Source organism: Carassius auratus, unplaced genomic scaffold, assembly GCF_003368295.1.
Source record: "Carassius auratus strain Wakin unplaced genomic scaffold, ASM336829v1 scaf_tig00217411, whole genome shotgun sequence".
NCBI lineage: Eukaryota > Metazoa > Chordata > Actinopteri > Cypriniformes > Cyprinidae > Carassius > Carassius auratus.
The window spans coordinates 126,905-198,993 of NW_020529057.1; the positions used below are offsets into that span (position 1 = coordinate 126,905).

General features: G+C 39.5%; 2 protein-coding genes across 2 annotated transcripts; both read left to right on the top strand.

The window, feature by feature from the left end:
• Nucleotides 1–4,315: 4,315 nt before the first annotated feature.
• Nucleotides 4,316–7,125, top strand: LOC113100927 (uncharacterized). The gene is made up of 4 exons (XM_026265416.1): nucleotides 4,316–4,883; nucleotides 5,008–5,090; nucleotides 5,168–5,240; nucleotides 6,974–7,125. Exons 1-4 carry the CDS (start codon nucleotides 4,316–4,318, stop codon nucleotides 7,123–7,125), a joined length of 876 nt encoding a protein of 291 aa, XP_026121201.1.
• Nucleotides 7,126–12,157: 5,032 nt separating this feature from the next.
• LOC113100930 (NACHT, LRR and PYD domains-containing protein 3-like) lies at nucleotides 12,158–60,563 on the top strand. Its single transcript, XM_026265417.1, has 6 exons — nucleotides 12,158–12,290; nucleotides 39,359–41,191; nucleotides 43,219–43,392; nucleotides 43,881–44,042; nucleotides 54,763–54,809; nucleotides 58,974–60,563. The coding sequence occupies exons 1-6, from the start codon at nucleotides 12,241–12,243 to the stop codon at nucleotides 59,507–59,509; spliced, it is 2,802 nt and encodes a 933-aa protein (XP_026121202.1). The 5' UTR covers nucleotides 12,158–12,240; the 3' UTR covers nucleotides 59,510–60,563.
• The last annotated feature ends 11,526 nt before the right edge of the window (nucleotides 60,564–72,089 follow it).

Below are 72,089 nucleotides of genomic sequence, written 5' to 3' on the forward strand. Positions count from 1 at the left end.
GCATATATTCAGATGGGTAATAAATAAATTAGGAAGAATAAGTTTACTTTAACTTCCAAAGTTCAAGGCTTATTCATTCCTAAAATAATTAGACCCAAAAGAGAATACTAGAAATAAAAGATCATATGAAATGATCTGAGAGGGAAATTTTAAATGATTCAAAATAAATTTAATGTTTCAATTAAATTTCAATTTGACAATTAATAATTGTGAGTCAGTATTTCCCTTTCTAGTAAAATGAAAATAAGTGGTCTAGTGAGAAAAGAGAGCGATAAAAAGAAAGAGACTAACAAGTGTTAGTTAAGATGTTTAAAATGGTTAAATCACGTCAGCGTTGCCCAAACACACATTATTCTACCAACCAAAACACATTCTAGTGGATTAGCACATGAATCGTTGCATTGTTGCAAGTACAGTTAAGCATGTTACATGGAATGTCGGCTCATTTCAACACTGTACAAATAACAACACCGCCTTTCAGTTGGTTTTGCGATGTGGCACTTAAACTATCAGTTTGTATAGAGTTAAATTTATCTTAATTCAAATAGCAGCTTCCTGCTGTAGTTATTATATCAATCTCAGCAATTTGATTCTCCGTGCCAGTTTTTCTGGACACAAACATAAAAGTTTTCCTTCGCTGTTGGTACACAGTTAAAATTTACTTGATCAAGCTTTTAAAACACTCCCATTCAAATTACTCTCGGACACACGCCGTGTTACGCGAGATTGCATTCACTTTGTGAACGGATACAAATGGGCAAACATTGTTCTCTAATGTTTAACGTTAACTTAGGGGAGTCGAATATCAAATTTAATTCGGCAGTGGAACACGCACTGGCAATCAAACTATATGAAATATGAATACGGGGACTTTGATAAATAGATTGAGGAACCCGCTCAAAACTATTCTTTATTCACCGATTTATATCCCTTTTGAAACACTAACAGTTTAGCTCCGTTCAGCAAACAGTGACTGAGATAGCGTTTGAGACACTGGAACACGCAGTGAAATCAAATCAGCTATAAAACAAGGCATTACACAAATGAGGAACACGCTCAATTTCTACCTTATTGTACGATCTCAGATGTTTACTTTTAAGTTCACTTACTGCTGTTAACATTGAAGAGACGGACTGGAGTTCTAGCTGTGTCCTCTAACTGCTCTTATTCATTTGAGGGGGGGGGCGCGCTGCTTACGTCACACTCTCAAACACACACGTCTCGCAAGCTTCTCATCTTTCATTCCTTTAGCAAAATCAAAGATTAAATAAACTTGGTTTATGCTCACAATTTAGATTAAACTGCCCGCATTTTCTCCACCATTATAAATGTAAGGGAAACAGGTCAATTTAGCTCAAAGGGAATCATTTAAGATTTTAAAGGGAATTTGAACAGAATCACTGTTTCACGGCTGTTCACGGAGACGCGCCTGCGGTTCAGTGAACGAGCCGTTTAACATCAAATCTGCGCTGGATACTAATATCCAAACTATAGTGAAAACACTATTAATTAGCACAGTAACAAGATCGGCAGTTTAAGACATTAACTTGTAAGCACAAAACACAAGATACTTCTCTTTTCAATATGAATAAGGCTTTATTAGATAAATCTAAGACATATAAACTAATCTAACACATAAACGCACGCACACATACATTCACACAAGTTGCAGGGAGGTCGAAAGTTAAGGAAAGATGAGTTTAAGAGAATGGAAATATGGAATCCCAAGTTAACAGCAATACGTTAAATTGCATAGACATGAACAACCATCAATCACGTAATTAGCCCTTGCATTGAGTTCCTCAATGTGACTAAAATTATATTAGATACACCAGCACAACAAATATCTGGGGATACGTTGCCTTAGTTTCCTGTGAAAGGGACTCCCGTTGAAAGGGGTATCCCGGTGTCGCTGATTGGCTGGAAGTTCAGTAGTGAAGTGACGTCTTGGGAAGCCCGTGGTTGTTGGGCGTTGGCTGAAAGTGCAGAGTCGTGTACGCTGGTCGAAGTTGAACGGGCATCCGAGGTCAGGCGTCGGAGACTCAACGTTACAAAACTTAACTCAGAACACGAAACTCTCAAACGGAAAAGAAAAGAAATAAAGTTTGACGAGACTAGGTTGTGTTCCTTCTCATTGTGGCATAGAAGCAGCAGGCAGGCACGCTGGAACCGCGCTCAAAGAACAATGATGACTAACCGCAGGGCTAGATGCTACAAGCTAAAGCTAGGTAGCAAAGCTACAAGCTAAAAGCAGGCATGACTGATAGCACGAGCAAGGCTGGAACTAAAAGCAGACTAAAAGCCGACATGGCTTATAGCACAAGCAATGCTAGACTAAAAGCAAGATTTAATCGTGTCCAAAGTTTTTAAACTTCCTTGTTGGCCACCCCTCAAATGTTGCCTTGACCAATCAGATATGGTCCTGGGGTCTGGGGTATCATAAATCATTGTTTATCTTACCAAGCATGTGGTTCTTGCCTCACAGGGTCTAATTTTGGACATGATTCCTATAACATGATTATGATATATTTTACAAATAAATGATTGTCAGGACAATATCAAGCAAGAAAATTTGATTATGTCAATACTAGACATGACTATGTATCCTATAGTTATCAAAAGACATACACAATAAGTGATTATACATGATAGTCAAATGTGTGGGTTACACATAAATGAATATGGAGTTAAGCAATGGAACGATTCATTTAGCAGTCTTTTTGAGTTCATTCTGGTCCATATATAATGTATAAAAAGCAGTTTCTTTGCCATTCTCTGGCAAAGGGACTTTTCTGTGAAGACAAAGGTTTAAAGCCCTTCCCCCTTAGGAATTTCAGTCTGGTTCTTCTGGGTGGGGGGAAGTCAATGCAAGTATTTAACTTGATCTCCTGGGTTTACATGTGATGTCCAGCGTTGCATTCCAATCAAGAACAATAAATTTGACAATCTCTTCTTCGAATTAAAATTGTCAATAATTGTTATATTGGTGTTAATGTTGAAAGCTGTTGTGTGAACAAGTTGGTTGGTTGGTTATCTTGCTTGGTTCTTGTGGCACTAGAACTGATTTATGACTTCCTGAGGAATTCAGCTCATGTTTCAATGCACACAGCTCTGATAGACTCTTTGATTTGTCTGATTTGACTCATTTCTGCTACAGAGACAAACACCTCGTCTGGTGATAAGACTTTTATTCAGTCAATGCCATCACCAAAGCAGGAACGCAAGACGTACAACAAAAAGCAGTATTGCCTTTATTGCTCTAAGCCATATTCAAAAATGGCCAGACACCTTGAATTTGTCCATCGCAACGAAGTGGGGGTTGTAAAGGCAGTAGCATTTCCAAAACATTCCAAAGAAAGACGAGTCCAGTTAAACCTCCTTAGAAAAAGGGGCAACTTTGCCCACAACACCGATGTGGTGAGACAAGGACATGGGGAGATGATTGCCTGCTACCGTCCAAAAAATAGTCAAAGAGCCAATGAATTTATTCACTGCATTTACTGCCAAGGGCTTTATAACAAGCGTAGCCTTTGGAAACATATCAAAAACTGTCCCCTGAAACCAAAAAATGAGGATGCCCAGGGCAGGAAAAGAGTTTGATCCCTGTGTGCTCTAAACACACCAGTGGGCTTAGAAGTGAGCAAAGGATTCAAGAAAGTACTCTCCTTTATGAACTATGATGAAGTTTCGCGTGTAGTTCATACTGACAGATGCATCATGCAGCTGGGGGAGCACATGTTCAACAGGATGGGGTCTGATGTGACCAAACATGACTACATCAGACAGAAGATGAGAGAAGTAGGCAGACTTCTTCTTGAAGCAAGGAAGATTACCCCACTGAGAACAATGGTAGACTTCATCATACCAACTAACTTCAAACATGTCATAGCAGCTGTTAAAGTTGTATCTGGCTATGATGAAGAGAAAAACTCCTACCGCATTCCTTCTTTAGCTCTCAAACTTGGGCATTCTTTAAACAAGATATCTAGCATTGTTGAGAGCAATGCCATGATGTATGGAGATCATGAGCGTGCTGAGTGTGCCCGAGACTTCAGGAAAATACACCAGGCAAGGTGGAATGAGTACATTTCTGCTGGTGCTATAACTACATTGAAAGAAACCAAGTGGAACACACCACAGATCATTCCTTTCACTCAGGATGTCAAAGTCCTGCACACACATCTTGAAAAGAAACACAATGAGCTCCTAAGTAAGCTCAGATCTTGCCCTTCTGCTGACAGCTACGCTGCTCTAGCCAAGGTCACGCTGTCCCAGGTTCCTGTTCAACCGAAGGAGAGAAGGTGAGGTATCCCGGATGCTTTTGTCAGCTTTTAAAAGCAGGGATTCTTCTGAGCTACACGAAGACATTGCCATCTGTCTGTCTGAGTTTGAGAGTAAGCTGTGTCTGCACTTCTCAAGAGTTGAGATCCGTGGTAAACGAGGGAGAAAGGTTCCTGTGCTCCTCAAGCCTTCCATGGTTTCTGCCATGGAGCTGCTTGTTGAAACGCGTGAGCTTTGTGGTGTTCCAGCAGAGAATCCCTTTATGTTTGCTAGATGTGGAGCAATGTCTGCCTACAGAGGAGGAGAGTGCATCAACAAAGCTGCTTGCGAATGTGGCATAAAGAACCCTGATGCACTGTCATCAACTAGGCTCAGGAAACACATAGCAACCATGTCTAAAATTCTTAACCTTAATGAGAATGAAGCAGACCAACTGGCTGATTTCCTTGGTCCCGATATTAGAATCCACAGACAGTATTATCGGTTACCAGAGGGAACACTGCAGCTGGCAAAAATGAGTAAAGTCCTAATGGCCATGGAGAAAGGAACACTGTCTGACTACAAAGGAAAGAAACTTGATGACATTGAAATTGACCCAAATGGTACGAGTATACTTGCTCTGTGTGTATCTGTGCTGTACATATTTGCAAAACAATGTATATATTCATGTCACAGATGCTAGGTATAAGCAATAAAGTGTTCATTTTTTGTTAACTAATTATTAAGAGCAACTTGAGGCCCAAGGTGATTCCATGTCAAGTGATGAGGAGGATTCCAGTGACCTATCTCAGACACCAGCACGAGTGTCTGTAATGTTGTAATGAGAATGTGTAATGAGAATTTACTTTTTAATTATTTCATAGGTTCTTCAAATGCTCCAAAAAAGAAATGGGAGGACAGTGAGGTAAAAGCAGTAGAGAGACACATGATGAGTTTCATCAAGACATGCAAAGTTCCTGGTAAGCAAGACTGTGAAAGATGCATTCACGCAGAGCCGGAAGCTTTGAAGCAGCGAACATGGACTGGTGTGAAAAATTATGTGCGGAACAGGATCACGACTCTTAAAAGAAAGGGTGGTTTGTAGGAAGGCACAAACACTTCAGCACTTTGCATATTATGCTCTTTTTGTAGAAAATGGAGCGAAATTAAAAGAAATGAGGATAAAGGTGTAGAAATATTTTGTGGATGGAATGAAACAGAATATAAAGTGAAAAGTTAGAGTATAAGAAGGCAAATGAAGAAGTAGAGGATAGTAAGAGTCAATTTTCTTTGTTCAGTTACAATGAAGTTGGATGAAATGTCATGATAAACTTTTTGATATTTCTGTCATAGAGGGAGGGGAGAATGTAAAGATGATAAAAAAGGGAAGAGTGAATAGCTGTGCTGGACATGGGCTGTGGCTGGATGTAACCGATTGGTGAGAGTTGCCGTGTGCAGATGGGAGAAGCTGAAAACTGAGATGTGTTGTCAAACACTTTCTGCTTCCCGTAGTGATGCAGAGCCAGAAGCTTTGAAGCAGCGAACATGGACTGGTGTGAAAAATTATGTGCGGAACAGGATCACGACTCTTAAAAGAAAGGGTCATTTGTAGGGAGTCACAAACACTTCAACACTTTGCACATTATGCTCTTTTCGTAAGAAATGGAGCTAAATTCAAAGAAATGAAGATAAAGGTGTAGATATTAAAATTAAGAGCTGTAATATATAATCGCGCTGTTTGTATACTTTACCACAGCTGAAGTAGAAAAAATGCATTATTTTCCAAATACACAGATATTTCAGAGACATTTTCATTCAATACATGCACTGCTAAGGGGGACGTTAAAGGACGTAAAGTAGGAGAGCATGTAAAGGGGACGTAAAGAGGGAGGGGAGAGTGTAAAGGGGACGTAAAGAGGGAGGGGAGAGTGTAAAGGGGACGTAAAGAGGGAGGGGAGAGTGTAAAGGGGACGTAAAGAGGGAGGGGAGAGTGTAAAGGGGACGTAAAGAGGGAGGGGAGAGTGTAAAGGGGACGTAAAGAGGGAGGGGAGAGTGTAAAGGGGACGTAAAGAGGGAGGGGAGAATTTAAAGGGGACGTAAAGAGGGAGGGGAGAATGTAAAGGGGACGAAAGAGGGAGGGGAGAATGTAAAGGGGACGTAAAGAGGGAGGAGAGCATGTAAAGGGGACGTAAAGAGGGAGGAGAGCATGTAAAGGGGACGTAAAGAGGGAGGAGAGCATGTAAAGGGGACGTAAAGAGGGAGGAGAGAATGTAAAGGGGACGTAAAGAGGGAGGAGAGAATGTAAAGGGGACGTAAAGTGGGAGGAGAGCATGTAACGGGGACGTAAAGAGGGAGGAGAGAATGTAAAGGGAACGTAAAGGACGTAAAGTAGGAGAGCATGTAAAGGGGACGTAAAGAGGGAGGGGAGAGTGTAAAGGGGACGTAAAGAGGGAGGGGAGAGTGTAAAGGGGACGTAAAGAGGGAGGGGAGAATGTAAAGGGGACGTAAAGAGGGAGGTGAGAATGTAACGGGGACGTAAAGAGGGAGGAGAGAATGTAACGGGGACGTAAAGAGGGAGGAGAGCATGTAAAGGGGACTTAAAGGGGGAGGGGAGGAGAGCATTAGGCTTGTTGGACTTCATGCAGCGCTGCACAGAACGATCAGCGGCTAACTTGAGCAGTTCTTGACGGTTAGTACTTGTGTCCGACTTCAGACAGCGACGCCCGTGACTGTGCCATAAGGCAACGGAGTACAACTAGAGTGATTGGAGAGCAGGAGGACTCCGATAGAGCAGATTCTCTAGAGCGACTCACGAGCTCTGATGATGACATAGCTAATCCACGATTGGCAGAGTACACCGCTTGACAACGATCATGTGTGTTTCATCTTTCTTCTCACACCTTCAGTTCCACTAAGGATCACATCTGTTCTTTATGAAAGTAAAAGCTCTTTTCACGTAGTTGCGATAAATGTTTATCAAAATAAAACAAATAAAACAATGTAGACCCCACTTCACTGGTATTTAGGCTTATTTTGAACTTTATTCTTGTACAAACAGTAGTGCATGTATTGAATGAAAATGTCTCTGAAATATCTGTATTTGGAAAATAATGCGTTTATTCCACTTCAGCTGTAGTAAAGTATGCAAACTTAGCCTGAGCATCACTACAGGAAGCAGAAAGTGTCTGACATCACATCTCAGTTTTCAGCTTCTCTCGTCTGCACACGGCAACTCTCACCAATCGGTTACATCCAGCCACAGCCCATGTCCAGCACACCTAATATAAGGGATGAATAGAGGGAGTAAATGTAAAGAGGATGAAAAGAGGGAGGAGTAAAGCGGGTAAAAAGAGTGAGGAGTAGAGTTAAAGAGGATAGAGAGGGAGGAGTAAAGAGGGTAAAAAGAGGGAGGAGTAGAGTTAAAGAGGGAGGAAGTAAAGGAGGAAGTAGAGAGATTTTGAAGAAGGGTGGATGGAGGAAGTACAGAGGATAGTTGGGCACTGAGAATCATTCCCACCTCAAGTTAATTGATTTTTCATTGTTGTTCTTTAAAAAAAAAAATTTTTTTGAAGTTCTGTCATTAACTGCAATGTGCACTTTCAACACAATGTGTCCAAGACTGTTAATATTGAAGAGTCATTTAATCGGAGTGTGTGTCACCTGAGTCCCCAAAGAGTCGTTCAATTGGAGTGTGTGTGTCACTAGAGTCCCCAAAGGGTCATTTAATCGGAGTGTGTGTGTCACTAGAGTCCCCAAAGGGTCATTTAATCGGAGTGTGTATCACTATTTTTATTTGTATCGAGTTTTTTTGACAATTACTACACTAAGAAGAACATGCCTAATGTCTTAAAACCCCAGTGTGTAGCCAAAGATGACTCTGGCGAGGAAAACTCCTTGAGATGTTTTTGTGATAATGATTAGTTTACAGTCGATGCTAAATTAACTAGAGGGATGCAGATTCGGTCAGTGAAAGGTCCTCTGCCATGAAGTGAAGTCCGTTTTATTTCTATAGCGCATGATACAATACAGATGGTTTCAAAGGAGCTTCACACACATAAAATAACTTGCAAATGTCAACAATTATGAAATGACTAATGTAGAGCTGTTTTGCAGTTGAAATTAAAGACAATAATGTTATTATTCAGCTCAATTCTGTTCATCTTTTGCTTCTGATAGTCAATCAGTCAAATCAATAATATTTCTGAATGTTAATTGTCATTGCCCAACTGAGCAGCCAAAGGCACTTGATCTCAAGCTACAAATCAGACAAAACATGTAGGCTACTCATTTACAGTGATCTTGCTGAAAAGAAGAAACCCAGTTGACTCTCTCACACCTGTATCTTTGCACTAGCTTGATTTCACTGTCCAGTATTGGAACTTTGAATTGTAATATTCTACTTCTGTCTTCTTAGGATAAATAATATATACCATCTCAACAATGTCCTGAAAGTATACCTTAACCAGAGTTTGTGTATCACCATGGTCCTCAAAGTATGACTTGATCAGAGTTTGTGTTTAATGTCCCCAAAAGCGACATATAAAATAATGTCCATAAAGTGAAGGTAAAATGTCAGGTCTTTAAGGAAGGCTTTTATTGATCAAATCAAGTGATATTTGTGATGACAGCTTCTCCAGAAGTGCAGTCATATCTTTCTTTAGTCTCTAGACCCTTCAGAAAGGGGTGTCCCTAAAGGTAGGGTTTCCAGTCATACGTCCTCACATTGTGGTTAAGTAGGTATGTGTGTGTGTGTGTGTGTGTGTGTGTGTGTGTGTCTTTTTTAATAGGGCATCAGAGAAGATGCTGAAAATCTAGTCACTCCCAAACACAGAGACGTGCACAATGAAATTTTCTTTAGCCAAAAGCACAGCATTTTATCTTCATGCACAGTGACGCTGGAACAGAGAGAGTTATTCGTGCTGACTGATTGAGCTGATCATGACTCGTTACGAATAGAGTGAATGGATGTATTCTAACAAGCAATTAGAAAACTAACAGAGTAACATATCGAGCATCAGTCAGTGAGATGTGAGTCAAAGATGTTCTGCTTTACTTAGAACTATACAAGTTACTTTAGAACTGTACTTCAGCTTTATAAAGTAGATTTTTGTAGTTGTTTTTTGGCGGATATTATAGTTCAGAGGCTGTTGTCATCTTAGCACAGGTAAAGTGAAAGCATAACTCTGAGTAATGCTTTGAGTCTGAACAATTTTTTTTGCTTGTTTCTTTTCATATTTAAATATATGTAAATATAATTTAAATACATGACTCAGGGTTGTTGTTTTTTGTTTGTTTGTTTTTTACACACAGCCAACATAGTCAAAAGTGAATCTGTTGCAACAGACTACTTTTTGTGAAAGGATTTTGTGAACAGATCACCTTAATGCTGCTATCTAGAGACAGAATGTTTTTTTTAACTGAATGAAGTTGGATGTTTTTGCTGTTCCTCACTGTTGAGACAGAGGTCAGTTTGTTTAATTCATTCTCACGCATTAGTGAAACTGCATGTGTTAATGTGTCTGTTCTACTGTAATCGAAGAGCATTTTCAGATGTTGAGAGTTTTTCTTAGTCTTGGCAGCCTTTAATTATTTGCAGATAAAATTCAGACTAGCTTTTACAGACACACAGAAAGTAACAAAAGCAGAACTAACCTGTGACAATGTGTCTGCATTGATAGTTTAGTAAAACCATAAATAGATCATACAGTGACCACTGTAAAAGTGAAAAGTGCTTTCTCAGAGATGAAAGCACATCAGGATGGCAGCAGTTCACTTGCCTGGTCTGAACCCGAGTCCGGTTGCTCCCCCCTCCCCCTGCCGCCGCTGGACCGTGTTCATATTATAATATTTGAGTCCGAACCGCGGTTCGCTTGCGTCATCAAGCCAGCAGCTGTTTACCCCGTTGCTTGGTAACAACAGCGCAGGAGAAGGCGGCAAATGCATAGCATTACTCTCTGCACTTTTATGTATTACGTTTTTGAACTGTTCGTTTTGTTGATAAAGCTTCGGTACATAACGGCACTTGCGTCTGTCTTACGAATGTACTGAAAATGCTCTAAAGAACGTTGAAGGTGAAAATAAATGAGATGTACAGCTCTCTACTTGCAGTGCGTCAGTCACGCTCATCAGGAAAGTGAGTGAAACACACAAACACACATTTTCATCAAATAATTTGTCATTAAAAGCGTGTCACTTCCGCGATTTGGTATGATTGCGTTCACATGAGCAACAACCGTACCAGAGTTCACATGAAGTGTACCCCAGACCACCGTTTTTAAGCGGACTCGGGTACAGTTCACGGGTGCGCATCCGAGTACAGAAGACAGCGTTCACATCATCCGAACGAACCGAATTTTCACGCCAATCGACCCCGGGTGCGCACCAAAAGTGCTAGTGAGAATGCACCCTTAATATTAACTTGTTTTTTGAACTGTTGTATAAAATCAATATCACATTTATTATTATGCTGGCTTTGGGAGAAAAACGTCACCCTTCGAGTGATAGCAACTAAATGAAATTATAAAAACATTTTCTGCCCCATATCTTGAAAAATGTGATAATTCTAGATTTATGTTGATCTAAAACTAGATCATCACATAATGTATGCGCGCACTCTGTAAGTGTTTTGTTTGCTATTGGCAATATTTACTCATTGAAACCACACATATATAGCACATCAATACCATGGTAAAAAATTTACTTTAATATGGTTTTTATTTTGTATTTAAATGAAAAAAAGTGGTATATACATAAATGCACAAACACTAATCACTGGAAAATATATTGTATTTCTTCTTTAATACATTTAATATATGTATATTAAATGAAATTTGATATTAATATCCCACATGGCATTTATGACACTGCATGGTGTTGTTAACATTAGTGTTACTACAGTAAATCTGTGGTAGGTTAAATGATGGCAATTTGTAGATTGAAAAGAAAAGCCTTCTGACTATATCATCCTTGCAAATTTCCTCCTGTTTGTCAGTGCTGTTTGGACTGGATTTAAACTAGTTTAAACCACATTTGTGTTCTTTGCTGATTTCAAGCGCTTCATACCAGATCTAACAGCGCTGTAGTGGTCGCGTGACTGACACTGATCAGCGGGAGTCTGCCATTGGAATTCTTAGCCAAGTGAACAACGCAATCATCTTTGTTATCATTTTATCGCCCAGCCCTAATTCAACACAAAAAAGTTAACGGAGAATACACATTCATGTCTTTACTTTAAGACATTATTTTGTGGCATACTGTCTCTCCAAAATGTGAAGGTGCTTTCAAGTGATTGAAACAGTCCTGCTTTTTGCCCTGTGCAGTCAATGATGGGGTGAGGGGGAAGGGCAGCTACTCTGGTTCCGCTAATCTTTTTGGGTGGCTGCAGCATTTTTTTTCTTTGTTTTTTTCACTTCTTAAACTATTGTGAATTTACATTATGCATTTAAATCAATAATACCCATTTCAAATTATCCTAGGGGTGGCTACAGGGGTGACTAGAGTTTATCTGATCCACTGATCACACACTTTTCCGGCCTCTTATTGCTACCTGTCCCAAATTTTTTGGAATGTGTAGCTCGCATGAAATCTAAAATAAGACAATATTTGGCATGACATTTAAAAATGTCTCACTTTTCAACATTTGATACATTATCTATATTCTATTGGGAATAAAATATAAGTTTATGAGATTAGTAAATTATTCCATTCCTTTTTAACTCACAATTTGTACAGTGTCCCAACTTTTTAAGAATTGGTTTTTTATATTGTGAATGTGTTTGTGAGTCTGTCAGGACAGTATGGTTTTACTAAATTAGTTCTACTTTTTCATTATTCCCCATGTCTAAAAAAGGATTTGTCATCTATTTGTTTAGCACTGCTTGCAAAATGAGTCTCAGTGAGAAGAGAGAGAAGAAGGATGTTTACACACATAAAGCAGCATCTCCAGAGCCCAGCTTTGTGTCTAAGAAGAGTAACACATCCATGGATTATCCTCTTCAGTTCAGTCATGGAGCAGAGACCTTCCACACTGAGTGAGCCTTGATCATTTTCAGTTGTTTGGTGTTTGAAACACCCATTAATTCTGCATGTACAATGACTAAGGAAAGGAAAAATGTAAATTTGGATAAGTCTCACTTCTTTTAGTAGACCCACAGTGTATACAAGCAAAGACAAACAAAACAGTATCTTTTTTATGGCCAATAAAATGGATATTTGGGTTGGGTTGATAGACGATGATGTTTTATAGTTAGAGGCAGTGCTCAATTTGTAAATTGCGAGGTCCCGGAACAAAACGGGGAAACGGATCCGGCATGTGATTACAGAAAGGAAAGGTAACGGAGCAAAATGGTCCTAAATTTAGGTGGGGGAGTGTGTGTAGCTATATTGAATGGTTTAATGATTGTCAAAGCTTTCAAGTTAATAATGAGACAAATCCTGCATTTTTTTCCAATAGATCCACACAAACTTTAAGATTAAATCAGTCATTCAGAACCAGCTTCTCATCAGCGCATCTTCACTACAGTGACCTGCTGCACGCTGCGATACAAGACTTTCTCTCACATTTCGGGACAGCCGACAGAACTTCCACTTGACTAATCGGGTCATTGTTGCATTGTCACAAAAAATATCGGGTCGTTTTTTGTAGGCAAATTCTGTTATATAAAATATCTCGCTTGGCATTGAACTTTGAGCTTTAGCATTTTACAGATATTATTTATACTCTAACAACAACATTACACAATAACTAAAGTTTGAAACATGGATCACGAAGAAGGGGACCTTTAAGGTTCATTCGTGGCTGTGATCTGCTTTTATTTGTGTGCAGTCACAATATCAACAAATGTTGTGCTTTTGTAGAATGGGGAAAAACAACATGATGTGTTTTCTGCCGTGTCGTCTTTATCAGGAGAACAAAAATGAACCGACACTCAGTGAAAACATGCCTCACAGACATGATAAATAAATCTATATGAGGATTTAAATGACTACATAATGAAATAAAACAAATCGAAAACAACTGTTTCATTATAATCATAATCATAATCCATAAAAGAGCACTTCTCTTTAAAGGCGCGTCTAATGGAGACAGTGAGTCAGGATCGGCAATTCATCCTCGTGACACAGAATCAGAAAACACTAGTTTATTAGTAAATAATTCAAATATCTCCTTACTATTTCCCCCTGTCACATTTATGATCGTTACTTTTGCTGGTGCTTTGCGGCAAGCTTAAGTTTGTATTTGAACGCAAAACTGTTCAGCTGCTGACGGTACACGAAACACCGTTGAGTCGTTCTTGACAGTCGTGGCAGCACGGACTCGTGTTGTTTTCATCAGGGCGGCAATTATTATTATTTTTCCATCACTAATGGATGTATGTATGTATGAAATATAAAAATAAGGAGAAGCCTAAAACAGACCCGACCCATGTCTGAACTATGATGTGAAAATGTACCCGAGGCCTGCCTGAGTGGCGTAAAAAGGAGGAGGGGGGTCCACCAAATGAGGTGCCGGATCGGATTCGGAGGTGCCGGATCCAGATCTGGCTTGTTCCGGCACAAATTAAGCCCTGGTTAGTGATATTGCCAACGGATGCCAAGACAATAACAATAATAATTATAAGTATAACAATTATTAGGGGCCAAGCACCGAAGGTGCGAAGGCACCTATTGTGTTTGTTGGCGTTATTAGGGGCCAAGCACCGAAGGTGCGTAGGCACCTATTGTTTCCGTTGGCGTTATTAGGGGCCAAGCACCGAAGGTGCGTAGGACCCTCTTGTTTTTGTTGGCGTTCTTATTATTATTATTATTATTCTTCCGACTGGGGGTCTATGGCAGCCCATAGAACCGAATGCGGGAAAGTTGTAATGGTTTGACATTCTTATAGAGGACAGTGCCAACATTAAGTACACCAATTTTGGTGTGTCTAAGACATTCCCTCTAGCGCCACCAACTGTCCAAAATTTCACTTTAATTTTGTTAATAACTTTTTGACCGTAAGGCCAATCATCAAAATTCTTTTTTCATCTGATTTCTGAGCTCATGCCGATTCGATTGCACCATAGCAAATCATTTTCCGTCATAGAAATGTGGCCGTAATTTTGAATTTTTTTAAAAACCTACTTTTTCGAACTCGTCCTAGACGGTTTGTCCGATTCACACGAAAATTGAACCAGATCATCTTCAGTCAGTGCTGACCAAAAGTTATGCAAATCAAATTGATTTGTCAAACCGTTTTCGATAAACGCTCAAACAAATTTTACGTAACGCTTGCAAAAACAGTCGTAAGGCTGTATCTATGCAACGATTTATTCTATTCTGACCAAACTTGGTACATGTCATAACAAGCATGACCTGAGGCTACATGCTGTGTTTCGGCGCAGCGCCACCTACTGGTCCAGAGATATGAAAAATTGCTATTTTTGCTTATAACTTTTGAACAGTTTGTCCAAAAATCATAACATTTGTCTTGTTAGATTCAGGGCTACATGCCAAGTCGACTGATATCCAATTTTACCATTTTGGCCATTTTGACTGTCGGCCATTTTGAATTTTGTGCTAAAATGCTGTATTTTAAGAACACATCAACGGATTGTTACGAAACTTGGTATGGGTCATCAGCACAATGTCCTGAAGGAGCGTGAGAAGTTTCGAAACAGCGCCACCTAGTGGTGATCTTCTTTTTTTAAATGCTTATAACTTTGGGTGTGGTCGACTTATTTTCACCAGACTCATTAAATTGGACTCCTGAAACCTTACCGAGTCCTACGATACCAAACATGCTAGGTTTCGCCTTACGGTTTGTGTAGCGTTGTGATTTAGCGCTTAAAAAACATTTGGCTATATCTTCGAAACCGCTTGTCTGATCGAGACGAAACCACCATCAGAAGTTCGGAAACATAGGTCGATAGCTATACGCCAATGCCCAAATGCCAAAATATTGATAGTAAGGGGTAGTAATATTCAATCAAAGTCAAGAGTCAGTCATTTTTTACGTGCTTTTTCATATAAATGTCTATAACTCTGAAGTGAATTGAGATATTTTCACCAAAATTGACACACATATGTATGGGCTCACTCTGAGCAAACATAAAAAAAATGGTGGGACTGAGCCTCTTGGTGGCGCTATAATAGAACAAAACATGAAATTCTCATTGACTTCAATATAGTTTTGTGAAATAAAATGCTATACTAAACAAATGCATTGGTGTAATGTTACGAAACTCAGAATGTGCCAACAACACCATCCCCTGAAGGTACTCAAAATATTTTGAAACAGCGCCACCTAGTGGTCAAAAGTTATAACTTAATTTACATAAAGGCTAATAACTTTTGAATAAATCTGGCTATTGACATCATGCTGGTCTTCATAGATTCCTTGGGTCACGCCGAGAACATAGATATAAAGTTTTTCTTATTTGGCTGAACTTCCTGTCCGCCATTTTGATGAATGTTGAAAACCTACTTTTTCGAACTCCTCCTAGACCGTTTGTCTGATTTTCACCAAATTTGACGTGGATCATTTTCAGACCATCCTGGCAAAATGTTATGGATTTCGTATCGATATACGAAGCGGTTCTCATTTAGCGCATCAACGAATTTGCTGGAAGGGTGCCAAAATGCATTTGAGGCTGTATCGCTGCAAAGCTTTGACATATTTGCACCAAACTTTGTATTTGTCATCGTCACCTCACACTGACCTTTCCAAACTAATTTGGTAACAGCGCCACCTATTGATTACACGTGATAAGCAAATAAATCCTATTACTAGTTGTTGTGTTTATTGTTTTCAAGCCATTTTGCCTAAAATAATCTTAAAACTGTCTTAATTACTCATTCCTGCCATTCGTCTGAAGCTTTCTTCTGTAGTGCTTGGCCCCGTTATTGCTGCTTGCAGCTATATTTAGGGGCCAAGCACCGAAGGTGCGAGGCACCTATTGTTTTTGTTCCGGTTCTTATTATTATTATTATTATTATTATTCTTCCGACTGGGAGTCTATGGCAGCCCATAGAACCGAATGCGGGAAAGTTGTTTTGGTTTGACATTCTGATAGAGGACAGTGCCAACATTAAGTACACCAATTTTGGTGTGTCTAAGACATTCCCTCTAGCGCCACCAACTGTCCGAAATTTCACTTTAATTTTGTTAATAACTTTTTAACCGTGAGGCCAATCAACAAAATTCTTTTTTCCTCTGATTTCTGAGCTCAAGCCAATTCGATTGCACCCTATACAGTCATTTTCCGTCATAGAAATATGGCCGCCATTTAGAATTTTTTTAAAAACATACTTTTTCGAACTCGTCCTAGACGGTTTGTCCGATTCACACGAAAATTGAACCAGGTCATCTTCAGGCAGTGCTGACCAAAAGTTATGCAAATCAAATTGATTCGTCAAACCGTTTTTGATAAACGCTCTAACAAATTTTACGTAACGCTTACAAAAACAGTCGTAAGGCTGTATCTCGGCAACGACTTATCCTATTCAGACCAAACCTGGTACATGTCATAACAAGCATGACTTGAGGCTACTTGCTGCGTTTCGGCGCAGCGCCACCTACTGGTCCGGAGATATGGAAAATTGCTATTTTTGCTTATAACTTCTAAACAGTTTGTCCAAAAATCATAACATTGGTCTTGTTAGATTCAGGGCAACATGCCGAGTCGACTGATATCCAATTTTACCATCTCGGCCATTTTGACTGTCGGCCATTTTGAATTTTGTGCTAAAATGCTGTATTTTCAGAACGCATCAACGGATTGTTACAAAAAATGGTATGGGTCATCAGTACAATGTCCTGAAGGAGCGTGAGAAGTTTCGAAACAGCGCCACCTAGTGGTGATCATCCTTATTTAAATGCTTATAACCTTGGGTGTGGTCGACTTATTTTCTCGAGACTCACCAAATTGGACTCCTGAAACCTTACCGAGTCCAACGATACCAAACATTCTAGGTTTCGCCTTACGGTTTGTGTAGCGTTGTGATTTAGCGCTTAAAAAACATCTGGCTATATCTTTGAAACCGCTTGTCTGATCGAGACGAAACCACCGTCAGAAGTTCGGAAACATAGGTCGATAGCTATACGCCAATGCCCAAATGCCAAAATATTGATAGTAAGGGGTAGTAATATTCAATCAAAGTCAAGAGTCAGTCAATTTTTACGTGCTTTTTCATATAAATGCCCATAACTCTGAAGTGAATTGAGATATTTTCACCAAAATTGACACACATATGTATGGGCTCACTCTGAGCAAACATAAAAAAAATGGTTGGACTGAGCCTCTTGGTGGCGCTATAATAGAACAAAACATGAAATTCTCATTGACTTCAATACAGTTTTGTGAAATAAAATGCTATACTAAACAAATGCATTGGTGTAATATTACAAAACTCAGAATGTGTCAACAACACCATCCCCTGAAGGTACTCAAAATATTTTGAAACAGCGCCACCTAGTGGTCAAAGGTTATAACTCAATTTACATAAAGGCTAATAACTTTTGAATTAATCTGGCTATTGACATCATGCTGGTCTTTTTAGATTCCTTGGGTCAAGTCGAGAACATAAAATACAAAGTTTACCTTATTTGGCTGAACTCCCTGTCCGCCATTTTGATTAATGTTGAAAACCTACATTTTCGAACTCCTCCTAGACCGTTAGTCCGATTTTCACCAAATTTGACGTGGATCATTTTCGGACCATTCTGGCAAAAAGTTATGGATTTTGTGTCCATATAAGAAACGGTTCTCATTTAGGGCATCAAAAAATCTGCTGGAAGGGTGCCAAAATGCGTTTGAGGCTGTATCTCTGCAATGCTTTGACATATTTGCACCAAACTTTGTATGTGTCATCGTCACCTCACACTGACCATTACAAACTAATTTGGTAACAGTGCCACCTATTGGTTACACGTGAAAAGCCAATAAATCCTATTACTAGTTGTTGTGTTTATAGTTTTCAAGCCATTTTGCCTAAAATAATCTTAAAACTGTCTTAATTACTCATTCCTGCCGTTCGTCTGAAGCTTGCTTCTGTAGTGCTTGGCCCCGTTATTGCTGCTTGCAGCTATATTTATTATTCTTCTTCTTCTTCTTCTTCTTCCGCCGCAAGTCTATGGCAGCCCATAGAACCGATTGCGGGAAAGTTGTATAATTTGGCACACTGATAGAGGACAGTCCCAGCATTAACTATAGCAAATTTGAAGTCTCTAACTCCAACTCTCTAGCGCCACCACTTGTCCAAACTTTCAATGTTTCTATGCTAATAACTTTTGAACCGTAAGCCAGAAAATGAAAATTCTTTTTTCTTCTGAATCCTTGGCTCATGCCAAGTCGAATGAACCCCAAAATTCAAAAATCGCAAGGTTTAGTTTTTTCGCTATTTTCAATTATTCGACAAACCTACTTTTTCGAACTCGTCCTAGACGGTTAGTCTGATTGCCACGAAAATTGTCTCAGATCATCTTCAGACCAGGCCGGCAAAAAGTTATGGAATTCAAGTTGATTCGTCCAACCGTTGTCGAATGACACGTAAACTAATTTGACGAAATGCACGCAAAAATGCACGTGAGGCTATATCTCGGCAACAGTTTGTCATATTGAGACCAAACTTGGTGTGTGTTTTAACAAGCATGAACTGAGACTACCTGCAGTGTTTCGACACAGCGCCACCTAGTGGTCAGGAGATATGAAAAATGCATATTTTGGCTTATAACTTCTGAATGGTTTGGCCAAAAATCACACAACTGGTCTCTTTAGATTCAGTGAGTCATCTCGAGTCGAATGATATCCAATTTTCCCGTGTCGGCCATTTTAGGCGTCGGCCATTTTGAATTATGTGTTAAAATGCTGTATTTTTTGAACGCAGCATCGTATCGTTTCGCAAATAATTACAAAAATATTCGGCTCCATGCCCTGAAGGTACTCAAAAAGTTTGGTGGCAGCGCCACCTTGTGGCCAATAGTTATAATGAAATATCACATAAATGCTAATAACTTTTGAATAATTTAGACTATTAAAATTAAAATGGTCTCGCTATATTCTGTGGGTCATGCCGAGAGCATTGATACCAATTATGTGAAAATTGGCCATACTTCCTGTCCGCCATTTTGCTTAATGTTGAAAACCTACTTTTTCGAACTCCTCCTAGACCGTTAGTCCAATTTTCACCAAATTTGACGTGAATCATCTTCAGACCATGCTGGCAAAAAGTTATGGATTTCGTGTCGATATACGAAACAGTTCTCATTTAGCGCATCAACGAATTTGCTGGAAGGGTGCCAAAATGCATTTGAGGCTGTATCTCTGCAACGCTTTGACATATTTGCACCAAATTTTGTATGTGTCATCGCCACCTCACACTGACCATGCCACAGAAATTTGGTGACAGCGCCACCTATTGGTCAAGAGTAATAAACCATTCATTAACCATGAATAATTACACTTGTAAAAATGCTAATAACTTTTTATTGCATTAGCCCATTCGAATGGAACTGGGCTCAAAATATTCCCTGGTTTATGCCGATAACATAGATACCAAATATACCATAGTAAGCTGAACTTCCGGTCCGCCATTTTGATTTATGTTGAAAACCTACTTTGTCGAACTCCTCATCAACCGTAGGTCCGATTTTCACCAAATTCGAATCAAATGATCTTCAGACTATGCTGACTCAAAGTTATGGCTTTTGAGTCGATAGACAAAACCGTTTTCGCATACCACATCGACGAATTTGAGGCACAATGAGAAAATGACACTTGAGGCTGTATCCCTGGAATGCTTTGGCATATTGACACCAAACTTTGTGTGTGTCATTGAAAAGTCACACAGAGTACACCAAATTGATTTTATAACAGTGCCACCTATTGGTCAAGCTTGATAAGCCAAGTAATCATGCTACTAGAGGTGGTATTATAATTTTTTTTTGCCATTTCAATTACAATAATTCCAAAATTGCTGTTATTGCTCATTAATGAATTTGGTGTGATGCTTCATGCGATGCTTAGCTCCTACATTTGCCGTTGGAGTGCTTGGCCCCGTAATTGCTGCTTGCAGCTATATTTATTATTATTCTTCCTCTTCTTCCACCCCAAGTCTATGGTAGCCCATAGAACCGATTGCGGGAAAGTTGTATAATTTGGCACACTAATAGAGGACTGTCTGAACATTAACCGTAGCAAATTTGAAGTCTCTAACTCAAACTCTCTAGCGCCACCAATTGTCTAAACTTTCAAAAACTTGATGCTAATAACTCTTGAACCGTAAGCCACAAAATGAAAATTCTTTTTTCCTGTGATTCCTTGGCTCATGCCGAGTCGAATGGACACCGAGATTCAAAAATCGCAAGGCTTCGTTTTTTCGCTATCGTCAATTGTTCGTAAAACCTACTTTTTCGAACTCGTCCTAGGCCGTTGCACCGATTGTCACGAAAATTGAATCAGATAATCTTCAGACCATGCTGGCAAAAAGTTATGGAATTCAAGTTGATTTCTCAAACCATTTCCGAATAGCTCATGAACGAATTCTTCGAAAAGCACCCAAACGTGAAGGTGAGGCTATATCTCCGCAACGGTTTGGCCTATTGAGACCAATCTTGGTGGGTCTTTATAACAACCATTCCCTGGGACTACCTGCAGTGTTTCGGCGCTGTGCCCCCTAGTGGTCAGGAGATATGAAAAATGCATGTTTTTGCTCATAACTTCTGAACGGTTTTGCCAAAAATCACAAAAGTGGTGTCTTTAGATTCAGTGCATCATTCCGAGTCGAATGATACCGAATTTTCCCAATTCGGCCATTTTGGGCGTCAGCCATTTTGAATTTAGTTGTAAATTGCTGTATCTTAAGAATGAAGTTCCGTATCGTTTCGCAAATAATTACAAAAATGTCCGGCTCCATGCCCTGAATGTACACAAAAAAATTGGGGGCAGCGCCACCTTGTGGTCAATAGTTATAACGATTTTTCGAAAAATGCTAATAACTTTTGCATACATTAGCCTATTGTAACAAAACTGATGTTGATAGATTCCTTGGGTCATGCCGAGAACACAGATACCCCATTTGTCAATTTTGGCAAAATTTCCTGTCCGCCATTTTGATTCATGTTGAAAACCTACTTTTTCGAACTCCTCCTAGACCGTTGCTCAGATTTTCACCAAATTTGATTTGGATCATCTTCAGACCATGCTGGCAAAAAGTTATGGAATTTGTGTCGATACACGTAACCGTTTTCAATTAGCGTACCAACGAATTTGCTGGAAAGATGCCAAACTGCATCTGAGGCTGTATCTCTGCAAAGCTTGGAGATATTAACACAAAACTTAATATGTGACATTGTCACATCACATTGACCACGCCACATCATTTTGGTCACAGCGCCACCTATTGGTCAAGAGTAATAAACCAATCAATAACCGCTAATTATTACATTTCCAATAATGCTAATAACTTTTGATTGCATTAGCCTATTATCATGAAACATGTCTCAAAATGTTCCTTGGGACATGCCGACAACATACATACCAATTATGTCATATTAAGCAAAACTTCCTGTCCGCCATTTTGATTCATGTTGAAAACCTTTTTTTTTAAACTCATCCTCAACCGTTTGTCTGATTTTCACCAAAATTGAATCAGATCATCTTCAGACCGTGCTGACAAAAAGTTATGGATTTCGTGTCAATAGACGAAACCGTTTTTGTACAGCGCTGCTTCAGATGTCAGGCATCTTCACAAAATGAGTCTGAGGCTATATCTCTGCAAAGCTTTGTTGTAATTAAGCCAAACTTGTGTGTGCCATTGTCTAACATGGAGAATAGGCTCACAGACACTCACACACAGAAATGAAATGGTTCAACTATTATATGAATAATCAATAAGCATGATTACACACACACACACACACACACACAGAGAGAAGTACATGCCCACACATTTTGTTGTATGTAGATATTTGAAATAAATTATAGGTGACACACAACTCACAGAAAGACTTCTTTTCTTACATTTCTATGTCAGGTTTCATTGCATTCATATTCTGACATAATAGTAAACATTTGATATACATGTATGAATAAATTGTTGAACTTTCACTCAATGTGATCTTAAATGCTTGAACAGTAATATTAAATAATAGTAATATATATTTTTCTAGATGAATCAATCATCGAGACAATGAACTGTAATGTTTTAGTCTTTAGTGAGCCCATTAGTGGTCTTCCAGTGACATCTAGTGGTCGTAAATGCAATTTATCATACAACACTGTCTCTTTAACCTTTATAACTGTTATATGTTGTCTTAATTTCATTCCAAAGAAGCATACGCAATTTATGTATAATTTCACAGTCTAGATAATAGTACTGCACTGATTTTAAATAACCTAGATATAGCTGACAGTAAAAGAATAGAACAGAATTACAGACACACACAAACATGAAATGTTTAAACTAGTATATTAATACTCAATAAGCATGCTTAAACCCACACACAGATGCACACATTTTGTTATATATATAGATAATTAAAATAAATGATGGGTGATAAAACCTATTGCAAGTCTTCTGTTTTTATGGGCTTCTATGTCATTTTTCAGGTTTCATTGCAATCATAATCTGGCATAATTATAAACATTAGATATATCTGTATGAATAAATTGGTAAACTTTGACTCAATGTGATCTGAAATGCTTGAACAGTAATATTAAATAATAGTAATATACATTTTTTCTAGATGAATCCCTCAACAAGCCCATGAACTGTAATGTTTTAGTCTTTACTGAGCTCATTAGTGGTCTTCCGGTGACATCTAGTGGTTATAATTGCAATTTTTTATTCAACACTGGGTTTTGAAGCTTTATAAATATTACAGTGTTCTTTTTTACCTAATCTCTGTTAAATTTTGCATGATTGTTTAGAAAAAATACAGATCTAATGCATGTGTGATTATATTACCCCTTTTTTTTGCAGTTTAATGCCATTCACAACAGAAATCTTTTGTTTTTTAGGCCATTTTAACTGTTATAGCACCAGCTATTTTCTGATCTTAATGAAACTTTGCATGCTTGGTGGGTCATCTTTCACATGTTATAACCAAGTTTCATAAAGTTTTGAGTTTTTGTTTCAGTTTTATAGGCTTTAGGTTACATGTGGCCACGGCCCTTTCCTAAATGACCTCTTATAGCTAACCAAAGGACAAAATGCAACATATTTTTGAAAATTATTGATCTAGAGAGTCCAGAGAATATTATTGCAGTGGTTTGATCAAGACTGAACAAAAAACCAGGTGACCCAAAACATTCAAATTCGTGGACCAATTTTACGAAAAAGGCTATAACTCGGGAACAAAATGAGTTATCTTCACCAAACTCAGAACTCATATGCATGAACAAAAACTTTAGTCAAATTATTATTTTTTTTCCATATCTGCCACTTGGTGGCGCTACAGGATGAAAAAAAATCAAATGGCTATAACTAAGCAACCGTTGATCCAATCAACTTGAAAATTGATATGGCCCAATGTGGCACAAGTGCTCTATGAGGAATTTCACTTATCTTAAAAAACATGGCCGCCATTGGCCAAACAACTTTAAGCACCTATTTGACAAGGTTAATGGAAGTCGATCGGAACGAAACTCGGTGGGCATGTTCGACTCATTGCCCTAAAGGTCTGTAAGTATTTTGAAAGAAATTGCCAACAACATTGTCACCTCCCACAGAACACAACAAAGCGATTTGATTACAGCGCCACCTATTTTCCAAAAATTATAATGCATCATTTTACTGGAGTTTTACTGGCTGTTTCAATTACACTCTTCCAATAATTGCTTTCCTTACTCGTTGCATTTGGTCTGATGCTCCATGCCATGCTTAGCTCCTCGCTGTGGAACTTTTATTAACGATTTTCAGCCATTTCAATTACAATCATGCAATTATTAATTTCATTATTCATTGTTGCATTTGGTCTGATGCTACATATGCTTAGCTCCTGATGTTGCCGCTGGAATGCTTGGCCCCGTGATTGCTGCTTGCAGCTATATTTATTAATATTGTTATTATTATAATAATTATTATAATTGTTAGAATAAATGTATTATGTTATTACATTATTATAAACTTTAAAGACTGACTTGAAAAAAAAATGTTTATCCTAGGGGTGGCTACAGGGGTGGCCAGAGTTTATAGAGTGGTGGCTGTGGCCACCCCTTGGGTTGTCTCTGATCACAGAATCAAAAACAATTAGGAAGTGCAGAAGAGTTGATCATAACATCACAATCCTGAAAATCATAAATTGATTCAGATGTTCAGATTGATTCTAGCATCCACTTCTGAAAATAACTGGGAATCGAGTTGAACAGCTTTTGATGGGTGATTATTCATCCAAAACTTTGTGGCTTACAAACCCGATTCCAAAACAGTTGGGACACTGTACAAATTGTGAATAAAAACAGAATGCAATAATGTGGATGTTTCATATTTCAATATTCTATTCAGAATAGATGACATATCAAATGTTTAAACTGAGAAAATTTATAATTTTATGATTTTAAATTTCATAGCATCAACACATCTCAAAAATGTTGGGACATGGCCATGTTATCCTATTCTTGTCTAATACAGGCTTCTAGTTGCTCAGCAGTCTTAGGTCTTCTTTGTAGCATCTTCCTCTTTATGATGCTCCAAATGTTTTCTATGGGTGAAAGATCTAGGCCCGTATTCATAAAGAATCTTAATGCAAAAAGTAGCTCCTAGTGACAAAATTCTAAGAAAATTCTTAGAAATGTGGGCTTTTACTCTTAAAATTAAAGAAAAAATCCTAGTAAAGAAAAAAGTAATTCAGAAAGCATCTTAACCCTTAAAAGAGGTCTTAAGGTCAAACTTGTTAGGAGCACAGACAGGGACTTTTAAGAGGCTTAAGAGTTTCTTTAGCAGAGGAGAAAATGGCAGAAAGACGAAGAGGCAGAAGACATGTGTTGCAGACAATGGATGACAGTGAGTTAATAAGAAGCTGTAGATTAGATCGTGCAGGGATCATGTTTGTGACTGATCTTATTAGAGACGTGCTAACATCTCCGACACGGCGCAGAAATGCCTTAGTGCCAGAAATTAAAGTAATCACTACATTACGATATTTGGCAACTGAGAAAATGCAACAATGCAATATGATGACTTGGGTCTGTCAGAACCTTCTGTAAGCAGAGTGATCACACAAACAATTACAGCACTTTCAGAACATCTTATTGTGTCGCAGTTCATTTCGTTTCCACTGGACATTCCCACCTTGCAGGCTCAAAAAACTGCATTCATGAATATAGCAGACTTATATGTGTGCACAAGCAGGGGGAATAAACCGTTAATACGCTCCCATGTCTGCTTCTTGTCCCTTGCTGTGACACCCGACCCGAATTTTCCTTTAACTGGGCTAACAGTAAACACTGTTCCTCTGTCCAGTTTGGCTTTCTCGCCCTTCTTGGTTTTGATTCCATGTTTGATACATTAAAACCAACATTCAAGCCACCACTTAAATAAGACAGCAATCACTGTAATTGGAAAGAGTGGAACAATTTTTATAATTCTAAGTCAATCAAATACCTTATAGAGCTTGGGAAACTACGTCACTGCACATTGTATTCTGGGTAGTCGCGGCCATTTTTTGGGACACGCTTATCAGTAAAAGTGAAAGTGAAAGTGACATGACATACAGATCAAGTGTAAGATTACATATAAAGAAAAACTCAACAAGGAAGCAAAGATGCGGAATTTAGAAAAAAATCAAGACAATCAACGAACTCAATCTGCACGAACACAAAGAGTGGTCAGATGATCTTAAAGAGCTGCCGCTCGTAACCTTCCCCAGTGTCTTTTCTTACCTTGTTTGTAGTGTCAGAGCGTACACCTCTGATCAGTTTAAAAATGATAAATCTCTCGAGTCTCACCTGCAATTTACAAATGGATGGGTGCAGAACCTACAAATTTTCCGCGTCAACGAGCGAGTTACACTGCCCCTTTACTTTTTAATATGCGTTATTGTAAGCTGTACAAATTAACCTCAGTGTGTTATGATGCACAAATAAAGAGATACAGAATTGATCAATTTTGCCGTTTATTACTGTAACAGTTGGTGTGCAATATGCATAACACTGATAATGCAGGAGATGTGGTTCATGCATAGGTAACATTTAATGTAAGTCTGTCAAATCGATTAATCACATCCAAAAAAAAGTTGTTTATATAACGTACACTTCTGTATATTTATATATATATATATATATATATATATATATATATATATATATATATATATAAATGCACATACATACGTGTGTATATATCAGACCAAAAGGACAATCCTTCTTTTACTTCTTACTGCTGCTAACCAAGCCATGTGACGCCGCTTTGTTAACTCGGAGACCTGAGATCAAGGTGCGGTTTTACAGCGGGAAAGCTGAAAAATCGCACTCCATTCAAATAATTTTTCCATGCCGGTCATGAGTACGAGTATGGCAGTTAATTACACAACAAGGTTTTACCATTGTAACTTATTTTTTAGCTGTAGAGAGCAAACAATACAGTCTATTATCAATCCAATACAATACATACAGCAGCGTCCATGTCCCAAAGTCCCAGAATGCATTGCGTTGCTGACGTCATGTTCCCAAACTCTATAGGAAATTAAAAGCATGGTAAAAAAAAACATGTGTGTGTGTGTGTGAGAGAGAGAGAGAGAGAGAGAGAGAGAGAGAGAGAGAGAGAGAAAGAGAACAGTCAAATAGGAAAAATTACGCATGTAAATTCAAAGTGAGAATTAGAATAGACCCTATACTTAAAATCACTCTTTTTTTCCTTCTTGGACAACCAACCAATCACAGTCTTCAAAAGATTGAGTCATACATAGCAACCGGGTCAACCCCGCCTCCTCACTATGATGAAAGTTTTTGTCTTTTCCTTACTCAGAGTTGCTCTCAGATCGGTCCCGAATCGCTCTTAAGCTAAGACTCCTACATAAAATTTTTAAGCTAAATTAAGAGTTTTCTGACAGAATTCTTAGAATCTTAATGAATACGAGCCCTGGGCCCGTATCCCTAAAGATTCTGAGAATCCTCTCAGAAAGCTCATAACTTAACTCAAAAATTCCTTGCCAGGAGTTTTAGCTTAGAAGTGATTCCAGAACATTTTCAGTGAACTCTGAGCAAGGAATGGATGGAAAATCCTATCTTAGTGAAGTGTGGATGACCCGTTGCTAGGTATGAGTCATCATTTCAAAAGCCGTAATTGGTTGATCCTACAAGTTTGATGAAAATGAACTTTTGGTGATAATGAGCAAAGGATGTACCCTCAAATCAATAAACAATTATACACTCTAATCTTATGCAGACTATAATTGTAAATAATATTTCACATTCAAGAAAATATCTGGAAAATGAATAGTAAGCTGTAGGGGTTATAGCCTAACATTAGAATCTAAATATAGATTAAATACATAATTATATATACTAAATATATAATTAGAATCTAATATGTGAAAACTTAAGCTCATTACACCCTGTTCAAATAATGATTTGTGTCTTATTTGCTCATATTAAGCAAGCATATTTTGTACTTTCACTCCCATGTGGACCCCATTGAAAACAAGATGGCCTATCTCAAGGGGCTTTCCTTAATGAAGTAGAAATTACAACGTTACAACTCAGTGTGGTCTTAATGAGGGTATACGGCTCAGCTTTTATCAATGTCTGTGATTGCTGGCTGGTCTATTTATGAAGGCTTGTTAACAAATATCCTACAAACACAGAAAATGTAGAAAAAAAGGAATCGCAAGCCGAACTGGACTGAGCTAGGAATCTTGAGGAATAGCTTTTATATTAACTGGAATTTTCGTGTCACCGATTGGACCGATATGCAAACTGGAAGGGGTCCAGGGAGGGGGGGGAGGGCAGACTTGATGTGGTGCATGACAAGCCATTCAAAGCACTTCATGAGGATGGGGGTAAGTGCAACAGGATGGTAGTCTATGAAGCAGGATGGAGATGGCTTCTTCGGAACTGGAAAGATGGTGGTAGTTTTGAAACATGTGGGAACAACAGCCTGACTCAGTGAGATGTTGAAAATGTCTGTGAAGACATCAGTGAGTTCTGTTGCACAGTCTCTCAGTACATGCCCATGGATCTTGTCTGGACCCGGAGCTTTGTGTGCATTGATCCTGCTGAAGGATCTCCTCACACTGTCTGGGGTAGCATTATCACCTGGTCGCCGGGAGGAGGTGGAGTCTTATGTGCATTGGTGCTGTTTTGATTATGGATGGTGATTTTGTTGAGGCCTCCATATGTAGGGCCGAAGACCTCCATCCTTTTTTCCCAAAAAAGAAAAAAACAGCTCCAGCCAGAGATATGGATTGAAGAATGATCCCTGCTGTGAGGGCCTCCTCAATGTAGTTGTCCATGGCAGCGAGCTCAGGAGAAGACAAGGAAAAGATACGGCCTCTGGGGGGACAGGTGCCTGGAAGGTCAATGGCGCAGTCATAGCGATGGTGTGGTGGTAAAGAGGTGGCTTTCTTTTTATTCAAGACTGCCTTGAGGTCATGGTAATGAGAGGGGACACAAGAAAGGTCTAGGGGATCTTGAGACTCGAGAATAGTGTCAAGGGAACTCTGGACTAAACAGGTAAAATGACAAGTGAGACTCCAACTGAGGGTAGTGCCAGTGGACCAGTCAAGATGAGGGTTATGGTGAAGAAGCCAGGGGTGACCAAAGATAACCGGGAATTCTAGAGACATTATCAGATGAAAACACAACTCCTCCTGGTGTTGGCGAACAGAGAGGCAAAGGAGAGAGGTAAGAAGTGTTACTCTGCCTGGACCCAGAGGCCTTCAAACCAGAGCAGTAACTGTCAGAAGGGTAGCAAGTGATTCAGAGGGGATCTGGAGACTCCTAGCAAGAGAGTGGTCCATAAAATTCCCAGCTGAGGATATTAACTGACATGGAAGCAGCCACATCTGGCTGTAGTTGTTCTGCATGATATGCTAAGAATTTGTGGTTGTTGTATCAGCTATTTTAGTTGTCTTATGTTATTGTGTATTCTGTGTTGTATGTATGGTTGTACTGCTGTAACTCTGTAGCACTGCGGGTACCCTGTTGGAGAGACAACAAACGTTTATATGCTTCTCGGCCACTGATGGGATGATCAAAGACTCATTTGAATTTCTCTTCAAATTCAGAATAACCTGAACAGAAAGGGCTCCGGGCATTCCAAACAGCTGTTGCCCAGGAGAGGGCCTTGCCAGAAAGGAGTGTGATGACATTTGCAATCTTGGCCGTATCTGAAGGGAAGGGTGTGGGCTGTAGCTCAAATGTGAGGGAACACCGAGTGAGGAATCCACAGCAAGCACTGGGGTCTACAGAGAACTGTTGTGATGGAGATAGGCGGGGTTCTACAAGGGGACCTGATGTCTGAGGCAGGGCTTGAAAACGAAAATAAAAATTCAATTGGTTCACTCCGAGCAGAATCAATATTTTAACGTATTTGTTCTGCGTTCCTCTGATATTATTACCATTCAGAAACTAGTTCGGGTGGAAGAAATACCAGTTAATAACGTTATTTGAAAAATATATTATTTGCCTAATAATAATAATAATAATATAATAATAATGAAGTATAGCGTTTTCTTTACTCAAAAAGAAAAGGAAAAAAAAATAAAGATCTAACGCTTAGTCACAGCCAACAGGCTACAGCATCATCATCTCTGGATTTTGGCCAAATGTAAGCAACTTAAAAAAAATAAAAATAATAATAATTATCAACACTTTAAAACAAAGTATTTTTAAGATATTTAAAAATGTTTGCTGCATTGTTAAAAGAAAAAAAACCATAAGATTGCGTTTTGAGAGTAACATTTTTTTTTTACATTTTAAAAAAGTCGCGGCTCACATTGCATTTTATTAGCCCTATTACTTCCAAAAGGCTAAAATGCCTGTAGTCTAAAGCAAAATGTTTAAAAACATTATAAAAACAGTTATTAGCTCCTTACCAGTCACCCCCCTTTTTTGGCATGGAGACAGAAATGACATACCCAACATAAAAAGGTTTCTGCTCATGATTCTTTCTGACTAGATACATAATCAACATTTTTTCACAAAGCTGAGACTTCAGAGTTTACTGTTCAGGAATCAGAATCACTCAGACTGTTATGATAATAAAAATATTAAAAACATATTTTTAAAATGTTTTTTATTTTATTTGTTGATGTAAGGTATGAGTTTAGAGATACAGTGTAGGTAAAGCCACAAGTCTTTCAAAACTTCATTAGAAATTTCATAATCTAATCTGTAAAACTCAATTTTATGAAATATTTTCTAAGGCCATGTCATGTGTGTTTTTAGAGAAGGCTAATCAGATTGATTTATGGCACTTTTCATCTCTGTAAGATCTCACATGTAAACACTCCTGTGCGCTCTGTATGTGTGTTGGCTTTGAAAACTCCCCATTTCATGGTTCTGTTTTTCACCAAACAAGTCTTTCACACTTCCGCCAGGTATGACACATTATCTGAATTATTCTTTTATCATTAATCTTTTGGTTTTATTCAACCTTTGTCAGCCTTTTTTGTGGAATTTCAATGTTAACAAAGCAGTGATCTCACTTCAGTCTCTGTATGCATTTAGCCCTTATTTATCAAAAATCTTTCTATAAAAATACAACAAAACTTTTTCTTACGACTTTTATGTGAATTATTGTGACAGAAATGCATTATGAAGAAGAAATGCACCTGCTATTAGTAGCATTAGAGCTAACGTTAGCATCAAGGTACATCTGGCAATATATTAAATTATTAGTACACTTTTACTCAAAACTCACTTTGAACCCCGATCGAGTGTTTGTAATAACATCCTTTGCGATCACGGGTGGAATTTGGTCATTTACTATTGTAAAAATATGCTATTTTAGCCTTTTTCATTGCTGCACAAGTTAGCATTTCTGATGTACTTTTTTATATAATGCCTCAGATCTCAAGAAAATCTCATACCAAGCTTTTCTATCATAATCGCGGGTTTATTATTCGGATATTTCCTGTGTACAGAGGTGTTTCAGTTTTGTTGTCAGCAGGTATAAAACAGGAAGTGTTCTCAAACCATGTGACACGATCTGATGCTGTCTTATTTTGGGACAGCAGTGGTGAATTTCTATTCAAAATGTGGCATAATACGTATTTATTGTTTTGCACTTTTGACATAAATTACTAAATAACTGTCACTGCAACAATGTTTTATCAAAATATTGGTCAAATATCGAAGCTAGAGTCTTTAAACTTTAAACCTCTCTCTTTCGGCATGAATCCAAATGTTTCCATGTTCGTATCTGGATGCTAAAATTGTATTTAATATAAAAAAAATATTAGAATAATGGTAAATGTATAAGAAGTTACGCTGTATATGCGTCAAAAAAGTTGGACTCCAAATTTCGTTCTAAGAATTATTTTGAGGTTAATATAGCAAATGAAAACTTTTCAGCTTCCGGGAAATTTGAGAAGCTCCGCTAGGCTATTTTAGTTCCCATCCCTCCCCAACAAATAATTTCAATTAACAGTATTTAGAAAAGAACAAGAATGAAAATATATAAGAAGCTATAGCAATATTAACGACAAACTAAAACTAATTAATTTAGGCTAAAACGAAAACCAGCGGGTCTCTCATTCGACACAAAATCATAGTTTCCGTATTCGCCATGTATTTGGATGACAAATTATTATACAAAATAGCCTAGTGTTTATTATAGCCTAATGTTTGTAAACATTGTTTCTGCATTGTCTATTTCTGAATTAAATATTTTTTTCTCTCTCTAAAAAAACGTATAGGCTATACAAGTTTTCTCTTTCTCTCTCTCTCTCTGTATACACGCGTAGCAGATTTTAACCATGCAGCAAACCTTTTTAAATATTTTGATAATTTACTGAAAATAAATGACTTTTTAAACCGTTTAACTGATTATTAATCGGTCAAAAAAATAGCTGATACAGTTTTCTGCATTCATGCACACTCAGAAACCGGTGACTGTGAACGAATCAGCAGAGCTTGTAAAAGCTTTTGTCATCACTGAATCTTTCTCAGACTTTTCCAAATGTCGAAATGGGTTAGTGCATCTGTCTGTGCATGATGAGGTCCAATGCCCTCGGTGAGCGGAGCTTCTAAAAGTTTGGAATAATTAAAGGAGATTACTTTTTGCGCTGCGTCATCAGGCCTAATTTGCTTTTAATCCAGCCCTGAAGGCGGTGCATTGTCATTGAGACTTGCCTATGATGAATTCTCAGCTGAGCAGACATTTCACTTGCTGGCTTCAGCTTCACATGGAATTTGTGATTGGTTGACAGCAAATTTCAAATATTAAATGGAACGAAAAAATAATGTTATTAACCGGTTATCGGCCATTTCAAATTTTCGATTCTGTTCGGAACTATAAAATTTGATTTGGTTTCTGTTCCTGTCAAAATTTCGTTCATTTCCGGTTTTCGTTCCTTGAACCGGTTCGGAGCCCTGGTTTGAGAACCCGGAAGTGGAACGGAATCTGCAGTTGAGGCCGTATCTTGGGTAGAGGGCAGACGATCGAAGATTTGATGAACAGAGGTCATGACATCAGACAATAATTGTAAATGCTTAACCTTAAGTCCTTGAGCCACTTGAGAATGGTGAATCTAACAGTAGGACGCACATTGGAGAAGTTGAGGTGCAGGACAAGAAAATCTTTAATAAAAGTTCAAGCAACAAAAATCCACAGTTGAAGCAAAAAACAACTAAAAAGTTTATCAAAAACAAAAAAACTGTCCAAATGGGCATTTCACAATAAATAAATAAAAGATTCAAAAAGATATTGAAGCAAAAACTCCACAAGAGAAATTTCACAAAAATAACAGTGAAGGAATAATCCACATGCAAGAGAAAAAAAAAAAAATCCCAGATACAAAGAACACTTACTCAGGCAACTGGCTTTAGAACAGCTAAACACCAAGCAAATAAGCTATGAGAAAATGTCACTTAAATACACACAGCCGAATGAGACACAGGTGACCCTAATAACAGCAATTACAAGCAGAGTAAGATGGTCATGAGAGCATTATGAGGACCCCTAGAGGTCAAAACAGAACATAACAAGCAAAGCACTGACATAAATAGGTCTTCATTATTCCTCCAGTGTCTAAAAAATTGTAGCCATGTGTGGGAACCCATGCTTTGAATGTGCTCAGTGTTTAACCCATTAAAGTGCACACACATGCAGCAGTTAGTAGTGAAAGACACATACGCCTTGAGTATCCATGTTATTAGGGGACATTTCAATTGGCGTAATGGTTTTTCAATTGTACATTAATTAATTTTCTATCCTTTTACCCCAGCCGTAAGCAAGTTCAGTTTTAGAGAGCCATTGACCTGCAGAGTTTCTTTCTACCTGAACTCACCTACCCCTAATTTACCCTTTTCCTACACCTAAACCTACTCCCTACACTTGTAACAATTTCCCTTACACTATCAAAGCAAGAGAAAAGTATTGCATGCAAAACATAAGGAAACGGGCCGATCTGATACCTACTGATGTAAATAAAGACAGTAATAGCTTACTTTCGTTAAATAACCAAAAAATAATAATACGTAGCACAAAATCAACATGTATGTAGACTTTAATTAATTATATCTTAACGAAAAAACAATGAAACATAAGTTCAACCAAGTGTATTAAGAGATATATCGCATTATAATACCCAAACAGGCAACAACGACACCAACATTCTCAAATTATCCCACACATTTAACCCTCAAAACCCCAATGTCCCAGTGTCCTGGCCAGCAGACTGAATGTTCATTCAAGAGACATCAATTGTCCGTACGGAACAACAGCCTCCTCCGCGAGAGGAAAAAGACACAGAACAAAAATATAAGGCCCAGCGTGGCAAGAAGCCTTAGTCATTATATCCTCATCAACTTACGCAATCTCGCCCCGTCTGTGTAGCCGACGGGAAACTGTGGTAGTCCAGCAACCAATTGCCATGTAATCCATAAAACGATAGGGTATTAGACCCTTTGATGAATTCTTCATGCAAATATATGGCTAGACTGAGCCCGCTAGACTCAGACCTCTTTCCCCGTTTGGACTCCGGAGTTCCTCCTGGACGCGTCACTTCCCATTCCACTTAACCATATTGCATGACATAACAATGATGAGATGAAAAGCAAATAAACATCCATATATTAATCCGTGATTACACCTCAGGCATCTGATACAACAGTATGTTTTTTTTTTTCCATGTGAAGATAAAAACAATACAACAAAGCATGTTCATCATCACCTCAAAAAGCTGTACATAAAGGCAGAAATAGGTGACTATTACACACTATAAGTACTATAGCAAATGAGAGTAATTAACAAGACACACCTGGACAGACAACCATGAGGAGGATTGCAAACAAGTCCAGGGTGGACCAGAGAGGAGACCGTAGGGACTTTGAGCAGGAGGAGCCAAGCAGGACCCAGGCCGCAGCCATGAAAGCAACTCACAGTGGAACCAACAGAGGGAGCCTCCAGGGTCACAGGGCTGGTTTGCATTGCCTGCCCATACCAAATCGTGACTCCCAGCATCGGGAGCATTTCAGACAGGGGAACAACAGGAGCATAGGGAGTGCATCAGAAAGGGGAACGACAGTGCTGGCCACCAGTTCAGGGCGGACAGAAAGTTTTTAAACGTCCTCCATAGCCAAAACAGGACTGACAGGTAGTTCAGATAAAGGCAGGAGAGTGGGCAAATCCAGTTTAAGATAACCCTCAGCCATGATGCCTCATGCTCTTCACTGTGGCAAGCACTGTAGCATGCTCAAACACCTGGTCTGATGTCATTTGAAGCTCTGGCTCTGAAGCGATCCATAACTCTGTCACTGCATTAGGCGAAGGGCATCATCGGTGGTCTCAGGCTCTTGCTCCAAACAGCAGGGATGATGGTGGGTTATGTGAGTGTGATTCACTCGCATATTCCAAGAAGAGCAGGGCCCATATTCATAAAGATTCTTAATGCAAAAAGTAGCTCCTAGTGACAAAATTCCAAGAAAATTCTTAGAAATGTGGGCGTTTACTCTTAAAATTAAAGAAAAAATCATAGTAAAGAAAAAAGTAATTCAGAAAGCATCTTAACCCTTAAAAGAGGTCTTAAGGTCAAACTTGTTAGGAGCACAGACAAGGACTTTTAAGAGGCTTAAGAGTTTCTTTAGCAGAGGAGAAAATGGCAGAAAGACGAAGAGGCAGAAGACATGTGTTGCAGACAATGGATGACAGGGAGTTAATTAGATGCTATAGATTAGATAGTGTCTATCACATTTTCTAACGGTTTTTAAATTCATTTTAAGTAAATGTTTTAATCATTTTAAAAGTTTTAAAATTGCTTGTTTTATTTTGCTATTATTTTTCTTCATGATTATTTTACTTTCTTTTATGTAAAGCACTTTGCCTTACCATTGTGTACGAAATGTGCTATATAAACAAACTTGCCTTGCCTTGCCTTGTCTAGATCGTGCAGGGATCATGTTTGTGACTGATCTTATTAGAGATGTGCTAACATCTCCAACACAGCGCAGAAATGCCATAGCGCCAGAAATTAAAGTAATCACTACATTACGATATTTGGCAACTGAGAAAATGCAACAATGCAATATGATGACTTGGGTCTGTCAGAACCTTCTGTAAGCAGAGTGATCACACAAACAATTACAGCACTTTCAGAACATCTTATTGTGTCGCAGTTCATTTCGTTTCCACTGGACATTCCCTCAAAAAACTGCATTTATGAATATAGCAGGCTTATATGTGTGCTCAAGCAGGGGGAATTAACCGTTAATACGCTCCCATGTCTGCTTCTTGTCCCTTGCTGTGACACCCGACCCAAATTATCCTTTAAGAATGGCCCTGTGTTCATCCACTAACTGGGCTAACAGTAAACACTGTTTGGCTTTCTCGTCCTTCTTGGTTTTGATCCCATGTTTGATACATTAAAACCAACATTCAAGCAAGCAAGCAAGCAAATTTTATTTATATAGCACTTTTCTAAACAAGTTAATGCAATTCAAAGTGCTTGACAAGGAAACAATAGAAACAGCAATTAGTAAAATTAAAAGAATAATTAAAAAGTAAAATAGACCCATTAAGATAAAATTGAATTTAAAAAATCAAAATATGAATAGAAATAAATAAAAATACATCATTAAAACAAAGCAAAGCACACTATAAAAATATTTAATAAGATTTTATAGGAAGACCTGACTAAAAATATATGTTTTTAATTTAGATTTAAAGCTATTAATGTTTTCAGCACATCTTATGTTCTCTGGAAGATTGTTCCAGAGTTGAGGAGCATAACGGCTAAAAGCAGCATTACCATATTTTTTAGTTCTACTATAAGATACATTTAAAAGAAAAGAATCTGAAGATCTTAGAGTCCTTCTCGGTTCATATACTGTAATCATATTTGAAAGATAGTCTGGAGCAAGTCCGTGCAATGCCTTATAAACTAATAAAAGATTTTTTTAAATCAATTCGAAATCTAATAGGTAACCAGTGTAATGACTTTAATACTGGTGTAATATGATCTCTTTTTTTTTACTTTTGTCAATGTTCGAGCAGCAGTGTTTTGGATTAATTGTAATTGGTTAATTGTATTCTTAGGTAGACCTGTAAGAAAGGCATTACAATAGTCAAGTCTGCTAGTAATAAATGCATGCATTAATTTTTCTGTATTGCTCAGAGAGAGAAATGATCTTACTTTAGCAATGTTCTTTAAACGGCCACTTCAATCACTGTAATTGGAAAGAGTGAAACTATTTTTATCATTCTAAGCCAATCAAATACCTTATAGGAAATTAAAAGCATGGTAAATAAAAAAATGATTTATATACACACATATAATGTGTGTGTGTGTGTGTAAGAGAGAGAGAGAGAGAGAGAAATAACAGTCAAATAGGAGAAATTACGCATGTAAATTCAAAGTGAGAATTAGAATAGACCCTATACTTACTCTTTTTTTCCTTCTTGGACAACCAACCAATCACAGTCTTCAAAAGATTGTGTCATACATAGCAACGGGGTCAACCCCACCTCCTCACTAAGATGAAAGTTTTTGTCTTTTCCTTACTCAGAGCTGCTCTCAGATCGGTCCCGAATCGCTCTTAAGCTAAGACTCCTACATAAAAGTTTTTAAGCTAAATTAAGTTTTCTGAGAGGATTCTTCGAATCTTTATGAATACGGGCCCAGGTCTTTAAGAGCTAGGGAGGTGAATTTTGCGGTGGTGTCAATAGGGGAGAAGAAAAAAATCTTTAAAAATATGACAAAACAAAATGGAAGAAACATATGACACTCCCTTTTCTTTGTTGCTCTGGTTTTCAAGAACTACTGTGTGGAAGTGAGGAGCATTAAGAGAAAGAAGATTTTGTCTAACACACTTTAATATTCCAGACAATGAGTAACATGGGGTGGTCAGGAGATACACTTAACATAACATTGAGACAAAGGAATCAAAGGGAGACTGGCTGGCAGCAGGAAAGACTGCACCCGGGTGGTGGGTCTAGTTACACTAACCAAATATCATTGGAGTAACAAGCTGCAATGACTCCCTTAAGAAACTACAAGCAGAACAAAGAGGAACCAGGCCAGTAATCCTCCATGAGGCAGGATGGAAGATGGACCAAACAGGACTGATAACAACCCCATCCTATTTGCAGCAGCCTTTGAGACTGTCCTCAATGGTGGAAAACAGATGGCCAGAGGAGTCAAATCTCAGACTGGTCAGCGACTCCCTGCGATACGATGCTACATGGATGGTGTCACCACCCCTGGAAAAGATCAATCAAAGCTTACTACCCGGCAAGTTAAAGGTTTGATGTTACCAATTTACCTTAACCAATTGTTTGATGTGACCCCTCAAACTGTGTGACATCACCTCATCAGTTGTCCAGAAGATGGACTTAAAGGCTAACAACTACATTCGGAAGTGGCTGGGCCTTCCCCAATGTCTGTCAAATGCAGCCCTATTCAAAATCGACAACTTGAGGCTACCAATAAATCCATCAGTTTGGTTTACAAGCTGGAGAAGGGGGAGCTGGAAGGGGAAGATTAAAAACTCACAGGATCCAACAATGCAATACTAAATATTAAAAGCATATTAGTATGTTATGTGTAAGCCAGGTTAAAGAGATGGGTCTTTAATCTAGATATAAATTGCAAGAGTGTGTCCGCCTCCCGAACAATGTTAGGTAGGTTATTCCAGAGTTTAGGTGCCAAAAAGGAAAAGGGGTAAATGCTTAGCAGCAAAGGAGTGGTCACTGCTGTCACCTGCAAGGAGTTGGGAGTTGAGAGCAGATTTTGAACTTTTTGAAGTTCCCACAGCAAATTCATGACTTTCGGTGTGCCGCCACGATGGCGACGCTGACGCCTGCGCTGTGCAAACTTTGCTGTTTTTCATTTTATTTTGTGTTATTTGTGTTATTACCTATACATACTATTGCTCAGACAGTACAGACTCTCATCCAGTATGATTGACCATCAATACTGGACATCCAATCTAATTCAAACGTTGATTTGGACTGCCTCTGAACTTGAGCTTTAGTGTCTTCGCGCACCCCCTGTTGCCAGCCTGCATTCAAAGACACTCTCAGAAAAGGAGGAAAGGCAAGCGTGCTGGAATTCTATGCATATCATGGAAAATAAGCTGTAATCCTCCTCTTCCTACAATCTTGTTATCAAAAGAAAACTATTATTTAATGTTGAGTAAGCAATCTCATTGGCTGCAGAATCAGCAGAGGTCAGTTACCTTGTGCTGTGCAAAACTGATGTCAGATCAGAAACAGATCGCAAATAAAATACCTTTCAGACACAATTTGTCATTTCTTTAGTAGTTTAGTGTTTCAGAAAGTGTTTTGATCTGATGAGACTCTGAAGTAACTGTTTATCTGTATTAATGGTAGAATGATAATATAAGTGTAATTTGTGTGTTCACTCTCCTGATGAGGATACATCCTACAGTTTGAGAGCAGTGTTGAAGGATTGTCTGTATATTAAAGCTGTTTCACAGTTCATTTGTCAATGTTTCTGCAGAGTGAAAAGAGGTGATGTGATCAAATCATTGATGCCCAGTCTGACCTGCACTGACAGCGAATGTCAGACCCACGTAAGGCAGAGACTCAAAGACCAACACAAAACCAGCATGAAGAACAAGTATGAGAGCTTATTTGAGGGAATCAACCTAGAAGAGAATCAAACTCTCCTGAACAGAATCTACACACAGCTTTCCATCATAGAGGGAGAGAGTAAAGGAGTGAATGAAGTACATGAGGTTTTACAGATGGAGAAAACAGCCAGAATACAACAAGAAACACCAATCTACTGCAACGACATCTTTAAAGCTTCACCTGAACCAGGATGTGAGGAGAGAGACCACATCAAGACTGTTCTTACTAAAGGCAACGCTGGAATAGGAAAAACCATCTCTGTGAAAAAGTTCATTCTAGACTGGGCTGAAGGAAAAGCCAATAAGGATGTGGATTTCATGTTTGTGCTTCCATTTCGAGAGCTGAACTTGATCCGAGATCATCAGTACAGTCTTCACAGACTTCTGCTGGACTTTCATCCTGAACTTCAGGATCTTGACTCACAGATTTATGAGGAGTGTAAAGTTGTGTTCATCTTTGACGGTCTGGATGAAAGTAGAATCACACTTTTGTTTTCAGATTTTCAGAAAGTTTCTGATGTGACTGAGACTTCATCAGTGGGTGAGTTGATTTCAAAGCTCATTACAGGAGAGCTGCTTCCATCTGCTCTCATCTGGATCACCTCCAGACCAGCAGCAGCCCATCAGATCCCCTGCAAATATAGCAACCGTCTGACAGAAATTAAGGGATTTAATGAGCCTCAGAAGGAGGAATATTTCAGGAAGAGAATCAGTGACCAGTATCAAGCCAGCAGAATCATCTCACATATCAGAAGAACAAGAAGCCTCCACATCATGTGCCACATCCCTGTCTTCTGCTGGATCTCATCCACTGTACTTCAGAAGCTCCTGAAAGAAGATCTGAGTGCAGAAATCCCTCAAACTCTGACTGAAATGTACATACACTTCTTGCTGATTCAGATCAACATGAGGAATCAGAAGTATGAAAATACAAATCCAAATAAACTCCTGCAGTCCAACAGAGAAGTGATTGTGAAACTTGCAGAAGTGGCTTTCAAACAGCTGATGAAGGGCAATGTGATGTTCTATGAGGAGGACCTGATAGAGAGCAGTATAGATGTCCCTGACGCCTCAGTGTATTCTGGGGTTTGCACTGAGATCTTTAAGGAGGAATCTGTGATTCAACAGAGGAAAGTCTACAGCTTCATCCACCTGAGCTTTCAGGAGTTTCTTGCTGCTTTCTTTGTGTTTTACTCATATATTTTAGGGAATGAGGTATCCCTGAAGTTTTATATACTAAAAGCAGCAGTTGAAAAATCCTTGCAAAATGAGAATGGACAGCTGGATCTGTTCCTGCGGTTCCTACTAGGCGTTTCACTTGAATCCAATCAGAGACTCTTACAGGGTCTACTGCCACGCAGAGAGAACAGCTCAGAGAGCATCAGGGAAACCACAGAGTATATTAAAGAGAAGATCAAAAAAACAAATGATAATTTTTATCTCTCAGCTGGTCAATCCATCAATCTGTTCCTCTGTCTGCTGGAAGTGAAAGATAAGACTCTGTCAAGAGAAATTCAGGAGTTTATGAAATCAGACAAACACTCAGAGAAGAAACTCTCTCCTGCTCACTGCTCAACAATCGCCTACATGCTTCAGATGTCAGAGGAAGTGCTGGTTGAGCTGGACCTCAAGCAATACAACACATCAGATGAGGGCAAAAGGAGACTGATACCAGCTGTGATCAACTGCACAAAAGCTTTGTGAGTGTTTATATGACCATACTTAAAACTAAACGTGCCCATTATGTTAAAAGTAAACTTTTAATTCCTCTAGCAAATCATGATTATTTTCTTTGACAACAATAATTTAAAGCAAAACAAGAAGCATGGGACATCAGTGGGTTAAGTTAGAATTTGTTAATGCATCGAAAAATAAAATTTGGTCCAAAAACTACTAGTTTATTCAGCATTGTCTTTTCTTCCGTGTCTGTTGTGAGAGAGAGTTCAAAACAAAGTAGTTTGTGATATCCGGTTCGCAAACGAATCATTCGATGTAACCGGATCTTTTTGAACCAGTTCACCAAATCGAACTGAATCATTTTAAATGCGTTGCGTCTACAATACGCATTAATCCACAAATGACTTAAGCTGTTAACTTTTTTAATGTGGCTGACACTCCCTCTGAGTTCAAATAAATCAATATCCCAGAGTAATTCATTTACTCAAACAGACTGAACTGCTGTGAAGAGAGAACTGAAGATGACAGAGCCGAGCCAGATAATGAACAAAACACTGACTCGTTCACGAGTCAAGAACCGGTTGCATCGGTTTTCGGATCACCAGTACTTCTTTCGGACAGTTCGATTCAATAAACCGGTTGAAGAAAGCGGTTCACCCGTTCTTTTTCGATCTACATAATGGCGTCATTGGCGATGATTAACCTTGATTCAAGCCTTCGGTTTACCTGGGCTCATAACACTAGCACAGAATCAGTTCAGAATCAATCACCAAAAGAACCAGTTGGATTCAGACGCTCTTGTGTGTGAGTCTGCTTCATGCTGAAACACACATGCGCAGTATCATCAGCTCCTCTTGAATAGGACGCGTCTGACAGAAACGGTTCTTGACTCGAGAACGTGTCAGTCTTTTGTTTGTTATCTGGCTCGGCTCATCTGTGTTCATCTTCAGATCTCTCTTTACAGCAGTTCAGTCAGTGTACTTTTTGAGTAAATGAATTACTCCGGGATATTGGTTTGAACTCAGAGGGAGTGTCAGCCACATTAAAAAAGTTAGCAGCTTAAGTAATTTGTGTATTAATGCGTATTGGAGATGTGAACCATTTAAAATGATTCAGTTCGATATGGTGAACTGGTTCAAAAAGATCCGGTTACATCGAATGATTCGTTCGCGAACTGGATATCAAAAACTGCTTTGTTTTGAACTCTCTCTCACAACAGACAAGAAAGAGAAGACGATGCTGAATAAAGTCGTAGTTTTTGCTATTTTTGGACCAAAATGTATTTTCGATGCTTCAACAAATTCTAACTGACCCTCTGATGTCACATGGACTACTTTGATGATGTTTTTCTTACCTTTCTGGAAATTGGACAGTATACCATACACACACTTTCAAAGGAGGGACTGAGCATCCCTTATCAGCATCCCTCCTTCTACCCATCTCCTCACTTCAAGTTCATTGTACAGCACGCAAAATAAGCATTATTACTTCAGCTAATTATATGTAAGCAAGAATTCATGAATTTGAAGTCGTGTGTTAATATATAAATCCTTATGAATTACATGGGAACAAAATCAACAATGTCAAATGAAGGAGTTTTTAGCCTTTTGGTCTGATGTTTCTGATTTCTGAGTCTGCTTTCATTGTAAATTAAACTGATTTATTTACAAAGAAAAAAAGATTTTAAAAAAGTTTGCAATTGTGTTTATATGCAAGAACACTGACTGGCATTTTTAAGTGTTAATCTTATTTCATCTATACATCTACTGCACCATCATGTAGAATTAGTTGCTATGAAAGATAAATCAAAGTGTCTTGGCCAGGGGTCACCAAACTTGCCTTGGAGGTCTGGTGTCCTGCCGAGTTTAGCTAACAACTAATCAATGTCTTAACAGGTATACTTTAAACTTCCAGGCAGATGTGTTGAGGCAAGTTGGAGCTAATCTCAGCAGGACACCAGCCCTCCAGGACCGAGTTTGGGCACCTCTAGTATTGGTCATGTGATTTCAGCAGTCAGAGCTTTATTTGTCAACTTAAATCTGTGTTATAGACTTGCTGGCTCAGATCTCACTGATCAGTGCTGTGAAAGTTTGTCTTCATCTCTACAATCATCAAATTCCCATTTGAGAGAGCTGGACCTGAGTAACAATGACCTGAAGGATTCAGGAGTGAAGCTTCTCTGTGATGGCCTGAGGAGTTCACACTGTCACCTCAACATACTAAGGTTTGAGATTTTTAAACAAATTTAGTCCAGATACAATACATTGACTTATTGAGTGACTGCTATTCCAATGATGTTCTAAATATGTGAAAGCAACTCCTGACTACTTTAAAACACCAAAATGCATGTTTAAAAAAGAAATTTGGGGATATTTGTACTTTGTTCTGGTTAGATTTAGTATATCTTAATGGGTAACACATTAGTTCACTTCACAAATTCCTCAACTAAAAAGAGCAAAAATTACACCTTAAGTAAAAAAAAAAATACTAAGCTACTTTATTTAATAAAATAGAATAACAAGAAGAACTTTTCAAAATTTCCATAATCAAAAGTCAACTTTATTTAATTATATGTAGTTTTTTAAAAACATAAGAAGAAAACAAATATGCTTCATTGTTGACAGCTTGATCAGCTCTAATGTTCTGGAAGATGGTGTGTGTGTTTGTCTGTGTGTGTGTGTGTGTCTGCCTCTCTGTCTGTCTGTCTTGTAGGTTGTCGGGCTGTATGGTGACAGAAGAAGGCTGTTTTCATCTGGTTTCAGCTCTGCGTTCAAACCCCTCACACCTGAAAGAGCTGGACTTGAGCTACAATAACCCAGGACAATCATTAGTCCAGCTGCTCTTTGATTCAAACTACAGGCTGGACAAACTCAAGTATGTAAAACACTACTAATGATCCTGCCATGTGTGTTTGTGCATGTACAGTATGTGGCCAACCAAAATTAGCTTTTTGCCATCGCAATTAGCCATCAGCTTGCCTCACCGACGTGTTACATTTGACAGCTGCAGTCGGGGAAAATGAAAGAATAACACTGTAGTTAAAATATTTAATATAAGTTTAGCTTAGAGCGAATTCAAACAGGAAAAATTTTAAGCCTATTAACCTTAGATATTTTCTCTAAGCTACATAGTATTACACCATATTTTAAATTTGACACATTTAATTGGTGTGCTATATTAATTATTTATAACAATAATTATGTGATATATTCTAAAGAAATGGTGATTTACAAAGTACTTTGCATCTGAGCATTAAAAGTGGTAGCCTATTTTAGTGAGCGAGACTACATGGATTTATGTCAATATTCTCATATATTAGGCCTATATTTGACACAAATACATTAATAATTTAAATTTTTGAATTAGGTTTTTGTTAAATATGAGCGAAAATCATCACAATTAAAAGACCCAAAGACTTAAACTACTTCAGTTTGTGTGCACTTAATTTATTTAAGTTTTACAATTAGAGTTGAATTACTGAAATTAACTTTTCCATGACTTTCTAATTTATTGACATGTACCTGTATTAGGCAGCAAGTGAAAAAAAATTCTTTAAAGTTGATGTGTCAGAAGCAGGAAAAAATCGACAAGCATAAGGATTTGTAAAGCGAGGTTGACAATGGCCAAATTTTGATTGTGATCTAAGATATTGTAACTTATTGTGTCAGTTGTGCAACCTTTCAGAGGAGAAAACTCAGACAGTGAGCTTTAATGAGCATCATGTTTAGTGAGCATCATCTTTTTCTACTAGTCGTAGACCGGTGACCACAGTATCACTTGTGCTCACACAAGCAACCTAGTGATGCGCCGGTCAGGTTTTTTTCCAGCCTGTAGGTCCCGCTTTTATGGCATTATTTTCGCCCCAGCCCGAAAATAAAGTACAATTTCTTTACCCACTCCGACCCGCGAATTGGGGACTTCATGGAAGATACGTTTCTACTTAGACCTTCGTATTGTAACCTTATCAAAGAACCTAATTGTGACGAGTGGGGCGGGGCCGAGAGACGTGGGATCAAGGAGTGAGGCCAGGTGTAGTGATTGGAGATGAGCTACACCTGCTACCCACCACCTGTCTCGAGTCCCACATAGGAGATGGAAGGATATAAAACTGGAGCAACGACTGTGAAGGACGAGAGAGGACCAGGCCTGGGCCATATTTTATGTGTTTGCTTTTTATTTATGTGTTTATTTTGAGATTAAAGTTTCATTTGATTGTGCGCCGGTTTCCGCCTCCTTCTTCCGGATGATTAGGAAGTTTTTACTTTTTAAGAGTTTCTCTGTCAAGGGCGAGACTGGGACTCAGTTGCAGGTGCTCAAAATGTCAGTTTATTAGATGGGCTTAATTTAAAAAAGGACAGAAAAAAAACAAGATAATTAACAACAAAAACTATCCAGGAACAGGGCAGTCTGGAGCAGATCCAAAAGAGCCTCCTGGACGAATTTCACTTGGAAATCCTCTGATGCAATGCCCGGATAAACTGACAGGGAGGCGGGGGCGCTGTTGAGGCGGGGAACTGGTGGCGCGCTGCGGCATGGCGAAGAAGAGGAGTGACAGCGACCGGTGATCACTAACACAGAAGGCTGGAGAGTAGCGCTGCCTAAAAGCAGGAGGAAACAGGAGAAAACAAAACTAGAGGATGAAAACAAAACTGGCACGATCTCTGTGCAGGCTAAGAGATGTGGACAAAGTTGAGACATGGACGAGAACAACTCGACGATCTGACAACAGACAACACACATGAGGAGACTAAATAGAGAAGGAGTGATTATCATAATGCAGAGCAGGTGATGGTGACCAATAACAAGATAATAATGAAACAAGAGGGCGGAGACGGGCACCACGGTGACACAGAAGCACAGTGTAAGTGTAAACAACACACACTATGGGGAAAAAAACAGACAGATCAGCGCGGGGGCGTGACATTACCCCCCTCCCCAGGAGCGCCCCCTGGCGCTCCAGGGAAGGTACCACCACGCTGCCGGTTGAAGTCCTCGATCAGCGAACAATCCAAAATATCCCGAGCCGGGACCCAACTCCTCTCATCCGGACCATATCCCTCCCAGTCCACCAGATACTGAAATCCCCGACCTCGACGTCTGACATCTAGCAACCTCCTGACAGTGAAGGCTGGGGAACCATCCACTAGACGGGGAGGGGGAGGGTTAGTAGCAGATGGGTTAAGGCGAGAATGAAACACAGGCTTGACCCGAGAAACATGAAAGACTGGGTGTAAGTATGGGAGGTAACTTGAGCTTTACCGCCACCGGACTCAATACCTTGGCGATCTGATATGGCCCCATGAACCTGGGGGCTAACTTGCGAGAAGCCACCCGGAGAGGAAGGTCCTTGGTAGACAGCCATACTCTCTGACCACATACGTAGCGGGGAGCAGGAATACGGTGACGGTCAGCCACTGCTTTGGTTCGTCTGGAAACTCGAGCAAAGGTTTCCTAAGCCCTCCTCCAGGTGCGGCGACACCTGCAGACGAAGGCTAAGGCAGACGGAACAGCAGCATCGGGCTCCTGTGAAGGGAACATAGGAGGTTGAAAACCAATGGAGCACTGGAATGGAGACATACCTGTGGCCGCCACTGGCAAGGAGTTATGGGCATATTCAATCCAGGATAACTGTTGGCTCCAAGAACTCGGATTATGGGACGTCAGGCAGCGGAGAGCTGGTTCCAGAACCTGGTTTGCCCGCTCGGACTGCCCATTGGTCTGAGGGTGAAAACCTGACGAAAGACTCGTAGAGGCCCCGATCTGTCGACAGAACTCCTTCCAGAACCGGGAGACAAACTGTGGCCCCCTATCAGAAACCACGTCCACCGGAACGCCATGAATCCGGAAGATGTGGTCAACTACCACTTGAGCGGTCTCCTTAGCTGAAGGCAGTTTGGGAAAGGGGATGAAATGGGCTGCTTTAGAGAAGCGATCAACCACCGTCGATACTACGGTGTTACCCCTCGATGGTGGAAGACCAGTGACAAAGTCAAGGGCTATGTGTGACCAGGGGCGGGAGGGGATGGGTAAGGGGTGTAGCAGACCAACAGGAGGCTGATTAGAACTCTTGTTCTGGGCGCAAATTGGGCAGGCAAACACAAACTGCCTGACGTCCTGGGCCATGGATGGCCACCAAAATCGCTGGCGGATGGCAGCCAGAGATCTCCGAACCCCAGGATGACAGACTAACTTGGATGAATGCCCCCACTGGAGGACTTCAGGGCGCAGGCCAGCCGGCACGAAAAGTCTACCCTCTAGGCACTCCCTTGGCACCTCTCTCTCTCGTATGGCTTCCAGCACTCTCCTCTCCATGTCCCAGGAGAGGGACCCTACCACAATTTCTTTAGGGATAATTGTTTCAGTAGATACACCGGTTCTTTTTGTATCCCTATAAAGACAGGAGAGGGCATCAGGCTTTATATTTTTGGAGCCTGGGCGATACGAGAGAGAGAAGTTGAACCGGCCAAAGAAGAGTGCCCATCGGGCCTGGCGTGGACTCACCCTCTAGGCCGAACGGACGTATTTCAAGTTCTTATGGTCCGTCCAAACCAAAAAGGGCTGTGCTGACCCCTCCAACCAGTGACGCCATTCACCCAAGGCCAGTCTGACCGTCAACAGTTCCCGGTTCCCTACGTCATAATTCCGTTCTGCTGGGCTCAGGCGGTGAGAGTAGTAGGCACAGGGATGTACCTTCCCATCTCTAGGGGATCTCTGAGAAAGGGCCGCACCTACTCCAATCTCAGAAGCATCCACCTTCACAATAAACTGACGTTCAGGGTCTGGAAATGAAAGAACAGGAGCAGAAATGAATCGGGACTTTAGGTCATTAAAGGCCTCCTGAGCCTTCAAATTCCACCTAAACGGTACCTTAGTGGAGGTAAGAGCTGTCAAGGGTGCAGCAACCTGACTAAAGTTTCTGATGAAGCGCCTGTAGAAGTTGGCAAATCCCAGAAACCGCTGCAGTGCCTTTCGTGAGTCTGGAGGTGGCCACTCGGCTACGGCCCTCACCTTAGCGGGATCAGCTTTGATTCCCTCCGCCGAAATGATATAGCCCAGGAAGGGAACTGACTTGGAGTGGAAAACGCACTTCTCCGCTTTAACATATAGCTGGTTCTCCAGCAGCCGTTGTAGCACCTGGCGCACGTGTTGGGTGTGTACCTCAAGTGAAGGAGAAAAAATAAGAATGTCATCAAGGTACACAAAGACAAACTTGTTAACCATGTCTCGCAACACGTCATTAACCAGGGCCTGGAAGACAGCTGGGGCATTTGTCAGGCCAAAGGGTAGCACCCAGTACTCATAATGTCCCGAAGGAGTGATGAATGCTGCCTTCCCCTCATCCCCCTCTCGAATCCGAACCAGGTGATAAGCATTACGGAGGTCCAATTTACTGAAGACCTTGGCTCCCTGCAAAAGTTCAAAGGCAGATGACATTAAGGGCAGGGGGTACCTATTCTTAATGGTAATGTCATTCAAACCTCTGTAGTCAATATAAGGGTGCAAAGAGCCGTCCTTCTTCTTAACAAAGAAAAACCCTGCACCAGCAGGAGACGAGGAGGGAGGGATGAGCCCGGCATCAAGGGACTCACGAATATATTTGTCCATAGCCTCTCTTTCTGGAACAGACAGGGAATATAACCGACCCCTGGGCGGAGAAGTGCCTGGGAGGAGGTTGATGGCACAATCATAAGGCCGGTGAGGAGGCAGGGACACAGCCCGGGACTTGCTGAAGACCTGCCGCAGATCGCAGTACTCCTCCGGCACCCCGGACAGATCAGCCTCATCCACCTGCACAACAGGAGACACAGCACCAGGAAAAGAGACAGAACCCAAACAAGACTCAAGACAAGACTGTTTCCAAGACAAGACTGAGTTTCTGGCCCAATCCACATGAGGGCCGTGCTGCACAAACCACGGGTGTCCCAGAACCACGGGGGCACTCGGGGAGTCAAGAAGGTACAGCTCGGTTATCTCATGGTGATTGCCAAAAACGATAAGACTTACAGGAGGGGTGAGGTGAGTGATGGTAGTGATGGGGGAATCATCAAGAGACCGAACAGAGATAGGAGTAGAGAGGGGAATGGCGGGAATTCCCCACTGCTTGGCCAGTGCCGTGTCCATGAAGCTACCAACAGCCCCAGAATCCACCAGGGCCGAACAGGAGTGACTAGAACCTCTGAACTGGACACCCACGGGAAGTAGTGTGCGGGAGGAGTGGGGGAAATTAAGTGTCCGGCCCTCCAACAGTAGAGACATAAGCCCCGGTGAGTCTCTCTTGTTTCTGCTGAGGGGTAAGATGCAGACGTCCCACCTGCATGGGTTCGAGGTCAGCAGGAGATGGCAGAGGCAGGACCGGGGTGGATTCGCTGGTCATTTCACCCACCCTCCAAGAAGTGCGAGCAGTCAATTGTTGGTGACGAAGGCGAAGGCGACTCTCAACACGGAGGGCCAGGTCGACCAGATCATCAAAACTGCGTGGGAGCTCTTGGGTGGCGATCTTGTCTTGGATCTCCTCGTCTAGTCCAGCACGGAACACAGCTCTGCAAGCCCCCTCATTCCAGTCCCAGGCCGCTGCTAAGGTCTTGAATTCAATGGCAAATTCAGTCACTGAACGGCCTCCTTGCTGTAGCCGTGCCAGTTGGGCTGCTGCCTCATCACCCCGAGCAGAACGGTCGAATAATTTGACCATCTCTTGTCGAAAAGACTCAAAAGAGGCACAAAAAGTAGCCTGGGCCTCCCATACCGAATCATGATCATGACGGGTGATCGGAGGATCGGGAAAGGCGAGTGGGGTCCTCCGATCTGGCGGACGCCTGTCTCCGAAATTCCTGGAGCTGGGCAGTCAGCTCCGACAACTTGGCATTAAGGAACTCAACCTCCCGGGACGTGGATGTTAGCTGGGAGGCATGTTGGCCCAAGAGAATGCCCTGCTGGGTGACGGCTGATCTGAGGGGATCTGCACCTGCTGAGTCCATGGTGGTCAGATCGTTCTGTCAAGCGCGAGACTGGGACTCAGTTGCAGGTGCTCAAAATTTCAGTTTATTAGATGGGCTTAATTTCAAAAAGGACAGAAAAAACCAAGATAATTAACAACAAAAACTATCCAGGAACAGGGCAGTCTGGAGCAGATCCAAAAGAGCCTCCTGGACGAATTCCACTTGGAAATCCTCTGATGCAATGCCCGGATAAACTGACAGTGAGGCCGGGGCGCTGTTGAGGCGGGGAACTGGTGGCGCGGCGAAGAAGAGGAGTGACAGCGACCGGTGATCACTAACACGGAAGGCTGGAGAGTAGCGCTGCCTAAAAGCAGGAGGAAACGGGAGAAAACAAAACTAGAGGATGAAAACAAAACGGGCACGATCTCTGTGCAGGCTAAGAGATGTGGACAAAGTTGAGACATGGACGAGAACAACTCAACGATCTGACAACAGACAGCACACATGAGGAGACTAAATAGAGAAGGAGTGATTATCATAATGCAGAGCAGGTGATGGTGACCAATAACAAGATAATAATGAAACAAGAGGGCGGAGACGGGCACCACGGTGACACAGAAGCACAGTGTAAGTGTAAACAACACACACTATGGGGAAAAAAACAGACAGATCAGCCCGGGGGCGTGACATTCTCTCAGTCTTGTAAAGGGGGCTCGTAGAGTGAGTCGGTGAAGTTGCTTGATTGATTTTTGGGTCAAATTATTGTTTTTAGAAACATATATTTTTGTTTCTTTTGATACTTTTGGAGTTTCACTGTAAAAACAATTTGCATTCTTTTGGAAAATCTTAGTTTTTCACTTTTTGGAATAAACCAACTTTTTGACTTCATCAGCACGTGACTTCATTTTTTCATGCCTCCATGGGCCGGTACATCCAGAGCAGAGGTGCCGCTACTGCTTGAACAACTTGTAGCAGTTGGCACACCACTGTTTCTGTTACAATAGGCTATATGAAATTGCACTAGTGATGGTTCGTCCGTAAACTAGTCTTTAAGGTGAATGAATCGTTCTCATTCAGGTAATCCACTGACTCATTTTTCTCGTTCACTGAAGTTCCTCCCTCCACAGCAGCGCGTGAGCTCGGCGCTATTAGCAGCACATGTGCAGCTCATGAACAGCTCGATGAATGTTTTCATCCTGTCAAAGAGTTACCATATTTTCCAGACTATAAGTCGCACTTTTTTTCATAGTTTGGTTGGTCCTGCGACTTATAGTCAGGTGCGACTTATTTATCAAAATTAATTTGACATGAACCGAGAGAAATGAAATGTGGCAACCACCACAGCTTGAAGAGTCTCCATACCCATGCTCAAAGCAAATGGTTGATGTGCATTGTCAAAGTAACAATGATGCACTGAGCCTACAATTCAGGATGTTATATTAGCGCAAAAGCTCTACGTAGTTCTCCCGATGGAGAGAACACCACTGCTGCACACTGCCAGCTGTCAGTCCCTTGAGAGGAGAAGGAGAAGGAAAAAATCAGAGAAGGAGAAGATGGAGGATATGGCGAAGGAGAAGAAGGAGATGAAGAATGAGGAGAAGGAGAAGGAGAAGAAGATGGAAAAGAATAAGGAGAATGATGAGAAGGAGAAGGAGGAAGAGAAAATAAAAATAGGGCCTGCTATTTTCACCTGCTGGAGAGAACACTCTTTGGTGCCATAACTGTACGGGCCTGTTGTTCATCCCCTGCTCACTACTTAAATTAAAGTGTGGCCTGCTATTTTCTCCCTTCTTTTAGAGGCGAGAATACCCCTTTGTTACCAGTAGGCTGCATTGAGAATATTTCAATAACATTTTATTTTCTCCTCTGCAGGAATGGAACAATGATGGTTTTGGGGGGTTCTTGTTCAGGCAGTAATACCTCTCATTATGTTTGGGGGGGTGTAATGTTTAAGCTCTTGTAAGTTCAGTTAATTTGGGAGGAACCGTACCTCCATAGATAAATTGTGTTCTCTAAACTCATTAACTTGTTATAGTGGTCCAGTCTGAAATTGAATGCAGCGTTAGTTCAGTCAGGCCACAGAGGCCAAATAGCTCCAATCACTACCACTCTCCTATCAGACACGGGACATATATATGCGGCATTACTGCTCAGTATGCTCAAATGGCTCACAACTCTCCCTCCCTCCCAATTATAAGCGTTATCATATTACTATGCACCTTCTGGTTGTCGTCTCTTTGTTTCAGATCACTAAGGTCGGTGACACACTGGCTGTGTGGCGTGAGCGTGGCGTTTCTGCTGCGTGTCAGTTGCGTGGCGGCTGCTTCGCGTTTTCGGCGTCTTTACACACCAGAAGCGTACCTGACGTGGTGCTGGCACACTGCTGCTGCTGTATGTGACATAGAGGGAGGCCACCAACAGACCAGGCTCTTGTCTTCATGACAACAGTATAAACTTTTACACACCTACACCTACTGATAAAGGACACCGTCAACAGTATTGATGGCAAAATAGACTATGTTTGACAGGTGCAATATTTGAAAATCTATTATTAATTATTTATTTTTTAAATTACATTTATATCTGAATTTATGTCAACCTATAGACTTTCAAACATCAAAATGTCATGAATTAATATGTATTTGTGTACAACATGACATATAAACATATTTTCCTATTATATTTTGCCTGAAAACGCTTCCAACAGGCTTGCGTGTTGCATGAAAAATAGGCGTCAATTCTATTTCTAGCATGCACGCGTTTTCTGCGTGTCTCACGCAGGCAATCTGCAAGCTCTAACGTGTTAACATGGGAGCCGAATTAAAAATGGACACGCCACACAGCTGAGATGCTTGCGCCACGCATCCAGTGTGTCGCCATCCTAAGGCTTTCAAGTCCCAGTAGCGGACATGGATCTCACTGCTGAGAGACACTCATCCTCATAACCAAGCTACAGGATAGACATCCCAATGCAACATCTACACGATTACCATTGTTTGCTTTTAAAGATATTAAAGATATTATTTATTTTTTATTATATTAAGTGTCTTAATTGTCATGTATTTCCAAGCTGATGGTTCTGGGCGATTAAGGTTTAAGCTCTTGTATGTTCAATTATTTTTGGAGCAAGAACCCCTATAAGGAACCAAAACGCCAAAGATAAATTGTGTTCAATAAAATCAAGTAACTTGCCAAAGTGATCCTGTTTGAACTCATTTGTAAGTCGCTTTGGATATAAGCGTCTGCTAAATTACTAAATGTAAATGTAATGTAAATGTAAATGTAAATGTAAATAAATTCAGTACACACAGACTGAAGAAGATGTAGTCTTTGGTTCTTTTAATTGTGATGATTTTGGCTCACATTAAACAAAAACCTACCAATTCACTATCTCAACAAATTAGAATACGTAATAAGACCAATAAAAAATAAAACTTTTTAGTGAATTTAGTGCATTTTGTGGTCTCTTGTTTCCCATTTACTCTTGACAATACCCCATAGAGCCTCTTTGCTGGCCAGTAAAGCACACCAACACCTTGGTCATTTCACCAACCTTTGGTGCTTTTGGCAGTGCGGGCAGGTGCCAAATCCTGCTGGAAAATGAAAACAGCATCTTCAAAAAAAAAAAAATTGTTCAGAAGAAGGAAGCATTAAATGCTCTACAATTTATTGGTAAATGGGTGCAGTGACTTTGGTTTTCAAAAAAACACAATGGACCAACACCAGCAGATGACATTGTACTCCAAATTATCACAGACTGTGAAAACATACTGTAACACTGGAAAGAACACAGTTCTTCTTCTTCTTAACCCAGGTAAAATGCATTTGAAGTTTGTGGTTCAGGAGTGACTTAACAAGAGGAATATGACAACTGTAGCCAAATTTCTTGACACATCTGTGTGTGGTGGCTCTTGATGCCTTCACCACAGCCTCAGTCCATTCCTTGTGAAGTTCACTCAAATTCTTGAATCGATGTTGCTTGACTATCATCATAAGGCTGCTTTTCTCTCGGTTGGTTGTGCATCTTTTTCTTCCACACTTTTTCCTTCCACTCAACTTTCTGTTAACATGCTTGGATACATCACTCTGTGAACAGCCAGCTTCTTTGGCAATGAATGTTTGTGGCTTACCCTCCTTGTGAAGGGTGTCAATGATTGTCTTCTGGACTGTCTTCCCCATGATTGTGTAGCCTAGTGAACCAAACTGAGAGACCATTTTGAAGGCTCAGGAAAACTTTGCAGGTGTTTTGAGTTGATTAGCTGTTTGGCATTTCACTATATTCTAATTTGTTGAGATAGTGAATGTGTGTGTGTGTACACACTATAATAATTGTGTCAGTTTAGTATAAAACTTCACAATGTTTTCAGTCTTCACAGGGTTCAGATTAACCAACTAATACTAGCACTTTTCCTTTTCTTGTCTTTCATATTTAAAAAGAAAAAACCCTGGCTATGCATTCTGTACTAGACTAACTGATACTTGTGATGGCACTTGTATACTGTTGTTATTCTCTTGTTGACCTGACTGCTTCTATTGTTCTCATTTGTAAGTCGCTTTGGATAAAAGCATCTGCTAAATGATTAAATGTAAACGTAAAGATTTATCAGGTAAATATCTACATTTATATAAATTGAGTGTGACTTTTTTTGTTTGTACAGTGTGGATCATCCAGGAGTGTTCAGGATCATACCAGGACCACAGAAATGTAGGACACACACACACAATGGGCACTATTTTAATGATCTAAACTCAAAGTGTAAAAGCGCACGGCACAGGTGCAATCAGGGCATGTCCAAATCCACTTTTGCTATTTTAACGATGGAAAAACGGTTGCGTGCCCGGGTGCATGGTCTAAACGGGTTGTCCCTATTCTCTTAATGAGTAAAGGGAGTTTTTTAGGCATAACATGCAATAAACCAATCAGAGTCTCATCTTCCATTCCCTTTAAGAGCAATTTACATGGCAGAATTTGGCAAGCGCAAAGACAGAATGCGTGTGTGAGCAAATAGATAGCCTAATTCTGATACATGTGATGACTATCCATTATGACATGTAGACATATATATATATATATATATATATATATATATATATATATATATATATATAGTACAGATCAAAAGTTTGGACACACCTTCTCATTCAAAGAATTTTCTTCATTTTCATTCACTATGAAAATTGTAGATTCACACATGTGGGATTATATATGGAATTATATACAGTGTTATATATACACATAAAAAGTGTGAAACAACTGAAAATATGTCATATTCTAAGTTCTTCAAAGTAGCCACCTTTTGCTTTGATTACTGCTTTGCACACTCTTGGCATTCTCTTGATGAGCTACAAGAGGTAGTCACCTGAAATGGTCTTCCAACAGTCTTGAAGGAGTTCCCCGAGAGATGCTTAGCACTTGTTGGCCCTTTTGCCTTCTGTCTGCGGTCCAGCTCACCCCTAAACCATCTCAATTGGGTTCAGGTCCGGTGACTGTGGAGGCCAGGTCATCTGGCGCAGCACCCCATCACTCTCCTTCTTGGTCAAATAGCCCTTGATGCCTTCAGTGTGACTCTACATTTTTCATAGTCATGAAAATAAAGAAAACTCTTTGAATGAGAAGGTGTGTCCAAACTTTTGGTCTGTACTGTATATATGTCCCTGTGTTTAATAAGCAGCGTGTGCATGCGTTGCGAACCCGCCTATACGAACACACTCTTTAAATAACAAAGAAAAAACATTGCGCCAGACTTCAGACCAGGTTTGAGTTGGTCTATGGCGCAGTTTATTTTCAGCTCCTTAAAATAGCAATGCGCCAGCAATGCGCTTGAACGCACCTCTTTTTTTAGACCAGCACAGCCAATGGACACACAAATGCATTTGCTAATTAAACGACATGGGACTGGATGGGAAAATGCGAATGGCACCGGTCTGAAACTAGGAAACACACTTGCACTGTGCCTTGCGTCGCATTGCGCTGGGTGTATTACAAGGCCCACTGTCTTGTTTTGCTTTTATATTAATTGGACCCTGAAGCTGTAATTGTGGGCTAATGCACAACAGCCTTGAATTGTACATTATGAACATGCCATATCACCGTGCAGTCCAAGACTGGTTGCCTACTGAAGCAAAGCAGGGTTAAGTCTAACACTATACTGTCAACAAGCACCGTCTTTCGGATGAGATGTTAAACCGAGGTCCTGACTCTCTGTGGTCATTAAAAATCCCATGGCACTCCTCGTAAAGTGTAGGGGTGTAACCTCGGTGTCCTGGCCAAATTCCGTCTTTGACTGGGTCTATGACTCTCTCTCCACTCCACCTGTAGCTGTTGTGTGGTGAAGCGCACTGGTGCCGTTGTCCTGTGCAGGGCTGTAGCTTGGGTTAGTGAGGCCCCAGTGCAGATTGTACCAGTGGGCCCTGTTTGAAATTGTTTAATTTGTATCATCGTTCTATTTATTTATTTGTGCTATTTACTCAGTGTTCAAGTTTTTTCAAGTTTGTAGGTGTCCAGGTACAGAAACAGAATAATCAAATGTAAAATAGCGCTGCATAGTCTTTAAGAATTTTATATACAGTAAAACCAAAATTTATTCAGACACCTTCAACATTTCTCACATTATCACGGTTTATTCTCTATAGTTTAGAAATTGGTATTATAATATAACAAGAACTTTTTTGACATCTTGATAATGTCAGCTAAATTTGATAGAAAGATATGTAATGGATCACAATCAACCACAAATTCTGACAACTGTTATAATGACAATATTTACACAACTATCAAGACTTTGTTGAACCAAGCAATGCTCTGTATTATAAAAGGTTGAATTAGCAATTAAACAAAACAAAACAAAAAAACATTTAAGCAAAACACAATTTTTGGTCCCAATAATGTTCTTTTTAAAAAAAAATCAATTTCACTGGTCTACAATATGAAGAATTTTTGGGTATAATATGTCACAGTTCGCTTTATTTTGCTATACTCAGTCTTATAAATGAACTATAGTATCCTGCACCCAGTAGTTAATATAAAGAATTAAATCTGGTGTCTGAATAATTTTTAATTCTTGTTAAAATTACAAAGTAACTCAGTCAAGAGCAGTGAGTGATTTACTTTCTTTTGATCAGCTAAACCCTAAACCAACTTTTTTTAGTTAATGATCTGTAAGAATGGGGCTTTATTAGTGCTGTTCATTGATTCATGTAACTTTTTTGACATTTGAGTATAAAGTGTTTTAATCCTACAATATATGTCGTAAAAACGTTGATTTTTCCTATTGGATGTTGCGGTGGCAGGTGACGTAAGCAGTTTTTAGCTCACCACGCCCCCTTGGTACAAACCACCACGCCCCTGGCAGTATAAAACCATCTTCCACCGTCAAAAATCACTGTGAGTCAGGAGTTGGAATTGCAAGTATTGAAATCGACCAGGATAGACTAGCCTATTATAGCATCAATTTAGCATAGCAATTATATAGTTATTTAGATTATTTTGTGTAGCCTATGTAGTTAATTAGCATAGTTGTTAGTGTAACGTTAGTATTGTTAGCAGCATAGTTAGCTAAATAGCATAGTATTACATCAGTTAGGATAGCTTCAAGTTAGCGTAGATTTATCTGTATTTAGTACAGTGGTCAGGATGGTACTACGTGTAGTGTTACTGGTTGCGATAGCACTGCTGGACTGCATAGTTTTCCAGCAGACTTTAAAATTAGGCGCCAGTGGTTGCATACACTTGGCCTGGAAGACCGCAAGTTCACATCTAGAGCTAGAGTGTGCAAACTGCATTTTACGTGGGATTGCTTCTCCAATGCACTGGAGGTGGAAATGGGCTTCTCCACACAGCTTGCGCTGAAAAGCGACGCGGTGCGGGAGTTAAGACCGCAGTTTGAGCCAGCGGCTCGAATTGATTTGGCTCAGTCCACAGACACCTCGACATCCTTCACTTCAGGTGAAGGTGGGGGAGAAAAGTCCCGGTTCGGTGTTGCCGTTTGTGAGAAGCGTCTCTCTGCGTGTGCACAGAACACAGCGCACGAGTAACCTGCTCAGTTGAGCTTTCCAGCATCTTGTGTTTGGATGCTTTAAACCATTGGTCTCAAACTCAATTCATGGAGGGCCACAGCTCTGCTCCAACCCTAATCAAACACACCTGATCCAGCTAATCAAGGTTTTCAGGATTACTAGAAACTTCCAAGCAAGTGTGATTTGGAGCTGGTTGGAGCTAAACTCTGCAGAGCTGTTGCCCTCCAGGAATTGAGTTTGAGACCACTGCTTTAAACTCTTTTGAATGTTTGAATTGGCAAGGTTTAAAAACCGTGAAAATGATAAGCTTTCACGACGACGCACAGCAGTGGCCTGCAAACTGTCTTGAGCGTCTTTTAGACTGTTCTCAGCCACTCTGTTGAGATCGCCGTGGACCCCTATAATAATCACCACCCTTCTCCCAACTAGCGACGGCCCTGGTTCTGTGGCTGCCGTTGCATCTTCCAGTTAGATGCTGAACACTGGTGTTGGTTGAGGAAAGATCCCCTCATAAGATTGTAAAGCACTTTGGGTGTACAGCAACACACTGAAGTGCTATATAAATGCCTCATTAATTTATTCATTCTTTCCTTAGGCTTCTTTTGTTTTTATACTGACCAAACAATATTTTTTACCCCCTAACCCAACCCTAACTCTTAATCTACCCCTTAAAGAAAACCTGTTTACATTGTTGCACTTTCAGATAAACATCATTTACTATTTTTAATCATTTTCTCCCTTGTGGAGACCGCAAGCCGGTACCCACTGTGTCAAAAATGTCAGATTTTACTATCCTTGTGGGAATATTTGGTTTGATTTTTATAAAAGTTAAAATGTATTTTCTTGTTTTCAGTTGCATGTGAACTCACTCTGGATTTAAACACAGCAAGCACTGGTCTCATTCTCACTGAAAGGAAGGTGAAGTCTGTGAGAGAGAAGCAGCCGTATCCTGATCACCTAGACCGATTTGATGGGTTCAGGCCTCAGGTTCTGTGTAGAGAGAGTCTGACTGAACGCTGTTACTGGGAGGCTGAATGGAACGAGAATGGGGTTCATATATCAGTTACATATAAAGGAATCAGCAGGAAAGGAGAGAGTGATGACTGTTTGTTTGGATTAAATGATAAGTCCTGGAGTCTGAACTGTTTTAAAGACAATTTCTCTGTCACACACAATAAGAAGAGCAAGGCCATATCTGCCCCATCATGCGGTAGTAGAGTAGGAGTGTATGTGGACATGTTGGCAGGTATTCTGTCCTTCTACAGCGTCTCTGACACACACACACTCACACACTTACACACATTCAACACCACATTCACTGAACCCCTCTATGCAGGATTTGGCCTTGATTCTGGTAGTTCTGTGTCGCTGTGTGAAATTAAACTTTGAGAAACAACACAGGGAGCAAAACACAAAACCAGGGGTGGCGAATGTCGGTCCTGGAGAGCCGCAGCCCTGCAGAGTTTTGCTTCAGCCCTAATCAAACACATCTGAACAAGCTAATCAAGGTCTAAGAGTTAATAGAAAGCTACAGGCAGGTGAGTTTTAATTAGGGTTGGAGGTGAATTCTGCAGGGCTTCAGCTCTCCAAGACCAGAGTTCGCCACCCCTACACAAGACTGTTGACCTACTCTGTTAATGACAACAGATTGACTCTTTCTCACTCTAATCTTTGTTTAGTGTGTATTAAGTTAAATGTGGGCATGGTCCACATGTTCAAGATGTTTGATTTTGCGGATGCAACACAAGCTTTTTAGCTGAAATTTTGTTTTCTTGTCTGAATTTATTTAATGCAGGTATCCAACATGTCTAATATGAGTGGATTTTACACCGAATGACATTCAACAAGTTTTCAAAACAATCATCCTCTCTTGTCTTGTGCATGTTGGGGCAAAATTGTAAATTAATTTTTCCACCACATACAACTATGACAGCAGTAAGAATTTACTTTATTTTGTTTGATAGTCATGGTTTGCTGACCTGCAGTGATTTATGTAATTTATACTTTTGCCCTGTTCTTCTTTATCTATTGAACAATATTAATAATGTTTTTTTTTTCTTTTAAGTTTCTCTTAATGTCCACATTCAGTGCTTTAAACTCCTGTGCTTTTGCTTTCTAGCATTGAATTATCATTTATACTGATCAGCTGATTTCATTGCTTCACTAATTAAGTTGATCAGAAAATTTTATGTTGTTAGTGTAGATTGGCTGATTTTATATTGTATCACTTGTATAGATCAGTTGTGGTGTTTTGACTGACTGTTCTTCTGGGGCCCGTTTCACTAAGGAGGTTCAACCAACTCTGAGTTTAAACTTGAACTCTGAGTTGACTTACCCTGAAATGGGAAACATGTAATAGACACTCAGAATAATCATTTTCCATTTGAATTAAGATCATTTTTATTACCACACTGGCATATCATTTTACTCAAGTAAAATGCACTTAATTTAGATCCCCCCAGAAAACTGTCACGATCATTAGAAAAAAAATACTTAAGAAGAGCATTTTTCCAGCATGCATCAATGAAGTGTTTAAAAAGGGGGAGGAGACCAAAAGAAACTCTGGGTTTACCGAAGAAAACCTGCTCCTGACCAGGTTAGGTTCATAGAGTAAGTTACCATGGTAACTGACTCTCAAAGTTACCTCTCTTTCAGAAATGGGTTTGACAAACCTCCTATTCTGAAACCGAAAACCTAGATTTTCCCTCATTTCAGGGTTAACATACTCAGAGTTTTCACTTAACCTCCTTTCTGAAAACGCACCCCTGGTCTTGATGCTTTTTTTGTTGTGTAAAAGGATATTTACGTTAGACTGATCTCAGTTCAGTTATTCATTCTCAAGAGCTCATGTTATTAATCACATTAACCAGTAGTCAGAATCCAGGAAATACTATGTAAGTTTTAATAAAGGTGCGGGCAACACATGAGAGAGATTTTTTTCACATCTCTGTTTCTCTGTTCATTCAGAACCTTTACTGTGTTAATCTGTTCCTGCTCAAGTTCACAAACACTGACAATCAGCAGAATAAACAGACAAGTTTTTATCACTGAACTTAAGCATGGGAGGAATTCAGTCTGACAAAGATTTTATCACGTCCTCTAGGGGTCGCTATGGGGAATGCCTCGTTTTGACCTGTGTCTGAAGCATACATTTAAAAACACCAACTACACGTTGGCCAGCGACAGCCCATAATGTCACTACCGGTGTGACTATAGTATAAATAGGCGCCGGGAGAACACATCATCCACTTTTTAGTCTGAGGATTGCATCCAAAGCATGGCAGGAAACATAGAGGATGTATTGTTTCATTCCCTACTCAGGGAACCATAGTTACTTAAGAAACCTGAGACATTCTCTTTCAAGGGAACTTCGAACTACAAACTCTAGGGCTCTGCATAAGCTTGCTGAAGGAACTGTCTCCACAGACCCCTAGTAGCAACACCCTGTAAAAAGTAGGTATCCAGAGGATACATAGGTGGAGTGGTTGCCAAGGCAGAAGTGGGGCTTAATCAACTCCAGAAAGGGCACGAAACCCTCACCATACAGGATTTTAGAAAGAACACAAAGTACTAGTATGCTAACTTACCACAGTGTGGATTTTAGAAAGTATACAAAGACTTTACGTGCAACACTTACCATAACATGGATTTAAAGATACTGTTCTAAGGGGACCCTCGTGGCACTCTGAAAGAGCAGCTTATAGATGGAAATGGTGCATCCCAAAACAATATGTTAAAGAAGTCATCAACCCAGTATAAGGTATAATGCTGGAATCCAGCGGCCTGGTCGAAGGTTTAATTAGTCTTTTAATTCATATTAAATGTCTCTCTCTCTCTCTCTCTATACATATATATATATATATATATATATATATACACTCAGCAATAAAAAAATATAAAATGTGTCCACATTCAAATGTACAATCTGTTCCTGTTTCTATTGACACAGAGAACCACGCAGCTTCCTTTTTTTTTGAATAGATTAGTTTTTTATAATCTTTTAAAGATATATTATATAAATTAGGATCCTGTGTTTCGGCTAAAATTAGTGCTCCATCCATTTTTTTTATTTCTGTATAGAGAGGTCACACAGTGACGTATAGATCTTCTACTGGTCACGTGATGTGAATTCGCAGGTCAGAGTTCTCCAAACTTGAACTTTGGAATGCAGTGAAATGTGAAATTTTTCGCATGAGCTTGCGTTTCCGGTCTGATGCATGCGTATGAATGGAAGTCAATGGAACGAAAAGTGCAGCGTGACCGCCCCTTTACAGCTAATTATCCTATCCATGATTCATGAGAGCTACCATGTAAGTTTTTTTATATTTATATAATCACCCCTGTTTTGTTCCTGAATGAATCACCCATTTAAATGATTAGTTTCGGCCGCAGTGACTCACTTATTAACAGTGACTTGCTGACACTTACTGGCAGTTTTGATTTCACATTTAAAGTATCTTTTTATTTTTGAAAATAATATCAAATATCAGTATTTAACATTTTATGTTTAAAATATTATTGCATTTGTAACTGCGGGTTAAATACATTCATGTCCTGGATCTAAATGCCCCTTCTAATGCAGCTTCTGCATTTTCTCTGCATTGCAGATTAATTTTGTCAATACTGATTTAATGTGCTTGTTAACAGTCCAAATAACTTAATATTGCAATTGACTGCTTCAATTTAAGAATTTGACTAAAAATATGATGCACACTTTTAGAAAAAAACGAAAATAAAAAACACCACACAGAATACGTAGAAAAGAAAAACTTAAGGAGCTGTAGTCCTTAAAATATCAGCACAATAACACATGCAGAAAAATATCGTCTAATTATCATTTAAGCATCCTAGGTGTACCCAAATTTCTTATATACACATAGGGTGCCTGGAGTGTGAGTAAGACACAGGCCAATTTTAATTTTTGAAATTCTTTAAGATTCTTATATAGAGATAATTTAATAGAACACAAAAACAAACTTTTTACTGTCCCAAAAAGCAACACACTGACACGGTCATACAGAGACAATGTCATGCAACAACAAATCTGACAATTGTTACATGAAAAAACTGAACTGCCATATAGAGAAAATTTCATTTTACAACAACATTATATGATCTTTCCTTGTGCTAAATAATTTATTAGTCAACTTTTGTCTGATTTGTGAGACCATGAAAGCCTCAAAACCTATTGTCATAATATTTTGTCTAAAATGTGTGATGAAAAAAATATGAAGGAAAGATTATTATGAAGCAGGGTGAAGCCAGTTTTTGTGTGTGTATGTGGGTGGGTGACTGAGAGAGAAAGAAAGACAGTAATGCTATCAGACTGATGAAATGATATCAGAGGCAGTTTAGGATAGGATGAAAAAGAAAGCTTGTAATACTATCAATAGTTTGCATGCATCCACACATGAACAGGTCCAAGGCCTTTATGTTTGCAAGTAGACGTGCATATGTGAAAGTGAACATGAACAACATGCTCCTGAACATTAATAGTTTCTATTACTTTGATTCTTTCCCATTCATTTTGAATGGCTGGACATTTTTGACCGGGAGCACCACATGTGTGACACTGTGCCATTTGTATATACAAATATAAATAAGACCATTAAAAAAAAACTACCTGATTATTCATTAAAGTACACTAGTGTGAAAAACAGTGCAAATTTTCATAAGACTTCAATGTAATATTGTGAAAATTATTCATAATACTTATTTCACTCAAAACATGAGGTGCCTACTTTCAGATAAATGAGGCCTAAAATGAATCCGATGAATGTATAAATACAAAACTAGTCCTAAATGAAGGAGAATAAGTTGACAAAAAGATTGAATCCAATCTTTGGTGATAATATAGCCTAATGAGCGATTTAGAAGCAATTTTTTGAGCCCCGGTCATTTTTGCCCTGGAACACCACAAGTGTAAAAAAATAAAAATAAATTGTAAAAGGTGCAAAAAAAAAAAAAAAAAAAAAATCCCCCTCAAAAAAGTATGAACATTATCCAAAAAAAAAATAATCCGTAGTTATACTCTTTGTGACAAAGTCACTATATGTCAGTCCAATGCGATAACAAAAACTAGTATTTTCCGAGAAAAACAAAATCTTTTCGGGGCAAAAAGTCCCGAAAACCACATGAGGGTTAAAATATTAAGTGAATACATGAAGGTATAAAAAATAAAACCCTAACCTATTTAAATTTTGGGGTGAATTATTCCTTTAATGTCAATAAAACACCAAACATTAAGAGAAAAAAAAAAAAGAATAATAATAATCACTCAATAGTCTTGACTGAAAAAGTTTAATACAGTCGTTTTATGATGAATCAATAGTGTTTTATTTTATATTGGTTCATTCAATTTTTTGAATGCTCCTGCTAAATACACTTACTTTTTTATATAGATTAGATGTATTTGTAATGTATATCTTTGTTCTCATTTTTTTAGAACAAAAGATACAATTACAATTTTTTCTCTTCACCACTATTGGCCTAAATATCCACATTACTTTTTCATATTTTGTTACCTTAAGTCTTTTTCTTTATAATAGGCAAAAAAAAAAAAAAAAAGTTTAGCTGTAATGCAAACCAACTTGCAAAATAGAAAAACCAACATTACAAAAGAATTGTAAAATCATAATATTTCTAAAAACAATAATTGTGATATTTTTGCCATATTGTCCACCCCAAGCTCAGGCGCTGTGAAGACCTTGTCTCAGAGGAGCACCAGGACAAGACCACAGGAAACAGATGATTCTTCTGCACAATCTGACTTTGCTGCAGCCTGGAATTGAACTACTGGTTTCGTCTGGTCAGAGGAGAACTGGCCCCCCAACTGAGCCTGGTTTCTCCCAAGGTTTTTTTCTCCATTCTGTCACCGATGGAGTTTCGGTTCCTTCCCGCTGTTGCCTCTGGCTTGCTTAGTTGGGGTCACTTCATCTACAGCGATATCATTGACTTGATTGCAAATAAATGCACAGACACTATTTAAACTGAACAGAGATGACATCACTGAATTCAATGATGAACTGCCTTTAACTGTAATTTTGCATTATTGAGACACTGTTTTCCAAATGAATGATGTTCAGTTGCTTTGACACAATGTATTTTGTTTAAAGCGCTATATAAATAAAGGAGACGTGACTTGTTGCCGGTTCACACACCTGGTCAGTCGCACTCGCGAGTCTTTGCTCCCCAACAGTGACAGGCTCGGGCTCTGCGGCTGCGGCGAGCACTAGCTCCGTGCGCCGAGATGGCGGCTGGCTGGTCTCTGGTTCGGGACTGGGGCTGGAGATATCCTCTTCAGCGGTGCAGATGGTAAATGAAGATCCATTTTTATCCAGCACCCACTCCACGAAGGCGGCAAAATCCTCTGGGACCGTTCGCTGGCAGTCGTGCCTTACACCGGTCGGGGGAAGTGGGTAAGGCACGCCAGATTTAGAAAGTGCCTGGTATGGTCCTCCAGCGAACGGTCAGACTGCTCCAGGCACAGGAGTTGGAAAGCTGTGATTGCCATTCCGAGAGGGGGAAAACAAAAAGAAAGAAAAACGCAGCTAAACTATACTTTGAGTCTGTGATTCGGTTATGGTTTTGCTGGTGTGTAAGGAAGGCGCATGAGGAAGACTATATACAAAAGGTACTTTTAATAATAGTAGGAGAATAAGGGCACATCCAACATAAGCCAATATACAAACGCAGGAGGCAACATTACTACATCAATGAAGGACAAAGGGAAAAATCAGGTGAATGGAGACAGGTGGGGATTAATCAATTAACCAAACAAGAAAAGGAAGATGACCAAATAAAGAAACAGAAAGTCACTGAATGTAACATTAGTATTTTGGCACAATTGCATTAAAGAAAAGAGAAACTGCGTGGTTACATATTATTTCAAGCTTTCCATTTCTATTAAAGTTTAAGTTGTTCTAATTTGTTGTGTAGTTAGTCCACAGACTATTCAACTAACTAAAAGTCATTTTTACAGTGCAGTGTAGCCTATAATAGAAACCAAATGTAGGCTATTTGAATGCAAATTAATTTGGTTTAGAATTGTTTATGTCATGAAAAGTCATCTCTACTAAAAAGTTCCACTATATTGCGTGGGCACTGAGGATGGAGAGAGAGCCCACAGCAGTGTCCTGGAGATGGTATGGTGCCATGGATGAGACCCTCCATCACTCCACCTGTCCTTCTTGCCTCATCTGGACTGGATGTTGCTGTGGCCTCTTCTTCTTCAGTAAGCCCAGCCCCAGCAAGAAAAAAAACTAGAAAAGTGGAGGATTTGATGAAAGAGATTGTGGAGAGGGAAGCGGAGAGAGAGCGGGAAGCAGCTGAGAGGGAGGAAAGAAGATGGAGAGAAATGGAGAAGAAAGAAGACCGTCGAGAACGAGAAAGACAAGAGAAAGAGGAGAGACGAGAAAGAGAATCCAGAGAAAGAGAAGACCAATGGCACCAGGAAACGCATGAGAGTGAGGAAAGGAGAGACAGGGAGGCAAAGGAAAGGGAAGAAAGATTTCTTCGCCTCCTTGAAATTCTTTCAAAAAAAATAAGACCAATAAATTATTTAACAAATGCATCTTCTGGACATTAATACATTTGGGTTGGGTTTGTGTAAAAAAAAAAAAAAAAAAATCATTTGTAAATATTTTATAGAAATATAGTACTATGCAAAGATTATAGGCCACCCCTTTCTTTTTAATCTATTAAACAGGCTTAGAAATAATTAAATACTGTCAGTATAGCAGTTCTAAAACATCAAATAGTTGCTTTAGTACAACTTGTTTATATGTGTGTTAATAAACTAATTCTAAACATTCACAGTACAACATTCAAAGACATTATGTGATACTTATAAATTATCATTCATAAAATGAATTCACATTTCTAAGTTAATTTAAATGTAAAGTGATTGTTTTGTGAACATGTGTGGTGTGATACACAGACACACAAAACATACTTTAAAATGATCCTTTAATTATTGTCTTATCTGGCTTCTGAATGCAAACAGAACTCATATAGGGATATTCAAGTCAGGTCGTGTTGGGCTACTACATTGCAGGGGTTAGTTCCAACACACCTGTCTGTAAAGTTCAAGTGGTGTGTTATTAATTGGTTCATCAGTATACCGTACACACAGCTTCAATGGAGGGACTGAGAGCTCTCGGACTAAATCTAAAATATCTTAAACTGTGTTCCGAAGATAAACGGAGGTCTTACAGGTTTGAAACGACATGAGGGTGCGTTATAAATGACATAATTTTGATTATTGGGTGAACTAACCGTTTAATGGCCCTCAACAGCCAACGTATCCGTACAGAGGACCAACGCCCCAAAGCCACGTGGTCATGGCCCTTTAAGGATGCAATGTTGAGGCACCTAGCACGTGTTTTGTGGGTTAGCAGCAAACCACTCCCACAGCAACACTGCAAGCTGGACTTTCCATAATCAAAGTACAAATGACAGCCATCCTGATTGTCTTTAAAATCGCATCGACTCACAAGATGTGCATCAGAAAACTCCTGATTCACAGACTCAAAGACATTGTCAATGTTGGATTTTGGCAAGGAAATACTCACATCAGGAGACACACTCCAGTTATGGTAGCCCACCACGACAGTAACTCACAGTTATACCTTGCCCCAAATCTGCATGTGTACCCTGACCAAAGACATTCATTATCTCTGCCCCAGCAAGCCCTTCCTCAGAGACAACACTGAACGAATCTGTTACAACCCATACAAAGAGAGACACTCTGCCTGGCTGAGGCCAAGCCTCGCACACAAGTCACAGAAATGCAAGCAGAGATTGTGGGAAATCAGTGGCTCTCATTAACATGACCATCCATACCGCCACACTGACCTATGACCAGCATGACACTGCCATCTGTGTCAGCCTGCACAACCAGAGTATGTGGATTCAAGTGCCCAAAGGTGCCATCCTCCAATTCAGGGACCTGGCGCTGTACTACCTTCCAAGTGAAGAGTACCAATCAGAGGTAGAAATTCCAGCTTTCTTCAAGGACACAATCTCACTCTGGAACCTGAATGGTAATTGAGCATTGAGAAAGAGGGGTCCCACCTACCATCCGGCCTTCCTGATCCTCGTGCCAACTGATTATCATGATCCACCAGCTGTGTGACCATCATGACAACTGTTGTCTGACGATGTTTGAAAAGAGTATCGTACTGATCCAGGGACAATAATCGAAAATAATTATCATTAAAAAAATTATTTAAAAATAATATAAAAATCTTGTGTAGTCGATAACAGCCTACTATAGACAGCCAGTTTTACTCACTGAAATATTTATGTCATAAAATTATAAAAATAAATTATAAAATTATAAAAATAAATAAAAATATCTCCAAATATAAAATGAATAATTTCTACATTGAAATAAAAATGTAAAGACTGCACAACTATTATAAATTGAGAATGTAAATAATTGGAAATCATGAAAAAAAATTATAATAAAATAAAAATATGTGGTTATTATCTGTTTCATGTATCTATTATAACATTTATGTAGTTTTGTTTGCTTGGCTGTTTCCTTATTTGTCAAGTTTTTCGTCAGGTGTCGTTTTAAATGATATGACGTCATTACATTGCCGTCTTGCCACCAGCCAATCGCTGCACTGCTGATCATGGTTTCGAGTATCGATACATATCCCCTTTTAAGACAACACATGAACGCGCAATTATCTCAGATAACTCAGATAATCCAGCGATACTAATCATGCACAACAGGTGTGTTCGAAGAACCCAATTATCCGAATCATGATTAGCACGATGATATCATCTTGGATGTGTCATTTGATCTCGGTTGTAATAAGCGACGTATGAAGAACAGGCCCCAGGTCTCCCCATCCGACTTCAAACACATGCCGAGAAAAGAAAATAGCCCTCGATGCCAGACACCGAAGGGGCCTGGCTGAACAGCGAACTAACATTCTCACAAATCCAATAAAAAAAATAAAAAAAAACACACACACACACACTTTTATTCATTTATAATATAATTAATCAGTTACAAATCTGTATATGCATGTATTGTTTGTATGTTTCACTATTGTAGTAGCCTAGTTACAGTTCTTTATTTGTATTAGTTAGGCTCTCAATGCTTATATTCAGGTATATGAGTGTATTTCTGCTTGTTTAAGATCTTGTTACATTTCGTCCTTGGTATCAAAATAATCTGCGTTTTATTCCTCAAATACCCATGTACATATGTGGTCCAAAAATGCATCATGCTATTTGTTATCAGTTAATCACGCCAGTCAGACATGCAAATGAAGTGTCATTGGGACAAAGAAACACTTTCCCACTGAAACCATATGCCTTGTTACTGGTCAATCCAATCAAAAGGGTTTTTACCGGGAAACCAGATAAAACCTCTTCAACTGCCAAAAAAATCAGCTTCTCTTAACTTGCAGTTCCTTTACTCAGCAACTACAGAACCAATGCAAGAAACCGCTTGTTAACTATTTAGATGCGCTTCTAGGCTTTGACCCCTATTAATTATAAGGTGATGAGATTCTTTGATGGTTCTTAAGAGGCTGTGATTTAGTTTATGAGTAAATACTGCCATGACTTTCTTTTTCTCTCTGTCTCTCTCTCTCTCTCTCTCTGCCTTCCTTGCTTTGGCATCTATGTTTAATGTGTGTATGTTTGTGTTTAGTCAGATTTTGCATGTTCCCCTGTAGAGTAGTTTAATAAACATCCATATGTATTCACACTTGTTGTCTGTGTTTGCTGCTTACAGGACAAGCTCCCTTTAACATTCCGGTTTTGTTACATGCTCTGGGAGCAATGAATTAGTAGTAAAAAAAAAATTGTGGCCAGGGAAAGCATTTTACTTAGATTCAATAAACGAATAACACTGTCATTTTTAGCAACGTCATATGACCCCTTTAACATCGTCATGTACATTACCATGCCAGTCCCTCCGAATATTGTCCTGTCCTAAATATTGTACTGTCCTAACAAACCATACATCAATAGAAACTTTATCAATGAAACACTTTCCAAAAATTGACCCTTATGACTGCTTTTGTGTTTCAGGGTCGCATATCAGCATGTTACGCACAAATTCATCAGATGTCATCTTCCTCTGGAAGCATATTACCTGTTGAAAGCATTTTTGTCATGTTTTTAGATACTTTTTAGGCGCACTTTTCACTTTTCTCAAGTGGACATTCCAATTGGATATTCCATAAATCAGGTTTTGTTTGAAACTCAGAGTTTAACCGCAGAAAAGGGAAACTCAGGTTATTTGGTTCCAATAAAAGACCAAACTAAACTTCTCAGTAAATTACCATAGTAACTTACTATGTGAACCTAACTTGGTCAGGAGCCGGTTTTCTTTGATGAATCCAGTTTCTTTTGGTGTCCTCCCCTTTTTTAAAGCATAAGTGTTGTTTAAATACCTCATTCATTCACTAATGCTGCAAAATGCTTTTATTGATGATATTTTTGCCTTATTTTAAGAAAAAAAAAATCCTAAATCAAGATGCTGTTCCTATACAAAATACGATATTTAGTCTTGTTTCCTGGGGTAAACAAGTAAAATTATCTGCCAGATGGATAAGAAAAATAATCTAAATGCAAATGGAAACCAGATAATTTTTCTCACAAACCACTTTGCTTTTCATCATGCAAAAAACTGTTAATATAATAAATAATAATTTTTTACATGGGATCCTGTAGATGAGGAGGCTGCATTCATTCATTTGAAGTTAAATTTACAACGGAAGTGAATTCTATTTAATTTTATTTTGCCATATCCACATGCATATAAATTTAAGCTGTACCACTTTTAAATGACATTCACTTGATAACATCTTGCTGCAAACTCTTGAAGTAACCTAATAATTAGAATTTCCTTTAGGATTTACAGTGTGGTTGGATGCATTGATGACACACATATTCTCACCATCGCACCTTCCTAAAATGAAATGGATTACTGAACGGAAGGATGCCAGATGGAAGGGTAGTGCAAGATATATGCCATAACTACCATCACAGCTGTTAAATAAATACAAATTATTCATATTTATAGTGGTTATCTTTATTTCCTACAAATACAAAAGCAACACTTATTTTGTACAATGTAAAAATGTACAATGGCGGATGCAGCGACTCCTGGGTTTCCAGAAGCTCCACTGCGCATCACTAAAACATGCCTTTTACATGCCTCTCAGGAACAAAGTCATGCAACCTCATCGTTTCACCAACCAAGAGAAGTTATCAAAAATCTATGAAATAAGTCACAAAACACAAAACAAACATGATAAAAGTGGCCGTTTGTTTGCATCCTTTGTTATATATTCAAATTCAAAAGCATCAATGTTTTACTATAGAATAAGTGATACATTGAGTATAATGAATTAATTTATCAGGACTCAAAACTAATAACACAGAAATAAATGTATTTCAAGCGGACATATTTACCATGTTTACTATGGTAATGTTAATGCCTAGCGTGCACAGACTTTTGCTTTGCTTATAAATATTTCTGCCTTGTATGGTGGTAATAATCTACATCGGATTGAGTTATTTCAAACACTCGCTGCTGAGTAAGAGTGATTTTTGAACTCAACTTATTTTAAAAATGTTTTAATGTTGGTGTTAAAAAACCCTGGCCGTTGGCCCAGAGGAAGCCCCAACGAGGCACGATCAAGCCCCGCAAGTGACAGTGGAAATGCGACTGGCCCTGGCACAGACTAGCACGCCCGGTTTAAGCTAGACAGTGGAAACGCGGCTAATGCATACATTGCCTACAAACCTCAGAACCTAAATGAGTATGGATTTTTGTCCAAGCTAACTGTTACAATTGATTTTCAGTGGACTCACAACATACTCATGCTAATTCCCGATGCTGCAGTTCAACTATCAGGATTGTGCAATCCGCCAGCAGGACAGAAACAAAGACTTGGGTAAGAGCAGGGTAGGGGGACTTTGTGCACAATGATTG

Excerpts from the sequence above, each read along its gene's own strand:
- LOC113100927 (XM_026265416.1), top strand. The coding sequence starts at position 4,316 with ATGCTTTTGTCAGCTTTTAAAAGCAGGGATTCTTCTGAGCTACACGAA. Across the intron at positions 5,091-5,167 it reads AGACACCAGCACGAGTGTCT|AAATGGGAGGACAGTGAGGT; the intron begins GTAATGTTGTAA and ends GCTCCAAAAAAG. Across the intron at positions 5,241-6,973 it reads CAAGACATGCAAAGTTCCTG|ACAGCGACGCCCGTGACTGT; the intron begins GTAAGCAAGACT and ends GTCCGACTTCAG.
- LOC113100930 (XM_026265417.1), top strand. The coding sequence starts at position 12,241 with ATGGATTATCCTCTTCAGTTCAGTCATGGAGCAGAGACCTTCCACACT. Across the intron at positions 12,291-39,358 it reads GCAGAGACCTTCCACACTGA|AGTGAAAAGAGGTGATGTGA; the intron begins GTGAGCCTTGAT and ends ATGTTTCTGCAG. Across the intron at positions 44,043-54,762 it reads TACAGGCTGGACAAACTCAA|TGTGGATCATCCAGGAGTGT; the intron begins GTATGTAAAACA and ends TTGTTTGTACAG.